The 72089-nt window shown below is 40.4% G+C and overlaps 1 protein-coding gene across 1 annotated transcript; it reads right to left on the bottom strand.

Annotated features, from left to right (window-relative positions):
* Positions 1–52343: 52343 nt before the first annotated feature.
* On the bottom strand, positions 52344–63120 carry LOC127329820 (ABC transporter G family member 1). Its single transcript, XM_051356251.2, has 8 exons — positions 62952–63120; positions 56665–56744; positions 56116–56580; positions 53713–53796; positions 53501–53623; positions 53219–53407; positions 53045–53131; positions 52344–52967 (listed from the first exon to the last, which is right to left on the bottom strand). The coding sequence occupies exons 1-8, from the start codon at positions 63118–63120 to the stop codon at positions 52344–52346; spliced, it is 1821 nt and encodes a 606-aa protein (XP_051212211.2).
* Between the last annotated feature and the right edge of the window lie 8969 nt (positions 63121–72089).

Raw genomic sequence — 72089 nt, 5'->3', positions numbered from 1 at the left:
TTGAACCTTGATCTCAGTCTTGGGCAAAACCCTAGTTTAACCTATTTAATTATAGATTCGTAGGTCGATTTTTCTACCTTTTTATTATTACTATGCAGCACATGTGTGTTTGCCCGTCGAGTGAAACTCGGAGGAAGAGGGATCACTCGGAAGGAGAGAAGAAGGGAGAGAATTATGGTGTCTCCCCTTTTTCGGGTGATGATGTTGACTTTTGTGCAGGGTTTGTCAGTGAGCAGGAGGTGCGAGCGAGCGAGCGAGTCGAGCGAGGCCGAGAATGAGAGAGATTTGTTTTTTTTTTGAGAGGAACGACCGAAGGATCCAGAAGGACCCACAGACTTCCAATACGCATCCTGATGCGTCTTCTCTTGACAAAGAAAATGGCTGGGAGTTTGCGTACCTATTGCACGTGACTTGTGCTCACTGAAGTGTGGGACCTCACGCATGGGCACCACACGTAAGTGACAGACCTGTTGGTGTAAAAACTCGGTTGATTATTATAGTGCATTAGAACAAAGTTTCCGGATTCAAGGGTAGGAAATCCAAGTTAACTCATTTACATGACATTATTTTTTCCATGAAGCAAAGTTAACGCACCTATCAATTGGTACATTTTGGAGTGACTAAGAAGGATCCAGGCTTACTTATTCGTTTTCACGTGTAAAACTTGTCTAAATCTTGGTCAAACAAAATTGGCAGAAAATTAAAAAAAAACAGAAAAATGAAAAACCAAAGCACATAGTCTTCTTATGTCATGTAGTAAGCATTAAAGTTGATAAACAAGGTCTAGACATATTCAAACCATACTAATCATGTATCTACCCGCTAACCCCTAAACTATGTCTTAAGAAGTCAAGAATGAAGAGAAGTGGTTTTGGGTTTCAAACATGGACATTTCAAAAACCTCCCAAAACTTCATTTTAGGGTGAGTAAGAAGGATACAGGCTTCCCTTTTCATTTTCATGTTCTATACTTGTTTAAATCTTGGTCAAACCTAGGATTTGACCAAGATTCAAATGGGCACAAAAAAATAAAAAAAGCACATAGTGTTCTTATGTCATATCGTAAGCATTCAAGTTGATAAACAAGGTCTAGATATATCCAAATTAACCAGACAAATCATGTATCTACCCCCTATCGACCCTAAACTTCGTCTTATGAAGTCAAGCATGAAGAGAAGTGGTTTTGGGTTTCAAACATGGAAATTTCAAAAACCTCCCAAAATTCAGCTTCATTTTAGAGCGACTAAGAAGGATCGATGCTTTTACCTTTTCATTTCCATGTTTTAAACTTATTTAAATCTTGGTCAAACCTAGGATTTGACCAAGATTCAAATGGGCATAAAAATTCAGACAAAAAATCTAAAGAATGAAAAACCAAAGCACATAGCCTTCTTAATTATGTCATATAGTAAACACTCAAGTTGATAAACAAGGTCTAGACATATTCAAACCAGAAAAATCATGTGTATATCTACCCCTAACCCTAAACTCTGTATTATGAAGTCAATCTCTAGGACTTGACCAAGATTCAAATGGGCATAAAATAAAAAAATAGAAAAATGAAAAACCAAAGCGCACATGGTCTTCTTATATGTCATATAGTAAGCATTAAAGTTGATAAACAAGGTCTGGACATATTCAAACTAGCTAGACAAATCATGTATCTACCCCCTAACCCCTAAACTCTGTCTTATGACGAAGTCAAGAGCATGAAGATAAGTGGTTTTGGGTTTCAAACATGGAAATTTCAAAAACCTCCCAAAAACTTCATTAATTTTAGGGTGACTAAGAAGGATACAGGCTTCCATTTTCATTTCCATGTTCTATACTTGTTTAAATCTTGGTCAAACCTAGGATTTGACCAAGATTCAAATGCGCATCAAAATTCCAAAAAAAAATCAGAAAAATGAAAAACCAAAGCACATAGTTTTCTTATGTCACATACATATATATAGTAAGCATTCAAAAGTTCATAAACAAGGTCTAGACATATTCAAACCAGACAAATCATGTACCTCCTAACCCTAAACTTTGTCTTAATTATATATGAAGTCAAGCATGAAGCAGAGAAGTGTGGTTTTGGGTTTCAAACATGGAAATTTCAAAAACCTCCCAAAAAGCTTCATTTTAATTAGACTGGCTGGTTAATTAAGAAGGATCCATGATTAATTACCTTTTCATTGTCATGTTTTAAACTTGTTTAAATCTTGGTCGAACCTACGATTTGACCAAGATTCAAATGGGCATAAAAATTCAGAAAAAAATCGAAAGAATGAAAGACCAAAGCACATAGCCTTCTTATATGTCATATAGTAAGCATTCAAGTTGATAAACATGGTCTAGACATATTCAAACCAGAAAAATCATGTATCTACCCCTAACCCTAAACTCTGTCTTATGAAGTCAAGCATGAAAAGAAGTACGGTGGTTTTGGGTTTCAAACATGGTAAATTCAAGAACCTCCCAAAAGCTTCATTTTAGAGTTACTAAGAGAAAGATCCAGACTTAATTACCTTATCATTTTCACATGTTAAACTTGTATAAATCTTGCTCAACAAACCTAGGATCTTACCAAGATTCTCAAATGGGCATAAAAATCGAAAAATGAAATACCAATGCACATAGTCCTCTTAATGTCATATAGCTAGTAAGCATTCAAGTTGATAAACAAGGTCTAGACATATTCAAACAAGATGTAACATCCCAAAAAAATTAAAACAAGAGACAATGAATTTCCTTTTTCCAAAAATGAGAACCAACAAAAACTTTTATTAAATTCAGTTTGGTACCTAGTAAGCATGCTTATATGTTGTGATATTGCACTGATTGTTTATTTATTGAATTGAACCTAATTCCAAAACCCTAAACCCTAACCTTCTCATAATAAAATAGTATCAAATAAGAAGGAACTAAAATCAAATAAAATATGTGGGCATATAACCCTAGCATGCAAATATTGACTAATGCCATTCTTACTTTTCAAAATAGAGGTGAACCATTGTGATACCCCACAAAACCCTAAACCTCACCCCTCTTTCCATCATCCTAGTTAAAATAAAATAAAAGGGAATTAAATAAGAAAAAGGTATATGTGCCTATGAATATTTTTATACAACCTTACCCTAGACCTTTCCACTTTATATAGAGGATTGGAAAACCTTCATAAACCTTACCTAGTACTTCTCAAGCCAATTCCAAGTTGAAACCAAAGAAAGTAAAAAGAAATCAAACCTATGCATAGGAGCATATGTGGCACATAGCCATTTTTTCAAAACTTGACCTAAGCACCTCTACCTTACCCAAATGGTTTGAAAACCTTACTAAACCCAAAGTAACACTAAAGCAACCATAAACCATGACCTTTGATCATAGATAAAGAAAATAAAATAAAAAGATGAAATGCACATATGTGCATAAGGCCAAAAATACAAACTTGAGCCAAGGACCACCAAACTTGTTTCCATTGCTTGGATTGTTTTCTTATATCATATTAAACCTCAACCACATCAATGAGATCAAGAAAAACCAAATCAAATTGGAAATAAGAAGATTTTCCAATACACATATGTGGATATGCCATTTTTGCAAATCTTTGAACAAGACAATTTTAAATGGATTCAATGGTTGGGAGATGTTTCTAAACTAATAAGATTCACCTTAGATTCAACAAAAGTCAACTTAAATGGAAAGAAATTAAATAGGGAGAAAATCCCAATTTCACTCACATACACATTATGCCCAATTCCAAATCTTCACTCTAGGCCATAATGGCTTGCTCTCTTGCTTGTAGAATACCTAAATATGATAAACTAACACAATTGCATCAATGAAACCAAAATCAAACCAAAGGAAAGCTCAAAATCTTCACACATATGATAATGGTCATATGTCACCAAAATATTTTCTTCACTACTTTACCCCTCTGGTTTTCTCTACTCTTAAACTAAACTTGGTAAACCAAAGCCATGTCATCCAAGACCATGTCAAGGTGAGCAACTTTCATGTTGACCACCATGGCCAGAGTTGACTAGGTTGACCAGAATAAATGTGACAAGTGGTGATGTTGAAACAAAGAGAAGATCATCCCCATTTTGAAATTTCACAAATCAACTTCATTTTGAACACCACCCCCACCATTGTGCTCTAAACATTATTTAAATCAACTCCACCAAATATTTCTGAAAAATTCCAAAACTTTTCTCTTTCGGCCATTAATACAAACACCTTGTGTGCATAGTTCTACCAACTCCCTACACTCAAAAATCCAGAGACTTTTGCCCTAACCATTGATCCTATGTCACCTTGAGTACTCCCATCCACTCCTTGCACGATGCCAGGCCTAGAGACACACCTGTTTGCACAAAATACTCAAGTACACCACCATGCCGTGCATGACATGCACTCCACCATGCCATTTTTCTCTCCCTTCACTTCCAGCGTGCATCAGCATGTCCTGGCCCTCCCTCACACTCTCCTCGTCACGCTCGTACCCTCCCTGGCCCGAGACGAGCCCGACACTGGCTAAACGACGCGCGCCCAGGACGCCCAGTACATGCCATGACGCGCATGGTCACGACACAGGGCGCACCAGAGCGCTGCCTCGCCCCGTCGCGTTTGTCCTCCTCTCCCTTTCTCCTTGCGCACGCACACTCCCCACCTCACCAGGAAGTCGCCGGACACTCCCTATTGGACGCGCTCGACCTGCTGACGACGCCATCGTCGACGACCTCCGCCGGTACCGCGCCAGGACATGACGTCGATCAAGCCGCTCCCTCCACCATTGGCTGCGCCACGACGCGCGCTGGCACCGCCTCGGCGTCGCCAACAGTCCCCTGACGTCGCCCTGCCCTTTCGCCGCCCGTAACGTCGTCGCCGTGATCAATCGCCCCGCTCCACCACGGCCACCACGCGCCCCTATAAAAGGGGGCATCCCTGGACGAATTCCACACACCAGCAAGCTCCTCTCACTTCTAGACCTCCTCGACCACCTCCCCTCCTCGATTGTGCCCTCCGCCGCCGCAATTTAGCCGGAGACCGCCGCCACGCAGCTCAACGCCGGAGGAGATCCCGACCACCTCCGCTCCTCCCCGACCACCGCTGATCTCGCCATCGACTCCTCGTTCGTCTGCGACCCTCCTCGACCCTCGCCGGAGCCCCGGTAAGCCACCGACCCCCTAGTGCTCGCCGCCGGTGAGGGTGTGCTCGCCGTCGACGACGATGAGCATGGGCCGTTCGATCGTCATGTGATCCTGCGGCCCTCGGCCGATCATACCGTTTCGCCGTGGAAATCCATCGACCGCTGGGTCCCACCAGTCAGGCGGCCCGCTGCGTGCGAGACGCGCTAGCTGGGCCGGCCCAACTCGTTTCCCCTCTTCCTGGCCCATTTCCTTTCCCGCGAGCCCAGACATTTAAATTTGAATATTTCGAATTTATTAAATTGCTTACTGCATACATTTTCCAATTTAAATAGAATCAAATCTACTTGGCCAAATTTAATAAATTTTATATATTTGGAAACATTGTGAAAATATCTACAAAACTACACTGGTCCCAACCCTAGATTATTGATAGAAATAATGTGACAAAAATAACAAGGCAGGGACTTTTCTACCCTAGATTAATTCTGAAAAATCAACCAAAAATGCTTTTGAGTTGATTCCAACTCCTATAATTCACATTTCACTTATACTAATTGTTTCTGCAAAAATATGCCATGCTTCCCTTGAATGATCATGGCCTAGTTTAATTAAAGGACTTTATGGCTATTTCTAGTCAAAGATATTGTCCAAAACTATTAATAAATCTTATGGGAGTATTTTCTCTCATTTAAATCTTATCATGAACACTTCAAAATGAGGTAGAGACTCTGGTCATCTAGGTCTCATGTGAATGGTTTAAGGATATTACACCTTTACCATGTTAGGATTAAATTGCATGAGGTGCTTCACCTCATTTAAATCATTTTCCTAGTAGTATTTAAATTGTTCAAAACTACTTATTAAATCATATGAGATGCTTTGGTCTCATTTAAATCTTGTCTCAACTAATTTAATATGAGGTAGAGACCATGGTCAATTAAAACTCATATTAAATTAGTTGATGATATTAAATCATTGCAAGGTGTTATTAAAATGGTATGAGGTGCTCACCTCATTTAAATCATTTTCTTAAATGATAAGTGTGAAGAGGTTGACTTGGGTCAACCTAGGTCACATCTTATTCATGAGGGAAATTAAATCTTAAATCATATTCAATGAGAGGAAATTATTTTCTCTCGGGAAATAAATACTCTAATTAATATTTATAATGAGAGGAAATTATTTTTATTAAGAATAAAATTAAATCAACTCACCTAATGAGCATGTTGATTGATAGCTTAGTATAAGTAATTTATGTGTGTGCTTAGTCTAGTACTTAGGCTTTGTGTGATAATTGTGTGTATTGTACTCGTATTTAGACGCTAGTACCGAGGAGTACACCGAGGAGGAGGAGGTCTACTTTGAAGAAGAAGAGAACTTTGATAACTACTCCAACCAAGGCAAGCTATTATTAATGCAAGCTAGCACCAATGCAAGCCATACTCTTGCAAACTAATACCCTTGCAAAGTGCAAAGCTCTCCAAGGGCAAAGTACCCCACCTTTTATTTCTTGTTTACTAAGCCTATCCCAGTTTTATTACAAGTTTTACTTTCAAGTTTTATTACTTTATTTAATTAAAGTACTTTTTGATTCATGATTCACTTGGTCTAGAATAGAACAAGGCCATCAAAGTTATTCTATGGCAATCAAGCTAAGTTAGCACCCCTCATGACTAGTTGCTAGCGCTAAATAAATAAAAGTGATTACTCTAGATGGGAACTTAGGAAAATGAAATGACTTTGAAAACCTTGGAATGATGAGTCATTCTATTGAAAGATTTTGAAGGTGAATATGACTGGTGAATGACATGGTGAATTTTACAAAAACTGATGGTTGGGTTCGGATGCGATACCATTCCAATTTTGCAAGTACCCCCACAATACCCGACATGGGTAAGGGCTTAACTAGAAATTTATGTGCTTTAGTATGGGTTCCCTCTAAACAAGCGTCATCGGGGTTATGCCGAGGGCTGCCTCTACAAAAGAAATGATGTGATATGACGTGAATGAGGTGAATTGTCCGGCCCAAGCCCTGTGCAGTTCCCGGGTTAACAGGTTGGTTTTCACCGGGAGGCCAAGCTCATGGGGAGAGGTGCCTGTACTAGAGTATATAAGTGAAAGGTTATGGTTGGTAGTCCGCATACGGAGTATGATAAATCAGGGCCAGTTAACCCTGACGGATTATTGCAAATGTTGTGGCACAAGTGTACGACCTCTGCAGAGTGTAGAACTATTCGAATAGCCGCGTCCACGGTTATGGACGGTTGGAAAGGCCATACTGTTCCGTCATCAGACCATTTTCAAAAATGTGACATGTGAAGGGTGACTTGTGACTTGAACTTGAAATGGTGACTTTGACTTGAATCACAACAGAGTTGTGGGAATGACACTAATGTTCCCACTTGAGTTAGTTAGCAAATGAAGAGGCTTTTACTAAATGCTTATGAAATAAAATTGGCTTTATGCAAATAAACTTAGAGCTTAGCACCCCCTTACTATAGTTGATAGTGCTTACATTAGTATTAGTTTGCGAGTACTTTAAAGTACTCATGGCTTTGTCCCTGGCTATTCAAATGGCCAGACTATGAAGGAGAACAGCAGTACGAGGAAGATGGACAGCAGGACGTCTACGACAACTAGGACCACTCCTGACGTCAACAGTTGCCTGTGGAATAGATGGACCACAACCGTTACTTCGCTTCCGCTATATGTTGTGTTTGTTGATCAATAGATCAACTATTTGTGTAATTGGATTTCTAGATCCACTATGATGTAAGACTGGATCATGTGATCCCTCTATGTAAGACAATTATGAGATGTAATGAATGATGTGTTGTGATATCAATCTATTATGTCTCGCAAAAACAATATTCCTGGGATTGCGATGAATGGCATAATAGGCATCTGGACTTAAAAATCCGGGTGTTGACAAGTTGGTATCAGAGCCATTGTTGACCTTAGGAGACCCTAGTTAGAATGGACGACCTGAAAAATTTAGTTTCAAAAACAAATGAAGTGAATATTTATGAAAAATTATTCTCACTCTTATCCTTGAGATCTTTTCCAAAATAAGAGATACATACTCCACTTTTCCTTGTAAATATTACATAAAATTTTGCACACTTGATCACTTCTCTAACTTACTTATCCTAATTGCTCACAGATGGAATACCAATGGGAATGCTATCAGCTTGGTCATGGAGGAGAACTGAAGTTCGAAAAGGATTTGAAGCAACTAGTGGAATATCTAGGACACCCGTACCCTGAGTTCTTCGGAACATCCTTCAATAATCAGTTGGGAGGATCACCTCGGTGGGAAGTTTCTGCTGATCTAGGAAGAAAGCTTGGAGCCCCAGTATGGGAAACCATATGGTTTTCTGTAACGGGAAACACCTGGAAGGAAGGACTAGTCAGTGCTATGCAAGAAGCAATCGCCCGTCTGTGCGGACAAAATGAGAACCAGATCCGGAACACTCGTTTCATCTACTACCCAAGACATGACTCCATGGGAAGATCGATGACCCTGCCACCACACACGGAGATGAACCCCTATGTAGCACACCAGGACTTCAGGCAGTACAAAACCCGCAGGGATTTGGACAACGCCCTCGCCCTTCGCCAAGCACCTCAACCGTGAAGACGAAGAATTCCCCCCTGAAGAGTAGTATAATCAAAGCACTATCGTAGGTGTGAGTTGTATCAGGATCCCCTTGTATCGTAGAGCGAATGAATGGTTCTTAAAACCAACGGTGTGTTAGCTTTGTAATGTGTGATATGAATGAAAAAGTGTTGTTGGTTTTTACCCCCTCAACACTACTCAAGTTTTGAAAACTTTGTGAACTTTAACTCAAATAAACCATAGAAATTTCCCTCTTATCTTATCATCTATCTCAATCTTCAGATGGCCCCACCAAACCGCAACCAAGACGCAATGATGCAGATGCTCCAGAGGATGATGGAAGATCGCGAAGCCACGAGAGCTGAACGACAAGCCAACTTAGCTGCACTGCAACAGATAGCTCAGAACAATCAGGGCCATGGAAACCATGATCACCCAGGATCAAAGCTCAAGAACTTTCAGAACACCAACCCTCCGATGTTTAGCAAGACTGAAGAGCCACTTGACGCAGATGACTGGCTCCAGACAATGGAGAACAACCTAGAAGTTGCGGGAGTAGAAGCCGCAGAGAAAGTACTGTTTGCCACCCACTATCTGTCAGGACCTGCAAGAGCCTGGTGGACAAGTGCCCGCGCAATGAATGCTGGACAAATGATGAACTGGGAAGACTTCAAGCTGAAGTTCAGCAAATACCATGTGCCCCAAGGACTGATCAAGAAGATGAGAGACGAGTTCCGCGAACTCAAACAAGGAAGGATGTCCGTGGTGGAATACCGCGACAGGTTTCTTACACTGTCAAGGTACGCCCCGGATGAGACAAACACCAATGAGAAGAGGAAGGAAAGATTTCTGAACGGACTGCATGACGAGATGCAAACTGTGTTAGTGAACATTCCGTTCGCAGACCTCGAAGCCCTCGTGGACTCAGCCATACAGATGGAAGGAAAGCTGCATCAGGCCAATGAGAACCGCAAGAGAAGAATGATGAACCAGAGTGGACCCCACCATACCCAGAGGCATCGCAACAACTCAACTGGAGGATTCACCCCCAGAAACAACAAGCCCCCTGCTCAGAATTATCGCCCCAACTACACCAACAACAACGGCGGACCCCCGAAGCCCGGAGGCAACCACAACAACCACGGCAACAACAACAACAACAACCCTAACAACACCAATAACCACCCCAATGGTAACAACAACAACCCCAACACTGGCCCGAAGACTGGAAGCAATGCCATTCCCGTCAATCCCAAAGATAAGTCAACCGTAAACTGCTATGAATGTGGAGTTGTGGGTCACTACTCCAATGAGTGCCCCAAGAAGCTTGCCAGGATTGCCGCCAACACTGCTGCACCTGCCCAGCAACAGCGCCGCTTCGCAGGAAGAAGGAACCAGAACAACAAAAACGGCCGTCTCTACCACATGAATGCAGCAGAAGCACAGGAAGCACCTCAGGCCATACCAAGTATGTTCTCTGTTAATCAAAAATTCTCAATCTCTCTTAGGAACCTAACTTTTCTTAAAATCTCGGGACGAGATTTGTTTAAGGGGGAAGGGTTTGTAACATCCCAAAAAAATTAAAACAAGAGACAATGAATTTCCTTTTTCCAAAAATGAGAACCAACAAAAACTTTTATTAAATTCAGTTTGGTACCTAGTAAGCATGCTTATATGTTGTGATATTGCACTGATTGTTTATTTATTGAATTGAACCTAATTCCAAAACCCTAAACCCTAACCTTCTCATAATAAAATAGTATCAAATAAGAAGGAACTAAAATCAAATAAAATATGTGGGCATATAACCCTAGCATGCAAATATTGACTAATGCCATTCTTACTTTTCAAAATAGAGGTGAACCATTGTGATACCCCACAAAACCCTAAACCTCACCCCTCTTTCCATCATCCTAGTTAAAATAAAATAAAAGGGAATTAAATAAGAAAAAGGTATATGTGCCTATGAATATTTTTATACAACCTTACCCTAGACCTTTCCACTTTATATAGAGGATTGGAAAACCTTCATAAACCTTACCTAGTACTTCTCAAGCCAATTCCAAGTTGAAACCAAAGAAAGTAAAAAGAAATCAAACCTATGCATAGGAGCATATGTGGCACATAGCCATTTTTTCAAAACTTGACCTAAGCACCTCTACCTTACCCAAATGGTTTGAAAACCTTACTAAACCCAAAGTAACACTAAAGCAACCATAAACCATGACCTTTGATCATAGATAAAGAAAATAAAATAAAAAGATGAAATGCACATATGTGCATAAGGCCAAAAATACAAACTTGAGCCAAGGACCACCAAACTTGTTTCCATTGCTTGGATTGTTTTCTTATATCATATTAAACCTCAACCACATCAATGAGATCAAGAAAAACCAAATCAAATTGGAAATAAGAAGATTTTCCAATACACATATGTGGATATGCCATTTTTGCAAATCTTTGAACAAGACAATTTTAAATGGATTCAATGGTTGGGAGATGTTTCTAAACTAATAAGATTCACCTTAGATTCAACAAAAGTCAACTTAAATGGAAAGAAATTAAATAGGGAGAAAATCCCAATTTCACTCACATACACATTATGCCCAATTCCAAATCTTCACTCTAGGCCATAATGGCTTGCTCTCTTGCTTGTAGAATACCTAAATATGATAAACTAACACAATTGCATCAATGAAACCAAAATCAAACCAAAGGAAAGCTCAAAATCTTCACACATATGATAATGGTCATATGTCACCAAAATATTTTCTTCACTACTTTACCCCTCTGGTTTTCTCTACTCTTAAACTAAACTTGGTAAACCAAAGCCATGTCATCCAAGACCATGTCAAGGTGAGCAACTTTCATGTTGACCACCATGGCCAGAGTTGACTAGGTTGACCAGAATAAATGTGACAAGTGGTGATGTTGAAACAAAGAGAAGATCATCCCCATTTTGAAATTTCACAAATCAACTTCATTTTGAACACCACCCCCACCATTGTGCTCTAAACATTATTTAAATCAACTCCACCAAATATTTCTGAAAAATTCCAAAACTTTTCTCTTTCGGCCATTAATACAAACACCTTGTGTGCATAGTTCTACCAACTCCCTACACTCAAAAATCCAGCAGACTTTTGCCCTAACCATTGATCCTATGTCACCTTGAGTACTCCCATCCACTCCTTGCACGATGCCAGGCCTAGAGACACACCTGTTTGCACAAAATACTCAAGTACACCACCATGCCGTGCATGACATGCACTCCACCATGCCATTTTTCTCTCCCTTCACTTCCAGCGTGCATCAGCATGTCCTGGCCCTCCCTCACACTCTCCTCGTCACGCTCGTACCCTCCCTGGCCCGAGACGAGCCCGACACTGGCTAAACGACGCGCGCCCAGGACGCCCAGTACATGCCATGACGCGCATGGTCACGACACAGGGCGCACCAGAGCGCTGCCTCGCCCCGTCGCGTTTGTCCTCCTCTCCCTTTCTCCTTGCGCACGCACACTCCCCACCTCACCAGGAAGTCGCCAGACACTCCCTATTGGACGCGCTCGACCTGCTGACGACGCCATCGTCGACGACCTCCGCCGGTACCGCGCCAGGACATGACGTCGATCAAGCCGCTCCCTCCACCATTGGCTGCGCCACGACGCGCGCTGGCACCGCCTCGGCGTCGCCAACAGTCCCCTGACGTCGCCCTGCCCTTTCGCCGCCCGTAACGTCGTCGCCGTGATCAACTGCCCCGCTCCACCACGGCCACCACGCGCCCCTATAAAAGGGGGCATCCCCTGGACGAATTCCACACACCAGCAAGCTCCCCTCTCACTTCTAGACCTCCTCGACCACCTCCCCTCCTCGATTGTGCCCTCCGCCGCCGCAATTTAGCCGGAGACCGCCGCCACAGTAGCTCAACGCCGGAGGAGATCCCGACCACCTCCGCTCCTCCCCCGACCACCGCTGATCTCGCCATCGACTCCTCGTTCGTCTGCGACCCTCCTCGACCCTCGCCGGAGCCCCGGTAAGCCACCGACCCCCTAGTGCTCGCCGCCAGTAAGGGTGTGCTCGCCGTCGACGACGATGAGCATGGGCCGTTCGATCGTCATGTGATCCTGCGGCCCTCAGTCGATCATACCGTTTCGCCGTGGAAATCCACTGACCGCTGGGTCCCACCAGTCAGGCGGCCCGCTACGTGCGAGACGCGCTAGCTGGGCCGGCCCAACTCGTTTCCCCTCTTCCTGGCCCATTTCCTTTCCCGCGCGAGCCCAGACATTTAAATTTGAATATTTCGAATTTATTAAATTGCTTACTGCATACATTTTCCAATTTAAATAGAATCAAATCTACTTGGCCAAATTTAATAAATTTTATATATTTGGAAACATTGTGAAAATATCTACAAAACTACACTGGTCCCAACCCTAGATTATTGATAGAAATAATGTGACAAAAATAACAAGGCAGGGACTTTTCTACCCTAGATTAATTCTGAAAAATCAACCAAAAATGCTTTTGAGTTGATTCCAACTCCTATAATTCACATTTCACTTATACTAATTGTTTCTGCAAAAATATGCCATGCTTCCCTTGAATGATCATGGCCTAGTTTAATTAAAGGACTTTATGGCTATTTCTAGTCAAAGATATTGTCCAAAACTATTAATAAATCTTATGGGAGTATTTTCTCTCATTTAAATCTTATCATGAACACTTCAAAATGAGGTAGAGACTCTGGTCATCTAGGTCTCATGTGAATGGTTTAAGGATATTACACCTTTACCATGTTAGGATTAAATTGCATGAGGTGCTTCACCTCATTTAAATCATTTTCCTAGTAGTATTTAAATTGTTCAAAACTACTTATTAAATCATATGAGATGCTTTGGTCTCATTTAAATCTTGTCTCAACTAATTTAATATGAGGTAGAGACCATGGTCAATTAAAACTCATATTAAATTAGTTGATGATATTAAATCATTGCAAGGTGTTATTAAAATGGTATGAGGTGCTCACCTCATTTAAATCATTTTCTTAAATGATAAGTGTGAAGAGGTTGACTTGGGTCAACCTAGGTCACATCTTATTCATGAGGGAAATTAAATCTTAAATCATATTCAATGAGAGGAAATTATTTTCTCTCGGGAAATAAATACTCTAATTAATATTTATAATGAGAGGAAATTATTTTTATTAAGAATAAAATTAAATCAACTCACCTAATGAGCATGTTGATTGATAGCTTAGTATAAGTAATTTATGTGTGTGCTTAGTCTAGTACTTAGGCTTTGTGTGATAATTGTGTGTATTGTACTCGTATTTAGACGCTAGTACCGAGGAGTACACCGAGGAGGAGGAGGTCTACTTTGAAGAAGAAGAGAACTTTGATAACTACTCCAACCAAGGCAAGCTATTATTAATGCAAGCTAGCACCAATGCAAGCCATACTCTTGCAAACTAATACCCTTGCAAAGTGCAAAGCTCTCCAAGGGCAAAGTACCCCACCTTTTATTTCTTGTTTACTAAGCCTATCCCAGTTTTATTACAAGTTTTACTTTCAAGTTTTATTACTTTATTTAATTAAAGTACTTTTTGATTCATGATTCACTTGGTCTAGAATAGAACAAGGCCATCAAAGTTATTCTATGGCAATCAAGCTAAGTTAGCACCCCTCATGACTAGTTGCTAGCGCTAAATAAATAAAAGTGATTACTCTAGATGGGAACTTAGGAAAATGAAATGACTTTGAAAACCTTGGAATGATGAGTCATTCTATTGAAAGATTTTGAAGGTGAATATGACTGGTGAATGACATGGTGAATTTTACAAAAACTGATGGTTGGGTTCGGATGCGATACCATTCCAATTTTGCAAGTACCCCCACAATACCCGACATGGGTAAGGGCTTAACTAGAAATTTATGTGCTTTAGTATGGGTTCCCTCTAAACAAGCGTCATCGGGGTTATGCCGAGGGCTGCCTCTACAAAAGAAATGATGTGATATGACGTGAATGAGGTGAATTGTCCGGCCCAAGCCCTGTGCAGTTCCCGGGTTAACAGGTTGGTTTTCACCGGGAGGCCAAGCTCATGGGGAGAGGTGCCTGTACTAGAGTATATAAGTGAAAGGTTATGGTTGGTAGTCCGCATACGGAGTATGATAAATCAGGGCCAGTTAACCCTGACGGATTATTGCAAATGTTGTGGCACAAGTGTACGACCTCTGCAGAGTGTAGAACTATTCGAATAGCCGCGTCCACGGTTATGGACGGTTGGAAAGGCCATACTGTTCCGTCATCAGACCATTTTCAAAAATGTGACATGTGAAGGGTGACTTGTGACTTGAACTTGAAATGGTGACTTTGACTTGAATCACAACAGAGTTGTGGGAATGACACTAATGTTCCCACTTGAGTTAGTTAGCAAATGAAGAGGCTTTTACTAAATGCTTATGAAATAAAATTGGCTTTATGCAAATAAACTTAGAGCTTAGCACCCCCTTACTATAGTTGATAGTGCTTACATTAGTATTAGTTTGCGAGTACTTTAAAGTACTCATGGCTTTGTCCCTGGCTATTCAAATGGCCAGACTATGAAGGAGAACAGCAGTACGAGGAAGATGGACAGCAGGACGTCTACGACAACTAGGACCACTCCTGACGTCAACAGTTGCCTGTGGAATAGATGGACCACAACCGTTACTTCGCTTCCGCTATATGTTGTGTTTGTTGATCAATAGATCAACTATTTGTGTAATTGGATTTCTAGATCCACTATGATGTAAGACTGGATCATGTGATCCCTCTATGTAAGACAATTATGAGATGTAATGAATGATGTGTTGTGATATCAATCTATTATGTCTCGCAAAAACAATATTCCTGGGATTGCGATGAATGGCATAATAGGCATCTGGACTTAAAAATCCGGGTGTTGACACAAGACAAATCATGTATCTACCCCCTATCGACCCTAAACTTCGTCTTATGAAGTCAAGCATGAAGAGAAGTGGTTTTGGGTTTCAAACATGGAAATTTCAAAAACCTCCCAAAATTCAGCTTCATTTTAGAGCGACTAAGAAGGATCGATGCTTACCTTTCCATTTCCATGTTTTAAACTTGTTTAAATCTTGGTCAAATCTAGGATTTGACCAAGACTCAAATGGGCATAAAATAAAAAAACCGAAAAATGAAAAACCAAAGCGCACATAGTCTTCTTATATGTCATATAGTAAGCATTAAAGTTGATAAACAAGGTCTAGACATATTCAAACTAGCTAGACAAATCATGTATCTACCCCCTAAAACCCCTAAACTCTGTCTTATGACGAAGTCAAGCATGAAGATAAGTGGTTTTAGGTTTCAAACATGGAAATTTCAAGTACGTCCCAAAAGCTTCATATATTTTAGAGTGACTAATTAAGAAGGATCTTGGATTACGTTTTCATTTTCATGCTTGAAACTTGTTTAAATCTTGGTTGAACCTAGGATTTGACCAGAATCAAATGTGCATAAAATTCTTAAAAAAATAGAAAAATGAAAAACAAAAGCACATGGTCTTCTTATGTCATATAGTAAGCATTCAAGTTGATAAACAAGGTTTAGACATATTCAAACCAGACAAATCATGTATCTACCCCCTAACCCTAAACTCGGTCTTATGAAGTCTAGCATGAGGAGAAGTCGTTTTGGGTTTCAAACGTTTAAGCCAAAAGCCCCATTTCAAATATTTCAAACTTATTCAAATTTGGTTCAAATTTGAAAGACACACAAGTTATAGCACACATAGTGCATACATTCTCACACATACTGCACTAGATGCTAACCCGGCCTATAGTTTGAGGCCATTGGATGAGGTCGAAAAAATCTTGGATTAGAAATGGGGTTGTTCGAACCCCGTAGTTGGATTTTTTGAACCTTGATCTGTAGTACTGGGCAAAACCCTAGTTTAACCTATTTAATTATAGATTCGTAGTCGATTTTTCTACCTTTTTATTATTACTATGCAGCACATGTGTGTTTGCCCGTCGAGTGAAACTCGGAGGAAGAGGGATCACTCGGAAGGAGAGAAGAAGGGAGAGAATTATGGTGTCTCCCCTTTTTCGGGTGATGATGTTGACTTTTGTGCAGGGTTTGTCAGTGAGCAGGAGGTGCGAGCGAGCGAGCGAGCGAGCGAGTCGAGCAAGGCCGAGAATGAGAGAGATTTGTTTTTTTTTGAGAGGGACGACCGAAGGATCCAGAAGGACCCACAGACTTCCAATACGCATCCTGATGCGTCTTCTCTTGACAAAGAAAATGGCTGGGAGTTTGCGTACCTATTGCACGTGACTTGTGCTCACTGAAGTGTGGGACCTCACGCATGGGCACCACACGTAAGTGACAGACCTGTTGGTGTAAAAACTCGGTTGATTATTATAGTGCATTAGAACAAAGTTTCCTATGGATTCAAGGGTAGGAAATCCAAGTTAACTCATTTACATGACATTATTTTTTCCATGAAGCAAAGTTAACGCACCTATCAATTGGTACATTTTGGAGTGACTAAGAAGGATCCAGGCTTACTTATTCGTTTTCACGTGTAAAACTTGTCTAAATCTTGGTCAAACAAAATTGGCAGAAAATTCAAAAAAAAAAAACAGAAAAATGAAAAACCAAAGCACATAGTCTTCTTATGTCATGTAGTAAGCATTAAAGTTGATAAACAAGGTCTAGACATATTCAAACCATACTAATCATGTATCTACCCGCTAACCCCTAAACTATGTCTTAAGAAGTCAAGAATGAAGAGAAGTGGTTTTGGGTTTCAAACATGGACATTTCAAAAACCTCCCAAAACTTCATTTTAGGGTGAGTAAGAAGGATACAGGCTTCCCTTTTCATTTTCATGTTCTATACTTGTTTAAATCTTGGTCAAACCTAGGATTTGACCAAGATTCAAATGGGCACAAAAAAATAAAAAAGCACATAGTGTTCTTATGTCATATCGTAAGCATTCAAGTTGATAAAAAAGGTCTAGATATATCCAAATTAACCAGAAAAATCATGTATCTACCCCCTAGCGACCCTAAACTTCGTCTTATGAAGTCAAGCATGAAGAGAAGTGGTTTTGGGTTTCAAACATGGAAATTTCAAAAACCTCCCAAAATTCAGCTTCATTTTAGAGCGACTAAGAAGGATCGATGCTTTTACCTTTTCATTTCCATGTTTTAAACTTATTTAAATCTTGGTCAAACCTAGGATTTGACCAAGATTCAAATGGGCATAAAAATTCAGACAAAAAATATAAAGAATGAAAAACCAAAGCACATAGCCTTCTTAATTATGTCATATAGTAAACACTCAAGTTGATAAACAAGGTCTAGACATATTCAAACCAGAAAAATCATGTGTATATCTACCCCTAACCCTAAACTCTGTATTATGAAGTCAATCTCTAGGATTTGACCAAGATTCAAATGGGCATAAAATAAAAAAACAGAAAAATGAAAAACCAAAGCGCACATGGTCTTCTTATATGTCATATAGTAAGCATTAAAGTTGATAAACAAGGTCTGGACATATTCAAACTAGCTAGACAAATCATGTATCTACCCCCTAACCCCTAAACTCTATCTTATGACGAAGTCAAGAGCATGAAGATAAGTGGTTTTGGGTTTCAAACATGGAAATTTCAAAAACCTCCCAAAAACTTCATTAATTTTAGGGTGACTAAGAAGGATACAGGCTTCCATTTTCATTTCCATGTTCTATACTTGTTTAAATCTTGGTCAAACCTAGGATTTGACCAAGATTCAAATGTGCATCAAAATTCCAAAAAAAATCAGAAAAATGAAAAACCAAAGCACATAGTTTTCTTATGTCACATACATATATATAGTAAGCATTCAAAAGTTCATAAACAAGGTCTAGACATATTCAAACCAGACAAATCATGTACCTCCTAACCCTAAACTTTGTCTTAATTATATATGAAGTCAAGCATGAAGCAGAGAAGTGTGGTTTTGGGTTTCAAACATGGAAATTTAAAAAACCTCCCAAAAAGCTTCATTTTAATTAGACTGGCTGGTTAATTAAGAAGGATCCATGATTAATTACCTTTTCATTGTCATGTTTTAAACTTGTTTAAATCTTGGTCGAACCTAGGATTTGACCAAGATTCAAATGGGCATAAAAATTCAGAAAAAAATCGAAAGAATGAAAGACCAAAGCACATAGCCTTCTTATATGTCATATAGTAAGCATTCAAGTTGATAAACATGGTCTAGACATATTCAAACCAGAAAAATCATGTATCTACCCCTAACCCTAAACTCTGTCTTATGAAGTCAAGCATGAAAAGAAGTACGGTGGTTTTGGGTTTCAAACATGGTAAATTCAAGAACCTCCCAAAAGCTTCATTTTAGAGTTACTAAGAGAAAGATCCAGACTTAATTACCTTATCATTTTCACATGTTAAACTTGTATAAATCTTGCTCAACAAACCTAGGATCTTACCAAGATTCTCAAATGGGCATAAAAATTGAAAAATGAAATACCAATGCACATAGTCCTCTTAATGTCATATAGCTAGTAAGCATTCAAGTTGATAAACAAGGTCTAGACATATTCAAACAAGACAAATCATGTATCTACCCCCTATCGACCCTAAACTTCGTCTTATGAAGTCAAGCATGAAGAGAAGTGGTTTTGGGTTTCAAACATGGAAATTTCAAAAACCTCCCAAAATTCAGCTTCATTTTAGAGCGACTAAGAAGGATCGATGCTTACCTTTCCATTTCCATGTTTTAAACTTGTTTAAATCTTGGTCAAATCTAGGATTTGACCAAGACTCAAATGGGCATAAAATACAATAGTCCGAAAAATGAAAAACCAATGCGCACATAGTCTTCTTATATGTCATTTAGTAAGCATTAAAGTTGATAAACAAGGTCTAGACATATTCAAACTAGCTAGACAAATCATGTATCTACCCCCTAAAACCCCTAAACTCTGTCTTATGACGAAGTCAAGCATGAAGATAAGTGGTTTTAGGTTTCAAACATGGAAATTTCAAGTACATCCCAAAAGCTTCATATATTTTAGAGTGACTAATTAAGAAGGATCTTGGATTACGTTTTCATTTTCATGCTTGAAACTTGTTTAAATCTTGGTTGAACCTAGGATTTGACCAGAATCAAATGTGCATAAAATTCTTAAAAAAATAGAAAAATGAAAAACAAAAGCACATGGTCTTCTTATGTCATATAGTAAGCATTCAAGTTGATAAACAAGGTTTAGACATATTCAAACCAGACAAATCATGTATCTACCCCCTAACCCTAAACTCGGTCTTATGAAGTCTAGCATGAGGAGAAGTCGTTTTGGGTTTCAAACGTTTAAGCCAAAAGCCCCATTTCAAATATTTCAAACTTATTCAAATTTGGTTCAAATTTGAAAGACACACAAGTTATAGCACACATAGTGCATACATTCTCACACATACTGCACTAGATGCTAACCCGGCCTATAGTTTGAGGCCATTGGATGAGGTCGAAAAAAATCTTGGATTAGAAATGGGGTTGTTCGAACCCCGTAGTTGGATTTTTTGAACCTTGATCTGTAGTACTGGGCAAAACCCTAGTTTAACCTATTTAATTATAGATTCGTAGGTCGATTTTTCTACCTTTTTATTATTACTATGCAGCACATGTGTGTTTGCCCGTCGAGTGAAACTCGGAGGAAGAGGGATCACTCGGAAGGAGAGAAGAAGGGAGAGAATTATGGTGTCTCCCCTTTTTCGGGTGATGATGTTGACTTTTGTGCAGGGTTTGTCAGTGAGCAGGAGGTGCGAGCGAGCGAGCGAGCGAGCGATTCGAGCAAGGCCGAGAATGAGAGAGATTTGTTTTTTTTTTTGAGAGGGACGACCGAAGGATCCAGAAGGACCCACAGACTTCCAATACGCATCCTGATGCGTCTTCTCTTGACAAAGAAAATGGTTGGGAGTTTGCGTACCTATTGCACGTGACTTGTGCTCACTGAAGTGTGGGACCTCACGCATGGGCACCACACGTAAGTGACAGACCTGTTGGTGTAAAAACTCGGTTGATTATTATAGTGCATTAGAACAAAGTTTCCTATGGATTCAAGGGTAGGAAATACAAGTTAACTCATTTACATGACATTATTTTTTCCATGAAGCAAAGTTAACGCACCTATCAATTGGTACATTTTGGAGTGACTAAGAAGGATCCAGGCTTACTTATTCGTTTTCACGTGTAAAACTTGTCTAAATCTTGGTCAAACAAAATTGGCGAAAATTCAAAAAAAACAGAAAAATGAAAAACCAAAGCACATAGTCTTCTTATGTCATGTAGTAAGCATTAAAGTTGATAAACAAGGTCTAGACATATTCAAACCATACTAATCATGTATCTACCCGCTAACCCCTAAACTATGTCTTAAGAAGTCAAGAATGAAGAGAAGTGGTTTTGGGTTTCAAACATGGACATTTCAAAAACCTCCCAAAACTTCATTTTAGGGTGAGTAAGAAGGATACAGGCTTCCCTTTTCATTTTCATGTTCTATACTTGTTTAAATCTTGGTCAAACCTAGGATTTGACCAAGATTCAAATGGGCACAAAAAAATAAAAAAAGCACATAGTGTTCTTATGTCATATCGTAAGCATTCAAGTTGATAAACAGGTCTAGATATATCCAAATTAACCAGACAAATCATGTATCTACCCCCTATCGACCCTAAACTTCGTCTTATGAAGTCAAGCATGAAGAGAAGTGGTTTTGGGTTTCAAACATGGAAATTTCAAAAACCTCCCAAAATTCGACTTCATTTTAGAGCGACTAAGAAGGATCGATGCTTTTACCTTTTCATTTCCATGTTTTAAACTTATTTAAATCTTGGTCAAACCTAGGATTTGACCAAGATTCAAATGGGCATAAAAATTCAGACAAAAAATCTAAAGAATGAAAAACCAAAGCACATAGCCTTCTTAATTATGTCATATAGTAAACACTCAAGTTGATAAACAAGGTCTAGACATATTCAAACCAGAAAAATCATGTGTATATCCACCCCTAACCCTAAACTCTGTATTATGAAGTCAATCTCTAGGATTTGACCAAGATTCAAATGGGCATAAAATAAAAAAATAGAAAAATGAAAAACCAAAGCGCACATAGTCTTCTTATATGTCATATAGTAAGCATTAAAGTTGATAAACAAGGTCTGGACATATTCAAACTAGCTAGACAAATCATGTATCTACCCCCTAACCCCTAAACTCTGTCTTATGACGAAGTCAAGAGCATGAAGATAAGTGGTTTTGGGTTTCAAACATGGAAATTTCAAAACCTCCCAAAAACTTCATTAATTTTAGGGTGACTAAGAAGGATACAGGCTTCCATTTTCATTTCCATGTTCTATACTTGTTTAAATCTTGGTCAAACCTAGGATTTGACCAAGATTCAAATGTGCATCAAAATTCCAAAAAAATCAGAAAAATGAAAAACCAAAGCACATAGTTTTCTTATGTCACATACATATATATAGTAAGCATTCAAAAGTTCATAAACAAGGTGTAGACATATTCAAACCAGACAAATCATGTACCTCCTAACCCTAAACTTTGTCTTAATTATATATGAAGTCAAGCATGAAGCAGAGAAGTGTGGTTTTGGGTTTCAAACATGGAAATTTCAAAAACCTCCCAAAAAGCTTCATTTTAATTAGACTGGCTGGTTAATTAAGAAGGATCCATGATTAATTACCTTTTCATTGTCATGTTTTAAACTTGTTTAAATCTTGGTCGAACCTAGGATTTGACCAAGATTCAAATGGGCATAAAAATTCAGAAAAAAATCGAAAGAATGAAAGACCAAAGCACATAGCCTTCTTATGTCATATAGTAAGCATTCAAGTTGATAAACATGGTCTAGACATATTCAAACCAGAAAAATCATGTATCTACCCCTAACCCTAAAATCTGTCTTATGAAGTCAAGCATGAAAAGAAGTACGGTGGTTTTGGGTTTCAAACATGGTAAATTCAAGAACCTCCCAAAAGCTTCATTTTAGAGTTACTAAGAGAAAGATCCAGACTTAATTACCTTATCATTTTCACATGTTAAACTTGTATAAATCTTGCTCAACAAACCTAGGATTTTACCAAGATTCTCAAATGTGCATAAAAATCGAAAAATGAAATACCAATGCACATAGTCCTCTTATGTCATATAGCTAGTAAGCATTCAAGTTGATAAACAAGGTCTAGACATATTCAAACAAGAGAAATCATGTATCTACCCCCTATCGACCCTAAACTTCGTCTTATGAAGTCAAGCATGAAGAGAAGTGGTTTTGGGTTTCAAAAAAGATCCAGACTTAATTACCTTATCATTTTCACATGTTAAACTTGTTTAATTCTTGCTCAACAAACCTAGGATTTTACCAAGATTCTCAAATGGGCATAAAAATCAAAAAATGAAATACCAATGCACATAGTCCTCTTATGTCATATAGCTAGTAAGCATTCAAGTTGATAAACAAGGTCTAGACATATTCAAACAAGACAAATCATGTATCTACCCCCTATCGACCCTAAACTTCGTCTTATGAAGTCAAGCATGAAGAGAAGTGGTTTTGGGTTTCAAAAACATGGAAATTTCAAAAACCTCCCAAAATTCAGCTTCATTTTAGAGCGACTAAGAAGGATCGATGCTTACCTTTTCATTTCCATGTTTTAAACTTGTTTAAATCTTGGTCAAATCTAGGATTTGACCAAGATTCAAATGGGCATAAAATAAAAAAACCGAAAAATGAAAAACCAAAGCGCACATAGTCTTCTTATATGTCATATAGTAAGCATTGAAGTTGATAAACAAGGTCTAGACATATTCAAACTAGCTAGACAAATCATGTATCTACCCCCTAAAACCCCTAAACTCTGTCTTATGACGAAGTCAAGCATGAAGATAAGTGGTTTTAGGTTTCAAACATGCATGGAAATTTCAAAAACCTTCCAAAAACTTCATTTTAGGGGACTAATTAAGAAGGATACATGCTTCCCTTTTCATTTTCATGTTCTATATATACTTGTTTAAATCTTGGTCAAACCTAGCTAGGATTTGACCAAGATTCAAATGTGCATCAAAATTCCAAAAAATATCAGAAAAATGAAAAACCAAAGCACATAGTTTTCTTATGTCATATAGTAGCATTAAAGTTGATAAACAAGGTCTAGACATATTCAAACAAGAAAAATCATGTATCTACTCCCTACCCCTAAACTTTGTCTTATGTAGTCAAGCATGAAGAGAAGTGGTTTTGGGTTTCAAATATGGAAATTTCAAAAACCTACCAAAAGCTTCATTTTAGAGTGACTAAGAATGATCAATGCTTACCTTTTCATTTTCATATTTTAAACTTGTTAAAATCATTGTCAAACCAGGATTTGACCAAGATTTAAATGGGCATAAAATTAAAAAAATCAGAAAAATGAAAAACAAAAGCACATAGTCTTCTTATGTCACATATATATATAGTAAGAGCATTCAAAAGTTGACAAACAAGGTCTATACATATTTAAATAAGACAAATCATGTATCTACCCCTAACCCTAAACTCTGTCTTATGAAGTCAAGCATGAAGAGAAGTGGTTTTTGGTTTCAAACATGGAAATTTCAAAAACCTCCCAAAAGCTTCATTTTAGAGTGACTAAGAAGGATCCAGGCTTACCTTTTCATTTTCATGTTTTAAACTTGTTTAAATCTTGGTCAAACCTAGGATTTGACCAATATTAAAATGGGCATAAAATAAAAAAATAAAAAAACCAAAGCACATAGTCTTCTTATGTCATATAGTAAGCATTCAAGTTCATAAACAAGGTCTAGACATATTCAAACCAGACAAATCATGTATCTACCCCTATCGACCCTAAACTTCGTCTTATGAAGTCAAGCATGAAGAGAAGTGGTTTTGGGTTTCAAACATGGAAATTTCAAAAAACCAAAAGCTTCATTTTAGAGCGAGTAAGAAGGATCGATGCTTATCTTTTCATTTTCATTTTTTAAACTTATTTAAATCTTGGTCAAACCTAGGATTTGACCAAGATTCAAATGGGCATAAAAATTCAAACAAAAATCTAATTAAAGAATGAAAAACCAAAGCACGTACATAGCCTCCTTAATTATGTCATATAGTAAACATTCAAGTTGATAAACAAGGTCTAGACATATTCAAACCAGAAAAATCGTGTATCTACCCCTAACCCTAATTAAACTCTGTCTTATGAAGTCAAGCATGAAGAAAAGTGGTTTTGAGTTTCAAGCATGCATGGAAATTTCGAGAACCTCCCAAAATAAAGCTTCATTTTAGAGTGACTACGAAGGATCCATGCTTACACCTTTTCATTTTCAAGTTTTAAACTTGTTTAAAACCTCGTCAAACCTGGGATTTGACCAAGATTCAAATGGGCATAAAATTCAAAAAAATACATAAATGAAAAACCATAGCACATAGTCTTCTTATGTCATATAGTAAGCATTCAAGTGGATAAACAAGCTCTAGACATACTGAAACCAGACAAATCATGTATCTACCCCTATCCCTAAACTATGTCTTATGAAGTCTAGCATGAAAAGAAGTGGTTTTGGATTTCAAACATGGAAATTTCAAAAACCTCCCAAAAGCTTCATTTTGGATTGACTAAGGAGGATCCAGGCTTACTTTTTCATTTTCATATTTTAAACTTGTTTAAATCTAGGTCAAACCTAGGATTTGACCAAGATTCAAATGGACATAAAAAATCAACAGTTTACAACAGCACACAAAATAAACATGAAATTACATCTAAATCCCTAACTTTTACATGGAGGACCCCAGGCTGAAAGCAAGAAATGCGATCGGGTCTTGAATCTTGATGCGTCTTCTCTTGACAAAGAAGATTGCTGGGAGTTTGCGTACGTACATCACGTCACTTGTGCTCACTGAAGTGTGGGACATGACGCATGCATGGGCAACACACGTAAGTGACATGGATTCAAGGGTAGGGAAGCCAAGAGAAAAAACGAGAATTTGGACAAAAATAACCCAATCTTGCTAGTATGTCGAAAGTTTGTTTTTCCCAATCTTTTCGACTTTGGGTTATTTCTGTCTATTTTGCCGAAAAAACGAGGACAGAGACTGGAAACGGTGATGCATCTAGCTTCAGAGTACGTCAGATTAAGACTTCATGAGCAACACTAGTCTGACGTAAGTACAGTGTATACAGACAAGACAGGGACTAGACATTGCTACCCACGTCCCTCTGCGCCCCTTCAAAGAAATCATACTCCGTACTAGAATCTCGAAACGTAGGAATTAGTCTGACACGATTTCTGATTGTTTAATTCATAGGATTGCAATTTTCAGAATTCATTGACAATACATTTTTATACAAAAACAAAAAATCCTTCATTGTGTAACCGTATGTTACTACTAGTATTTCTTTTGGTTTTCACACGCAATCAAATGTTATTGGATCCAAATACCGTTGTTTCTCAATCCTATATATTTGGAGATGATCATCACTCTCTAATCATACAATTTTCATATTCCCGCACTTTGAAAATCTTGCGAATAATCAAACAGCCAAAATCTATGGTGTGTATTGTATATGTTTATGCCATGCTTAGTTTCATCGAATATTGTTTGGTTGCATCGCGGGGAAACCGCGTGAATTTAGATTAATTGTTGCATGTTTGTTTGTGGTGTGACCAACTGCTTTTGCAACGAAACAACCCCCCCCCCACCATGTACGCATTGTTTGGGTCGCATGCATGATGTGTACAAAATGTTAAAATAGAAATAATGTAGGAATTGAATATGATTGCATGTTGAATTAATCCTATATGAGAGAAATCACACAAATTTGAATTGCATGTTCTTTGGTTGTAGTGCTACACAAAAAACACGTGAATTAGTATGAATTATCATGTATTCAAGAATCAAAGGAGCCACTGAGATTTGAATCCCACAAAATTTCTATGAATTTTCTTGAACCAAACAAGCCCAACAAGATTCCAAAGGAATATAATACAACGAATCAAACAACTTCCGTTGTTGGAATATTTCCTTAGGACATCAATCCAATAGAAACTATATGATCCAGTTTCAGCGACAATCTGGTCGGTGTAGGCTCGAGGAGGCCAATTGTATATATATGTTTGGACCCGGTTGGTTGAGTGATCATGCTCGTTACATCCAGCCTGAAAGGTAAAATTCGGGCAAGGCCAGCGTGACGCCACAATACTTTTGAAATATTCAAAAGCGCGTAATATTTGTGAAATTTTAATAATAGCTACTACTTATGTGAATTTTTTTCGTTCATACGCTTATTGGGGGGTAGGCTAACCCTAATGGCCTCCTCAAGATCCCTACCTCTACCAAGGTTTCCCGAGTTCATCCACCTCGATGGGTTCCTTGCCACTTTCGACCATGTTGTGGGCATCATTTCGGGTTCCCGTACCACGGCCAGTCCTTTTCAGGAGTCCCGAACCCGATGCCATAATATTTGTTTGAAAAAAATTCAAGACCGCACAATATTTGTTGAAATAAATGAATAAGCATTTTTAAATAGCTAAATAAAAGAAGTACGAATTTTGAAAAATTTATTTTTTCTAAAACATTAATTGGAGCATTGACATGTTGAACCCACTTGTCGATTTTGCTATCAACATGACTAACTAGCTGATTAGATAACCAAGTGGTGAAATTTGCAACATATTAGACCACCACATGGTGGAAACTGCAAAAAAAATGTCCAAGTGGTGGTTTGTGCAACATATAGAGCAGTACAGTATATGGTAGTACAAGATGAAGAGGCCTCCAAGATGAATGTGCACTGCCGTGGGCCCGTGGTAATATATCATGATGATGGCAAAGGATCTTTTCTCTGCTGAAACTGTCCAGAGCTGATTTGATGAGACAAAATACAGCTCCACGGCGTGCAAGGACAGTATACAGTACATTAGCTTCTTCTCGGGTCACACGCCTTCACGACAGGTGCAGTAGTGCAGCAGAGACCAGAGAGAGAGAAGGCACGCCCGTAGTACTCGTATTATTGATTTCAATTCAAATTGTTTTTTTTGCCTGCTTCTCCGTCTTCTTCATCTCCATCTTCTCTGGCGACCCCGCCTACACCAGCAGCCCCTGCACCACCGCCGCCATGCCTTTTTCGGATCATCTCGAGCCACCTGTTTGATGGTACTAGTAGGAGTTGTGGACTTTTATCCATATCGCTCTACCAGCTGCCGCTCGCACTGTCCTCCAATACCTCATACCCAAACGCCAGCGTCCCACTCCCACACCCCCACACCCACTTGACCGCATCCTTCCAATGGCGAGATCGATCAATGAGAGTGGCAGTTCTTGGGTGTTTCCTGATGGCCCCCTTGAAGAAATCGCATCCCGATGCGATGTCATCACCGCCGCGAGCCTCGTCGGTTCATGCAAGTTTTATCATGATTCAGCAACACAAAGTGTAGCTCTGCCTGCATCTCAGCCGTTTGGCATGCCCTGTGTTCTTCATACTCACCAAACTGAGGTACCGCCCGCGCACAATCCCTTCTACCGCGTCCACAAGTTCAAGCAGGAGGGTGCGCAGAAGGACAAGCAGCATGATGCAAAAGATCGCAAGGGTACCTTGTGCCAACTGACGCCGCTGGACAGGATCTCTTCCGATGCCGTGATTCCAGATGGTGGTACGGGCATGTGGGCAGGCGCGAATGGAGATTGGATCGCCTCTTCTTGGCTTTCCCTGGAATTGGGAGCTTGTCAATGTGTACACTGGTCGCCGGATTCCTCTACCACCAATAAGTGAGTTTAAATCCACCCCGGATAAACTTGTGTTCGAGTCTAATGATCAACATCTTCAACTGCTGAAGATAGCTATTTGCCGAGTTCCAACAGCTGCTTCAAATTATACTAGTTTCTCTGTTCTTGCCATCTTCAACGCGGCAATTGCAGTCCTTCACTGTGCTTCTAGCAGATGGACAGTTCTTGACAACCAGTTCTTAGCGTACGGCTACTCCGATGCAATCATCCACAAGGGTATTGTATTTGCTGTAACTCAGACAGGCGAAGTTTATGCATGGAATCAACTTTCTTGGGGTAATTTTTCTCATCTCATATGATGTGTTTTCGCTATTACCTGCTAGTTTCAGATTTAGCTTTAGCCTTTTTCTTTTTGTTGTGCAGTTTTCGTGTCATGCCTGTACCTTTCCCCCTCTATATTCAATCAAAATCAGCAGCGATATGCCTTTGAGTCAAAATAAAGTACTCCCTCCGATCCAAATCAAATTGACTCAGCTTTGTCTAGCCAGTGCATCTAGCTAGACAAACTTGAGTCAATTAATTTGTGCATATCTAGCTAGACACATCCAGTTGAGTCAATTAATTTGGATCGGAGGCAGTATTTTAGCTACATCATTATTCATGTATGTAATGAACTAATCAAGTTTTGCTGAACTGACTTCAAGCTGTGCTTTCCTTTGCAAGGTCCTTTGTTGATCAGCACGGCACCTATTCCGCCAGAACTTGATGAACAAGGTCGGTACAATCTTGGCTCCTGGTGGTTAGCACGATCTCCTGATGGTTCTAGACTTTTTCTGGTCCATACCTGGGGCGTTACTGACGGGCGGGATTATACTGGACTGGTTCGGATTTTACCTGCTGCTGCTACCTCTGAGGGTCGTCATGGTCGCACTATTCGCGGGTATGGTAAGGGTTTACTTGGCTGCGAGGTGTACAGCATGGACACCAGTCAGTTGATGCCACCGAGGCCATGGAGGAGGATTATTTCCCTTGGATCATATTCTCTCTTCCTTGGAGTGAACTATCCGATTATCATTCCAGTAGAAGACGGGGCAGAACATGACCGTCCAAATATGGCGAGAAGCAACTCTGTTTACACATCGCACCATGCAGTAGGCCTTGCATATCCTCCTTCTCCAGAAATTTGCCGCTGCCGTTTGAATTCGAAGATCTGCATCGTTGGTTTCCAAACCAACATTAGATGGACATGGCGGCAGGTTCCGTTGTGGCTCATCCCAAGCTTCGCCAACGCCGGCAATGGAACCTGCCTTCGCGTCACAGGTCCAGAAAGAAGGGCTGATGTACTTTATGTAATACTCGTGTTGTAATGCAAGATTTGTATCTGTTGAACTATTTCATTTGCATGTTTATCTCTACCTAGGCTACTCCCTTTCCGTAGTTGTGTTGTACTATCTGTTGAACTATTTCCTTTGCATGTTATCTCTACCTAGGCTACTCCTCCGTAGTTGTTAAATTGATGTAATGCTCCTACAATGCACGCTACACTGGGCGTGTGGCCTGTAATGTTATCAAACACCTTTTGTACTCGTTCTAGTAAGCATTTCACACTATAGCTCACATAATTAAAGTACTCCTACAACGTATTAGTTGAAAGATATCTCTCATAAGTAAGTACCCCTCTTTGAGCTTATGCGAAACATAAATGACTATTTTAGAAATATATACTCTCGACACAAGATTATATTAAAAACAATGGTACATAGTTCTATTAGAAAAAGAAAGTGTGAATAGTAGAATGATGGAGAAGTGTTTTTTGAGGTCTGTGCATAGCTAGTGTTCATGGTGCAAAAACACTTAGACTAGTCACAATGGGAAGTATACTAGTCTATGATACAACACCTTCAATGCATAGTATCATGAATTAGTATCATGCAATGTTGCGAAAAACCAATTATTCATTTCTTTCCAAATAGACTAGCTTTGCGAGGATGACAAAACATTTCTTTATTGCCCTCTCGTATGAATCTCCTCCATACATCACCTCTCATACCGATTGAAAGCCATTCCAAATCGTTGGTTCAAGACCATGAATACCAAGCCAATTTTGTTAGCTAGTTGGACCACCCTCGGATTGAGAACCAACGGTTGAAAGAAAGGTGGGCGCCAACTCATATTTTTTTCTCGAGAGTCCGACACTTGATGTTGATTGCAAAGTTCACAAAGGCCAAAATTTTGACATCCTCTTTGTGCAAGTCTTGCCACCATCCAAACTCGGTTTTGAAGTACCAACCAAGAAAAAAAAAGCTTGCACTTTGGAGGACCCCATGGACCATGAAAATTTTGAAAAACTTCCAGTAAATCATGCATATTTCGATTTATATTTTGGTGAAGTTTCATTCGATTTGAATCATAGGTTTGTGAGCAAATATATATTTAGTTTAAACTAGTGCTCGAGTACGTAAGAATCTATTTAATCACAAGCTAGTCATCCGAATGGGATGAAATATTCATAGATTTTAAAACAAGGAATCTACATATTACTGGATTTTTTTCAAAATTTTCTGAATAGTTTTTCTTTTTTAGCTTCGAAATAAGAGATAGTTTGGAACGTTGGATCTCAAATGGATGGTAGATGGTGGGACACAGTCACAATGTATCTTGGAAGCATCAAGTCACTGAAGCTCTGTCCGGTTTCCAAACCAAGCTAGGAAAGGCATTGAAAATGAAGTTCTGCTCTAAAACATTTCTCATTCCATTTTGGTGCTCGCGCGGTTGCATGCTGCCCACATGTTAAGGTACGTGTCTGTGGCATGTAGAGAACTACGATTATTGGCGAAAAATATATCGAAATGGAAACTGTAAAAAAAAGCCCTCTCTGGTCAACCTGATGTGACGAGACATCACTGCACCAAACGTCGTCGCAAATTTATAGATGGGTGGCGTGCTAGTCTACCAACAGTCAAATCGGCGCCCAGTCGCAGCAGCAGCCTAGAATACTACCTAGTTTTTGCCCCTTGCATGTCTATCATCTTCTTCTTCACCCCGTTACAAAAAAAAAATCTTCTTCACCCTCCCAGAATCACGCGCACGCGCAGGATCTCGATCCTCACCACGCCGGATCACTAGTACTACTCCGTATACCTTTCTCTCCTTACCCCGGCCGGCCGCGCGCCGCATCGTTCCTTCCATAGCGCTCGCCCTCTCCTCCGAAAACCCCAAGCGCAGTTGCATCCGCCATCCACCTAAATCCATCTTCACGTGATGGATTATTCTAGGCTTTGCCGGGGCGGCGGGGACGGCCACTTGGAGGCTCTCACCGGCGACAACATCGACCTCGTCGCTGCGCATCTGGACGTTACCTACACCGTCCGACTTGCTGCATGTTCCAGGGAGCTCTACGACATGATCAGCAAGGATGAAGGTAAGATGCACCATTGGGATGAACCCTGCCTGCTGATGCCTCCGCCTGCTTATTGGTTCGATGAACACTGGGACGTGGCGAGAGCATCTCGTCTGCATGATACCGTGTACGACCTGGTGCCCCTCGACCATCCTCGCCGTTACGTCGCCCCTGCCGTTCATGCACGACAGAAAATGGCTTGGCGCGAACGGCGACTGGATCGCCGCCGCCGATCATCATGAGTGGTGCCTCGTGAACGTCTACACCGAGCGACATATCCCCCTTCCATCCCTACCTGATTCGAAGATTCGTCATAGTATTGTTTCATCTCGACCTGCATACTCTTTTAATTGGCGTCCATAAATTTATTTGTTGAAGATTGTAATCTGCCAAGTGCCCACAAAAGGTGGGAGGTACGCAGATTACAAGCTCATCGCCTTGTTCGACAAAACGATTTTCTACCTTGAAGGGGGTGGCGACTGGAGAATGCTGGAGGCCCTTACACCTGCACCTGATTATCCAAATTACTGTGATGCCATTGAACTCCGTGGCCACGTTTTTGCGGTGGACGAAACTGACGGCTCCACGTACTTCTGGGACACCGCAAATGGTATTTTTCAGTCCTTATGTTGCATTGCATGATACACTGCCTTAACCAATGAAGTTATTCATGAACTACCTTGTTTATATTTTACCTTTCTTATATGACTTAATGATCACACCCCCTTTTGCTGAATATGAATGAACCGTTGCTTGCAATGAATTAGTAGTACTAATTAGTCACCAACAAACATAGTATGCTCAGTATGTGATTGCATTTCTGAATTAGTAACTCTACGCCACTGCAGAATATGGGTGTAATTAACCAGTATCTAAAAAGATAACGTGGCACTATGAAGGCACCCTTTTTGATAACCTTTTACACCCATTGTTTCATATATAACTAATTGATTTTGCCTCCAAAAGGAGGACGGGAGACCCCCGCCATCTGCATCAGAGAGATGCATAAGGACTTTCATAAGTATATGACTTAACGATCACATCCTTTATCTGAATATGAATGAACCGTTGCTTGCAATGAATTAGTACTAGTCAGTCATCAGCAAACATAGTATACTCCGTATGTGAATGCATTCCTGAATTAGTAACTCTATGCAACTGCAGAATATGGATGTAATTAACAAGTATCTCAAATGTTAACGTAGAAACAGAAAAATAGAAGAAAATCGTTTGTAATTACATGCGTAGCTTATATTTTCTAGAGATCGGGGAAAAGCCTTGATTGGATGTACCTACATGCAGATCAAACAGTTCTTTGTTTATATCGGTGAACAATCTGCAGAATGGTATAATTAATTTTGTTTTTGATACATTTTTTCTCCCATTTTCTTGAATAGATTTCAGTTTCCCACAATTATCTTTCATTAGTGATTGTGACGTCCCCTCATTCAAAATAACTCAGGTTATCTTTTTCCTAATTCAGTGATATTTAAGTTTGAGTAAGTTTACGATTAATATCTACAACCTCATATATATATAAGATTTAGCACCTGCAGGCCTAACAAAGTTAGCTGCCTCTAGTCCCCTGTATAGTTCTTTCTTTTTGCTTTCTCAGTTTTTCGTAGCCTTGTTACAACCCTGTATGCTCTAATATATAATGATGCACGACTAGGCATGTGTTCGAGAAAAGAAAATCTAAATATCTTTTGTAATATATGAACCTATATTGATGTTTTAGATGTTGGTAGTATAATTTTCGATAGACTTGAACAGACTTAAATCAGTTTAACTTAGCACAACCATATAGCGTACCTTTTTTAGAACGCGAAAATGAGGTAAACAAATACCATGTGTACCCTTTACTATCAATAGTAGAGAAGAGATTATGAACCTTCAACTCTAAAATGCAAATTCTTCTACTGAATGGATAGCTGCATCTGATACCTATTTTGCAAATGTTACCAGACTTGGGGTTAGCTATAAAGAGCATTTCTTTCTTGTCAAGCTTCATGCACTACCAACACAACCAAAAGTCCGAACTGATCGCAAGGGCGGCAATCCACTTATACAATTCAACACCCCCCGTCACGTGTGATGGGAGACAAGTCAACATGTGGAAAGACTCAGAGGTATAGCTCAAGAGGCATATAAGTGGACTCCGAGGGGGCAACAACAATTTTAGGATAAATTGCAAAAGCCAGGACTCAAACTCGAGACCCTGGCTCTGACACCATGTCAAGCTTCATGGACTAGCCAACGCAACCAAAAGTCCGAACTGATGGAAAGGTCTAGGCAATCCACTTATACAGTTAAACATTTCTTACCCTTCGGGTGGTCACAGTGGAAGCTCTCTAATAGATCACTTAAGACAAAGGGAATTAACTACAAAGACAGACTTAAACTTAAGATGATATATATTTGTCAAAATTTGAATGTATCTATATGCTTTCACCTGTCTAGATACATCTGAATTTGGACAAATCTCGACACTTTCGGTGGGACAGAGGTAGTATATAATCGTGTATACACTAACTAGTGTCTAGTTTTGGCGAAGTTTAGACTAGTTTCGTGGGATGGATGCAGTATAACTGATATATTGGACACTTGATTTGAACACATGAATGACCAATGTCCTTAGCTTACATAGTCGTATTTATACTGTGAGCATGAACGATGAACAATGCTGCTGTTTGAATATGGTTGCCAGTAACACCCTATTCGTCTCCATTTCTAATATTGCAGAAAACCTGATGCTCCCGTTTGTAATCCCGCCACCGGTGGTGGATGATCAGCAGTACGCGTGGTTCCTCGCTCCATCTGCTGATGGCAAGCGATTGATGATCATCCTTACAGTAAACAAGATTGGGATTGCCAATGTTGAAGTACCTCCCGACATTCCCTATGTCGCTAATGGGCTTTAGCTACGGCGATATCCTCCGTTGCCACCTACGTCTTTGAGCTGGATCCCTTATCTACTGCACGTGCAGGGGACTTTCTTTGGAGGCAGGTTAACAGCCTCAGCGACCACTCTCTGTTCCTCGGACTCAATTACCCAATCATTGCCAACCTGAAGAAGCGTGAATCCAAAGCTCCTGATGGCACATTGGTTCCATTCATGAGGAAAAACTACGTCTACACAGCATACCGGAATATTCGTTATAATCAATACCCTAAAATTTTGCGCTGCAACCTCCAAAGATGAAGGTGAGACTGTGGGAGTTATCAGCCTTCCCAAGGATGGTTGGGATAGTGTCCGACAAGCGGCTATGTGGTTTAAGCCTGCTTTAAACATTGCCCGTTCGGTGTTACCTTTAAAAAACAGTGACACTTTTTTATTATGCTTGAAGTGTTGAGAAGTAGTACACTGTTTTTAGTATGTACTAGTTTGAATCAGTTTATTTGAACACTGCCCTGCTTTTGTATTTCGTGTTGCCTTCATATTATAACCCATGCATGGCTGTTTTAGGATTGACTTTATTTCAGCACTATAATTACAATGTGTGTACGTCCTTTATAATATAGCCACCTCTTGTTGATCATAGTCATGAGAGGACCATTCCTATTTTTTTCGCCGCTAAAGGGTAAAGTACATCCACTGGCACGGGGGTGTGTTCGGTTCCACCCCATCCCCAAACCGAACATGCATCAACTACGAGCAAGGAAGTAGATGTGCGACCTAGGTGACTGTGCGGACCCCACATGTGAACCAAAGAAAAACATGTCAATACGGAACTGATGTACATACGACAACTCCTATATGATATGCGTATGTACGATTGAGCATCCGGAGGTGTGCTGCCACCGCTTCCTCACACGAAGGGTTGGATCTTGTGTTTCGTACACGGATCGGACTGAAATTGTCGTGTGCATAGCAAGGTTCATGTCAATAAGGCTGAGTTTGGCATCTAAGTCTAGGCAACAAATACTTTTGGGTTCCAACGGCCATCTACAAGGTATTTGCTATAGGCCTACTTGCTCCGGCTGTCGAAGCCCAATAACTACAAATGGGCCTTTCTGCTCATGCAATGTTGGCCCTTTTCTAAAGAACCACAGATCCTATGATTGGCAAAAAACAAAAACACGGAGATTCTACATAAAAGTTGTTTGTATTTATTTTGAATTATTGGGTTGCAATTTTTGAAACTGCTCATGGCCAATATGAAAATCCTTGATCGCTCCATACCCACATAGATCACGGTATTTTCAAAAATTCATAAAGTGGATTTGAAATTTAAAACATATCCTAATAATTCCATGATTTATTCTATTAACTTGCAAGATCTTGGAGCGAAAGAGCTTGTATTAGTCTGAAAATAATGCGATAAACTGTCGTTAACAAGAAATGAAGGTTTATCGTTCGTAGAGGATGCCATGTGGGACCCATGAGACAGTAGCGTCCTCAACGTTTCAAAGAAAAAGGCAAGTAGCCCGAAAATAGGGGTAAAAAATAAATCCTACAAAGGAAACATTTATAGTTCATAGAGGCTGACATGTGGGACCGATCTGCCAGCTGCATCCTCATCATTTCGAAGTCGGCAGGGATCAAAAGAAAAAGGCAAATAGCCAGAAATTAGGGGTAAAAAATAAATCCAAAAAGGAAACTTTTATTCTTAATAGAGGATGACATGTGGGACCGACCTGCCAGCAGCGTCCTCATCGTTTCAAAGGCCGCAGGGGATCAAAAGAAAAAGGCAAATAGCCAGAAATTAGGGGTAAAAAATAAATACAACAAAGGAAAGGTTTATTGTTCATAGAGGCTGACATGTGGGACCCATGAGCCAGCGGCGACCTCAATTTCAAAGGCGGCATATGATCGAAAAGAAAAAGGCAAGTTAGCAAAAATCAGTGGGTAAAAAAAATCTAAGAAATGAAACTTTATTGTACAGTCCCAGTGTGTAAAAAAAAAGGCAAATAGCCAGAAATTAGGGGTAAAAAATAAATCCAACAAAGGAAAGGTTTGTTGTCCATAGAGGCTGACATGTGGGACCCATGAGCCAGCGGCGACCTCAATTTCAAAGGCGGCATATGATCGAAAAGAAAAAGGCAAGTTAGCAAAAATCAGGGGGTAAAAAAAATCTAAGAAATGAAACTTTATTGTACATAGAGGATGACATGCGGGTCCCATGAGCCAGCACCTTACTCAACGTTTCAGAGGCGGCATGAGATCAAAAGAAAAAGGAAACTGACCAAATATCAGGAGCAAAAAATAATCCAAGAAAAGTAACTTTTATTGTACATAGAGGATGACATATGGGTCCCACTTATACAAGCTCTTTCGCTCCAAGATCTTGCAAGTTGATTGTACATAGAGGATGACATGCGGGCCCCATGTGTCAGCAGCTTAATCAATGTTTCCAAGGCGGCAGGGGATCAAAAGAAAAAAGGAAATAGCCAAAAATAAGAGGGTGAAAAAAAATCCAAGAAAACAAACTTTTATAGTATAGAGGATGACATGTGGGTCCCATGAGCCAGCTGCTTCCTCAACGTTTCAGAGGCTGCATGAGATCGAAAGAAAAAGGCAAGTGACCAAAAATAAGAGGGAAAAAAATCCAAGAAAAGAGACTTGATTGTACATAGAGGATGACATGCGGGTCCCATCAGTCAGCAGCTTACTCAACGTTTCCAAGGCGGCAGGGGATCAAAAGAAAATGGAAATAGCTAAAGATCAGAGGGTGAAAAAAATCCAAGAAAAAAAACTTTTATAGTACATAGAGGATGACATGCGGGTCCCATGAGCCAGCAGGTTCCGCAACATTTTCAAAGGCGGCATGAGATCGAAAGAAAAAGGCAAGTGACCAAAAATCAGAGGGTGAAAAATAATCGAAGAAAAGAAACTTTTATTGTACATAGAGGATGACATGCTGTCCCATTTTGCAGCAGAGGTCCCAACGTTTCAAATGCGGCTTGAGATCAAAAGAAAAAGAAAGTAGCCAGAAATTAGGGGATAAAAAAAACTCCAAGAAAGGAAAGCTTTATCGTTCATACAGGCTGACATGTGGGACCTATGAGCCAGCAGCTTACTCAACGTTTCAAAGGCGGCAGGGGATCAAAAGAAAAAGGAAATAGCCAAAAATCAGAGGGTGAAAAAAAATCCAAGAAATCAAACTTTTATTGTACATAGAGGATGACATGCGGGTCCCATGAGCCAACAGATTCCTCAACGTTTTAAACGTGGCATGAGATCGAAAGAAAAAGGAAAGTGACCAAATATCAGGAGCCAAAAATAATCCAAGAAAGGAAACTTTATTGTACATAGAGGATGACATACGGGTCCCATTTGCAGCAGCGGTCTCAACGTTTCCAAGGTGGCACATGACCAAAAGAAAAATGAAGTAGCCAGAAATCAGGGGGTGAAAAAAATCCAAGAAAAGAAAGATTTCAATTGGGCTGCATCTGGACATCTGGGCCTTCGAACTATCCTTCTGGGCCTTTTGATTCGTACAATTTCAGCCCACTCCAGAACATGGAAGTTCGGATTTTTCTCAAAAAAAACAGGAATGTCCTATGCTTCGCAAAAACAAAAAACAAGGAGATTCAAGATATAAGTTGTAAAAATAAAGATTTAATTTATCCGTTTGTAATAGCTCAGAGCGAAATACACTGTTTATTGTCTGCAAAATAATCAAGATATCACATGTTTCTTGTACGGGAGGCTGACATGTGGGACCTATGAGCCAGCAGCGTCGTTAACGTTTCAAAGGCAGTGGGTCAAAAATAAAAAAACAAAAAGTCAGTTGGTAAAAAAATCCAAGAAAAGAAAACATTTATCGTTCTGAGAGGATGACATGCGGGACCGATGAGGCAGCAGCATCCTCAACGTTTCCAAGGCGGCAGGGGATCAAAAGAAAAAAAGGAAATAGCCAGAAATTACTTAGGGGTCAAAAATAAATCCACCAAAGGAAACTTTTATTGTTCATAGAGGATGACATGTGGGACCGACCTGCCAACAGCGTCCTCATCGTTTCAAAGGGGGCAGGGGATCAAAAGAAAAAGGCAAATAGCCAGAAATTAGGGGTCAAAAATAACTCCAATAAAGGAAACTTTTATTGTTCGTAGAGGATGACATGCGGGACCCATGAGCCAGCAGCTTACTCAACGTTTCAAAGGCGGCATGAGATCGAAAGAAAAAGGCAAGTGACCAAATATCAGGAGCCAAAAATAATCCAAGATTTATTGTACATAGAGGATGACATGTGGGTCCCATTTTGCAGCAGCGGTCTCAATGTTTGTAATGCGGCTTCAGATCAAAAGAAAAAGAAAGTAGCTAGTAATTAGGGGGTGAAAAAAAATCCAAGAAAAGAAAGTTGATGGACATAGAGGATGACATGCGGGTCCCTTGAACCAACAGCTTACTCAACGTTTCAAAGGGTGCAGGGGATCAAAAGAAAAAGGCAAGCCAAAAATCAGAGGGTGAAAAAAAATCCAACAAAGGAAACTTTTATAGCACACAGAGGATGACATGCGGGTCCCATGAGCCAGCAGGTACCTCAACGTTTCAAACGTGGCATGCGATCGAAAGAAAAAGGCAAGTGACCAAATATGAGGTGCCAAAAAAAAACTCCAAGAAAAGAAAGTTGATTGCTCATAGAGGATGACATGCGGGTCCCATTTAGCTGCAGCGGTCTCACCGTTTGAGAGGCGGCAGGGGATCAAAAGAAAAAAGAAATTGCCCAAAATCAGAGGGTGAAAAAAACCCAAGAAAATGAACTTTTATAGTACATAGAGGATGACATGCGGGTCCCATGAGCCTGCAGGTTCCTCAACGTTTCAAACGTGGCATGAGATCGAAAGAAAAAGGCAAGTGAAAAAATATGAGGAGCAAAAAATAATTCAAGAAAAGAAAGTTTTATAGTACATAGAGGATGACATGCGGGTCCCATTTAGCAGCAGCGGTATCACTGTTTGAGAGGCAGCAGGGGATCGAAAGAAAAAGTCAAGTGACCAAATATGAGGTGCCAAAAAAAATCCAAGAAAAGAAAGTTTTATAGTACATAGAGGATGACATGCGGGTCCCATTTAGCAGCAGTGGTATCACTGTTTGAGAGGCAGCAGGGGATCGAAAGAAAAAGTCAAGTGATCAAATATGAGGTGCCAAAAAAAATCCAAGAAAAGAAAGTTTTATAGTACATAGAGGATGACATGCGGGTCCCATTTAGCAGCAGCGGTATCACTGTTTGAGAGGCAGCAGGTGATCGAAAGAAAAAGTCAAGTGACCAAATATGAGGTGCCAAAAAAAATCCAAGAAAAGAAAGTTTTATAGTACATAGAGGATGACATGCGGGTCCCATTTAGCAGCAGCGGTATCACTGTTTGAGAGGCAGCAGGTGATCGAAAGAAAAAGTCAAGTGACGAAATATGAGGTGCCAAAAAAAATCCAAGAAAAGAAAGTTTTATAGCACATAGAGGATGACATGCGGGTCCCATTTAGCAGCAGCGGTATCACCGTTTGAGAGGCGGCAGGGGATCGAAAGAAAAAGGTAAGTGACCAAATATGAGGTGCCAAAAATAATTCAAGAAAAGAAAGTTTTATAGTACATAGAGGATGACATGCCGGTCCCAGTTAGCAGCAGCGGTATCACCGTTTGAGAGGCGGCAGGGGATCGAAAGAAAAAGGCAAGTGACCAAATTTGAGGTGCCAAAAAAAACTCCAAGAAAAGAAAGTTGATTGCACATAGAGGATGACATGCGGGTCCCATTTAGCAGCAGCGGTCTCAACGTTTCCAAGGCGGCAAGGGATCAAAAGAAAAAGGAAGTAGCCAGAAATCAGGGGGTCAAAAAAAATCCAAGAATAGAAAGAATTTTGGTTCATAGAGGATGACATGCGGGACCCATGATCCTGCATCGTAAACGGCTCGATCGGAGAACGTTGAACGAGATGGCGCGATCTAGAAAAAAAACAATGCCAGAGAGGCTGCCATCTGGGCCCTACATCCCTCGGCGGTGCGGATTTGCGTTGACTCGGCCGGCGAACCCGAGATTTCGAGATGCACCACGTCCCGGGCCACCATACGCCACGTTTTGGCCGCTTTCGTCGGGCTAGGTGGCCTCAAAAACGAGAAAAAAAAAGTTTTGACATGCACCACGGAGGGACCAAAATCGTCGGCCATGGTACACCAGCAACCACGGCGCGACTTCAACTTCGTCGGCCATGGCAACTTTTCTTGTAGTGATAGGTAAGTGATGTAGCAGTGGCGCACCCCGGAGACGTGCGCCACTACTAGGTTGGGGGAGGAGCTGGCCTCCTGTCACCACTTACTTATGGCGCACCACAATCGAGGTGCGCCACTACTACTTTTGTAACAGTGGCCCACCGTTTTGTGGTGCGCCACTGCTAAGTAGTAGTGGCGCACGGCTGTCATGGTGCGCCACTGCTGGCTGTCTTACGGCTAGGCCTGTTCCTAGTAGTGCCTCTAACAAGCACCATAGGGGTTATGCCGAGGCTGCCTCCGTTACAAGTGAAATGATGTGAATATGAGGTGAATGTACGACCCAAGCCCTGTGCAGTTCCCAGGTTGACAGTTGGTTTTCACCGGGAGGCCAAGCTCATGGGGAGAGGTGCCTATACTAGGTTATCTAAGTGAATGGTTATGGTTGATGATCCGCGTATTGAGTTACGATGATTCGGGGTTATCCCCGACGGATGTAATCAAAAGTTGTGGCACAAGAGTACAACCTCTGCAGAGTGTTAAACCTATTCGAATAGCCGTGTCCACGGTTACGGACGATTGGAAAGGCCATACTGTTCCGTTGTCAGAACTTGTCTTAAAAAGGAATGATGAATTGAATGGTGACTTGGACTTTTAAAACACAACTGATGTTGTGGGAATGACACTAATGTTCCTACTTGAGTGAGTCTAGTGATTCAAGCATCTTTACTAAATGTTTAGGAACTAAACTTGGCTTTATGCAAATAAACCTAGAGCTTAGCAAACCTTAAGCTTGATAAATACTTACATTAGTATTAGTTTGCGAGTACTTAAAGTACTCATGGCTGTGTCCCTGGCTATTCCAATGCCAGACTATGAAGAGGAGCAACACTATGAGGATGACGGTCAGCGGGACGTCTACCAGAACTAGGATGCTTCTAACGTCAAGCGTTGGCCTGTGGATATATAATTCCACCTACTACTTCGCTTCCACTACTTGTTATGTTCGTTGATCATTAGATCAACTATTTGTGTAATATTGGACCATGTGATCTATGGATGTAAGACTCTATGTGTTGTAATAAATGATGACTCTATGATATTTAACTATTATGTCTCGCAACAACATTATTCCTGGGATTGCGATGTACGACATAATAGGCACCGGGACTTAAACATCCGGGTGTTGACAACCACCTCCTTCACCCTCGCAAGGCGGCCGCACCAACACCTCTCTGCTCTCACCCCCGGTGGCAAGCTTGCATTCTTCCCCTTCATCGGTGATACGTCTCCAACGTATCTATAATTTCTGATGTTCCATGCTTGTTTTATGACAATACCTACATGTTTTGTTCACACTTTATATCGTTTTGATGCGTTTTCCGGAACTAACCTATTGACGAGATGCCGAAGTACCAATTCCTGTTTTTTGCTGTTTTTGGTTTCAGAAATCCTAGCAAGGAAATATTCTCGGAATCGGACGAAATCAACGCCCAGTACCCTATTTTCACCGGAAGCTTCCAGAACACCCGAGAGTCAGCAGAGGGGGCCACATGCCCACCAAACATGGTGGCGGCGCGGCCCAGGGGGGGCCCCCTGTTGTCTGGCCCCACCAAGGCTCCTCCGAGGCTCCCCTTTCGCCTATATAAGCTCCCTGACCTAAAACCCCGATATGAATAAGCCACGGTACGAGAAAAGTTCCAGAGCCACCGCCATCGCGAAGCCAAGATCTGGGGGACAAGAGTCTCTGTTCCGGCACGCCGCCGGGACGGGGAAGTGCCCCCGGAAGGCCTCTCCATCGACACCACCACCATCTCCATCAACGCTACTGCTCCCATGATGAGAAGGGAGTAGTTCTCCATCGAGGCTAAGGGCTGTACCGGTAGCTATGTGGTTAATCTCTCTCCTATGTACTTCAATACAATGATCTCATGAGCTGCCTTACATGATTGAGATTCATATGAGCTTTGTATCGCTATTAGTCTATGTGCTACTCATGTGATGTTATTAAAGTAGTCTATTCCTCCTGCATGGTGTAATGGTGACAGTGTGTGCATCGTGTGGTTCTTGTCGTAGATTATGATCATAATCTCTTGTAGGTTATGGAGTTGATTATCGCTATGATAGTATTGATGTGATTTATTCCCCCTTCACGGTGTAAAGGTGACAGTGTGTATGCTATGTTAGTACTCGGTCTATTTTGCAAAGATCTATTATGCTCTAAGGTTACTTAAACATGAATATCGAATGTTGTGGAGCTTGTTAACTCCGGCATTGAGGGTTCGTGTAATCCTACGCAACGAATGGTGTTCATTATCAAACAAGAGTATATGTAGCACAAATGAGAGAAGTTATTATTTATTATGCGATCAATGTTGAGAGTGTCCACTAGTGAAAGTATGATCCCTAGGCCTTGTTTCCAATACTGCATACACCGTTTATTTACTGTTCTGTTGCATGTTTACTTGCTGCCATATTTTATTCAGATTACTATTACCACTCATATACATCCATACTACTTGTATTTCACTATCTCTTCGCCGAACTAGTGCACCTATACATCTGACAAGTGTATTAGGTGTGTTGGGGACACAAGAGACTTCTTGTATCGTGATTGCAGGGTTGCTTGAGAGTGATATCTTTGACCTCTTCCTCCCTGAGTTCGATAAACCTTGGGTGATCCACTTAAGGGAAACTTGCAGCTGTTCTACAAACCTCTGCTCTTGGAGGCCCAACACTGTCTACAGGAAAATAAGCGTGAGTAGACATCAAGCAATTTTCTGGCGTCGTTGCCGGGGACGAATCAAGACACTCCATCAAGACCGTCAACCTCCATCAAACCTCCCACGTCAACCACGCGCCAGTTGTGGACAGCAAGCTATTTTCTGGCGCCGTTGCCGGGGAGGAAAGGTAAAAGGTACTCACACTCCGGATCTCGGCTACTAAGCTATTTTCTGGCGCCGTTGTAAGTACTCGAAGCTATTTCCTTTAGATCCTGCAATTGCATCTTTTGGTTTCTTGTTTACACTAGTTAGGCATAATGGAAAGTAACAATGAGCTTCTTATTCTATTTCCTGAGTTAAGACATGGATTGTTTGCTGCGAAAATTAAAAAACCTATGGAATATTATTTGCATGCTAGTAGCAATGATATTAGTATGAACGCTTTGAACACCATTGTTGCTAATGATATGGAAAATTCTAAGCTTGGGGAAGCTGGTTTTGATGAGCATGATATTTTTAGTCCCCCAAGCATTGAGGAGAAAATTTTCTTTGATGATACTTTGCCTCCTATTTATGATGATTACAATGATAGTGGTCTTTTGGTGCCGCCTACTATGGAGAGTAAATTTTGTTATGATTATATTATGCCTCCTACACTTGATGAGAATAATAATGATAGCTACTTTGTTGAATTTGCTCCCACTACAACTAATAAAATTGATTATGCTTATGTGGAGAGTAATAATTTTATGCATGTGGCTCATGACAAGAATGTTATATGTGATAGTTATATTGTTGAATTTGTTCATGATGCTACTGAAAGTTATTATGAGAGAGGGAAACATGGTCATATGCATCTTAATAATATTAAGTTTCCCCTCTTTATGTTGAGAATCTTGAAATTGCGTTTGTGTTGCTTTTCTATGCTTACCACTTTGTTCTTTATGAATTTATTTGTGTACAAGATTCCTTTTCATAGGAAGTGGGTTAGGCTTAAATGTGTTTTGAATTTGCATCTTGATGTTCTCTTTTGCTTCAACTCTTATTTCTTGCGAGAGTATCATTAAAATTGCTGAGCCCATCTTAATGGCTATAAAGAAAGAACTTCTTGGGAGATAACCCATGTGTTTATTTTACTACAGCACTTTTGTTTTATATTTGAGTCTTGGAAGTTGTTTACTACTGTAGCAACCTCTCCTTATCATGTTTTTGTGCCAAGTAAAGTCTCTATGGTAAAGTTGATGCTAGATTTGGATTACTGCGCAGAAACAGCATTGCTGTCTGTCACGAATTCGCGCAGAAGTCTCTGTAAAAAAATCAAAAAAATCTGAAAATTTACGTGTGTGATCCTCAGATATGTACGCAACTTTCATTAGTTTTGAGTTCTTCCATTTGAGCAAGTTAAGTGCCCCTGCCAAATTCGTCTTTACGGACTGTTCTGTTTTTGACAGATTCTGCCTTTTATTTCGCATTGCCGCTTTTGCTTTGTTGAATGGGTTTCTTTGTTACATTAACTTTCAGAAGTTTTGTGCAATGTCCAGAAGTGTTAAGAATGATTGTGTCACCTCTGAACATGTGAATTTTTATTATGCACTAACCCTCTAATGAGTTTGCTTGAAGTTTGGTGTGAAGGAAGTTTTCAAGGGTCAAGAGAGGAGGATGATATATGATCAAGAAGAGTGAAAAGCCTAAGCTTGGGGATGCCCCCGTGGTTCATCCCTGCATATTTCAAGAAGACTCAAGCGTCTAAGCTTGGGGATGCCCAAGGCATCCCCTTCTTCATCAACTTATCAGGTTTCTTCTATTGAAACTATATTTTTATTCGGTCACATCTTATGTACTTTACTTGGAGCATCTGTGTGCTTTTATTTCCATTTTTTATTTGCATTCTTTGAATAAATTCATGCTTGTGTGGGAGAGAGACACGCTCCGCTTTTTCATATGAACACTAGTGTTCTTCATTTTTGCTTTTAATGTTCAAGGGCGAAAGTTGATCGCTTCACTTGTTGTTATTTTTTTGGAATCAGAAAATGCTTCATATGGTCTTAAATAATTTGATACTTGGCAATTGTTTTGAGCTCTCATAAATCATGATAGCTCTTGCATCATGTAGTTTAAATCTAGTAGTGGAGAACTACTATAGAGCTTGTTGAAATTTGGTTTGCATGATTGGTCTCTCTAAGGTCTAGATATTTTCTGGTAGAAGTGTTTGAGCAACAAGGAAGACAGTGTAGAGTCTTGTAATGCTTGCAATATGTTCTTATGTAAGTTTTGCTGTACCGGTTCATACTTGTGTTTGCTTCAAACAACCTTGCTAGCCCAAACCTTGTACTGAGAGGAAATGCTTCTCGTGCATCCAAAACCTTGAGCCAAAACCTATGCCATTTGTGTCCACCATATCTACCTATTATGTGGTATTTCCTGCCATTCCAAAGTAAATTACTTTATGTGCTACCTTTGAACAATTCAAAAGCTATTATCTCTTATTTGTGTCAATGTTTTATAGCTCATGAGGAAGTATGTGGTGTTTTATCTTTCAATCTTATCATTTACTTCTGACAGACTTTCACAATGGACTAGTGGCTTCATCCGCTTATCCAATAATTTTGCAAAAAGAGCTGGCAACGGGGTTCCCAGCCCCAATTAATTAACTTGCATTAATAATTCTCTTCACATGTTTTGCTCTGATTTATCAGTAAGCAACTTAAATTTGCAAATAGACACTCCTCCATGGTATGTGAATGTTGGAAGGCACCCGAGGATTCGGTTAGCCATGGCTTGTGTAAGCAAAAGGTTGGGGGGAGTGTCATCTAATAAATAAAACTAAAGTACATGTGTAAACAAAAGAGAAGAGGGATGATCTACCTTGCTGGTAGAGATAACGTCCTTCATGGGAGCCGCTCTTGAAAGGCTGGTTGGCGAGATAGTTAGAGTACCCATTACCATTCGTTGACAACAACAAACACCTCTCAAAATTTTACTTTTATGCTCTCTATATGATTTCAAAACTTGAAAAGCTCTAGCACATGATTTAATCCCTGCTTCCCTCTGCGAAGGGCCATTCTTTACTTTATTGTTGAGTCAGTTTACCCATTTCCTTCCATCTTAGAAGCAAACACTTGTGTCAACTGTGCATTGATTCTTACATACTTGCTTATTTGCATTCATCATATTACTCTATGTTGACAATTATCCATGAGATATGCATGTTGAAAGTTGAAAGCAACTGCTGAAACTTATATCTTCCTTTGTGTTGCTTCGATGCCTTCACTTTGAATTTATTGCTTTATGAGTTAACTTTTATGCAAGACTTTTTGATGCTTGTCTTGAAAGTACTATTCATGAAAAGTTTTGCTATATGTTATCTATTTGTTAGCAAACTATAGATCATTGCTTGAATCACTTCATTCATGTCATAAGCTTTACAATAATGTTGATCAAGATTATGATGGTAGCATGTCACTTCGGAAATTATTTGTGTTATCGTTTACCTACTCGAGGGCGAGTAGGAACTAAGCTTGGGGATGCTGATACGTCTCCAACGTATCTATAATTTCTGATGTTCCATGCTTGTTTTATGACAATACCTACATGTTTTGTTCACACTTTATATCGTTTTGATGCGTTTTCAGGAACTAACCTATTGACGAGATGCCGAAGTGCCAGTTCCTGTTTTCTGCTGTTTTTGGTTTCAGAAATCCTAGTAAGGAAATATTCTCGGAATCGGACGAAATCAACGCCCAGTACCCTATTTTCACCGGAAGCTTCCAGAACACCCGAGAGTCAGCAGAGGGGGGCCACAGGCCCACCACACATGGTGACGGCGCGGCCCAGGGCGGGGGGCGCCCCCCTGTTGTCTGGCCCCACCAGGGCTCCTCCGAGGCTCCCCTTTCGCCTATATAAGCTCCCTGACCTAAAACCCCGATACGTATAAGCCACGGTACGAGAAAAGTTCCAGAGCCGCCGCCATCGCGAAGCCAAGATCTGGGGGACAGGAGTCTCTGTTCCGGCACGCCGCCGGGACGGGGAAATGCCCCCGGAAGGCTTCTCCATCGACACCACCACCATCTCCATCAACGCTACTGCTCCCATGATGAGGAGGGAGTAGTTCTCCATCGAGGCTAAGGGCTGTACCGGTAGCTATGTGGTTAATCTCTCTCCTATGTACTTCAATACAATGATCTCATGAGCTGCCTTACATGATTGAGATTCATATGAGCTTTGTATCGCTATTAGTCTATTTGCTACTCATGTGATGTTATTAAAGTAGTCTATTCCTCCTGCATGGTGTAATGGTGACAGTGTGTGCATCGTGTGGTTCTTGTCGTAGATTATGATAGGTTATGGAGTTGATTATCACTATGATAGTATTGATGTGATTTATTCCCCCTTCATAGTGTAAAGGTGACAATGTGTATGCTATGTTAGTACTCGGTCTATTTTGCAAAGATCTATTATGCTCTAAGGTTACTTAAACATGAATATCGAATGTTATGGAGCTTGTTAACTCCGGCATTGAGGGTTCGTGTAATCCTACGCAACGAATGGTGTTTATTATCAAACAAGAGTATATGTAGCACAAATGAGAGAAGTTATTATTTATTATGCGATCAATGTTGAGAGTGTCCACTAGTGAAAGTAGGATCCCTAGGCCTTGTTTCCAATACTGCAAACACCGTTTATTTACTGTTCTGTTGCATGTTTACTTGCTGCCATATTTTATTCAGATTACTATTACCACTCATATACATCCATACTACTTGTATTTCACTATCTCTTCGCCGAACTAGTGCACCTATACATCTGACAAGTGTATTAGGTGTGTTGGGGACACAAGAGACTTCTTGTATCGTGATTGCAGGGTTGCTTGAGAGGGATATCTTTGACCTCTTCCTCCCTGAGTTCGATAAACCTTGGGTGATCCACTTAAGGGAAAACTTGCTGCTGTTCTACAAACCTCTGCTCTTGGAGGCCCAACACTGTCTACAGGAAAAGAAGCGTGAGTAGACATCAATCGGCCTAAAATCCTGGTCCGAGCAAGGCACACTCATACTCACTCCAATATTTTGTGCACGAAACAGAGATGCGGAGAAGGCAAACTTGATCCTGCGGTTTCGATTTCTATGCGGGAAAGGCGACTTATATAGCCTCCAATTAGTGTGAGCAGTACCAAAACAATGCAGAATTATTGGTATAGGTTGTCTAATTGCTGTATCAGCACAGAACTCCTACGCAAATAGGCTGCTTTCGGTGGTTAATTTTCTGTATCGAGCGGGAATCTCCGATAGGTTTACGTCTCGTCGCTTCCAAATCAGTGCAATAGAAATCATTGCATGTCAGTGTGGGGTGCAGGCGCGGTCGGCCGGATGGTTTCCTGCTCGAGGCCTGCCTCCAGCAGGTGTGGCGGCATGTGCCACGCAGGCTTGCCGCCCCTTGCAGTGGTGGCATGGCCCGCGGCCATCGACGGCGACTTCACGGCGGGGCTGGGAGCTAACGTGCCGCCACAGCCTCCGGCGGCGGGTCCCTGCCACCACGCAGCCCGGCGGCATCCTCTCCACATGTCGCCTGGGGGCTCTGCCGCCACACCGAAGGTGGTCCTTTTTATCAATTTGATTCAGAGGTGGTCCTTTTTGTCAATGCATTGGGGCAGGTGGTCTCTTTTGGCAAAATTTCGCGGTTTACCAGTGATCCACCATGTGTGGTAGGCCTTTTTATGGCGGTATTACAGTTTACCTTTCCAACAATTAAAACGTAGACTTCTCCTCCTTATGCCTCGCACTGCTCGACACTGGCAAAGAACTAAGGGAAATGTGGACGAGGTGTTTCTGCACTCAGATTATGTGCTTCTGATTTTTGAAATGCAATTTAAACGTATTTTAACATGCCAAAAAATTTAAAAAATATCGCACATATATCTCGATGTTCTATATGCTCGCGAAGTTTTGCCCAACCCTAACCCGCCGCCTCCCTCTCCCGCCCCCTCCCGGGCGGCGGCAGAGGATCCTCCTCCCCCCACGCCCCACAGCCGCCCGTTGCCCGTTCTTCCTCAGCCGCTGTCGCTGCCGGCCGCGTCCTTGACCCCGGCGCTGGCCTCAGCCCCGGCCATGGCCCCGGTCCAGGCCTGGCTCTAGCGGTGGTGGCGGCACCCCCTTCGTCGAATCAACGAGGGGGAGAAGAGGGTTTCCGCGGCGGCGTTCCATGGGAGGTGATGTAGCGCTGGTGGAGGAAGCCGGGAGGCACGGCTGCTTGGCCGTGGCCTGAGGCTTTTTGTCAGCACCCATGGAGGATTCGGTGGAGCGGTGGCGGCCTCCGCCCCCGGTAACGGTTTGGCGGTGGTACGCATGATCCGCGTCGCTGTCCTCTTCCTTTGTGATCCCGCAGGAGGGATTGGCGGCGTGGGGGCTGCTGATCTTGCTTTGTTTTTGGTGGCGGTCCTCGGGTTTCTCGCATGCGAGGATGAGGATCTTCTGGAGGTCAGTTTGCTTTGATCTGGTTGGAGAGATGAGTTCCGGAAAGCTCTGCTGGCGAATGGAACAGTGCTTTTTTTTGCCTGCAGTTTGCTGGATCGGGTGGTATTCGGTCGCGCACACCCATGTTTTTACTCCAACCGTTTGGTTCCGGAGGGAGCGGCGCGAAGCTATATTCTGTGTTGACATCAGGTGACTTTTTTGGTCCATGGTGAAGTCAGAAGAAGAATATCATGAAGGCCGGATTGGTGGACTGGCTAAAGGAGGTTCAAGTCTCCGTGATGCTGAGGGATCTGCTTGGCGTTCCGGGCTCTGCAGCAGTGATATGCTTGTGGGGGCGGCAGCACAGGGGAAGTTCAGAGTCTTACCTCTCAGGGTGAAAACCCAGGGTCTGGCCTTAACTGGTTGTGCCTGGCAATGTTCTTGTTGGAGGCATTGTTTTGAGAGTGGGGACTATCTTTAGGGTGAAAACCTAAGACCTTTGGTCGAGCGACGACGGCGCTGGTGCACTGTTCCCTTCTTGGAGGCGTCGCTTTTGGAGAGTCTGTACTTGGGTGTTGTCACGGTGGTGGTTGTATTGCTGTTGCTAGGTCTAGAAGGCTGTAGCGGGACTTTTATTTCTTAGTTTTCTTTACTTTTTTTGTTGTGTGCATCCGTACTGTCATTAGGGTGGGGCATTGTTGCAGAGGCTGGGTGTAATTGGTATCTTTTGATATTAATATATTCCCTTTATCGAAAAAAATATGCTCGCCAAGTCGTTCCATGAAAAATCGAATTATTTTATGTTATATATAAAAAGGACAAAATTTGATGCTAAAAAACTACTCTTCGAAAGACATTTCTTTATCTTTTTTACACATGACATGGAAAGGGTTGATTTTCTACAAAATTTGGCGTGCACATAGAATGTCAATATGTACGGTAATTTTTTTTGAATTTTTTGAAATTTTAAAACACTATTTCCGGTGGCAGGATCATATGCACATGGGATCAAAAGTGCATATAAGAAGTGAGCCTACCTCACTTGGTTAGGGAAGTGGATGTATAATCTAGCCACCTAGATTCAAGTCCCTAGGAATGCAGATTTATGTTTTTATTTTTTTAAAGAAATATTGTAAAAGCTTCCGTATTTCTTAAAAAATATTGAAAGTGCATTTCTAGGAAAATGGATCTACTTTTGTGCTAGGCGAAGGTTTATGATACTTTGTACAAGACCTCCTGGGGAATAGCATCAAGAGTATGGTTAACTACCCGACACTTTCTACTTTAAAAGAAGAAAACATAGTACAAACACATACGTTCATAAATACGTACATCTACTCATCCTACGAAGGCACCCATACCCTATCCATGTGAGGATCTCTGGGAGACTGAGTAAAAAACCATTATAGCGGATCTTGAGATTGACGAAGTCACCATAGACTCCTCGTAGCGATGGGAATATCACCTCCCACCGCAAATATATTTCGCTTTTATAAGACACCGAAGTGTCAACACCTGGGGTTTGATGTTTTGGCATATTACTAAGCGACACTAAGATTTGGAGCCTATATAGGCCCAGTTCTTTTGGCGGCTTCTCCGAGAAGCTGCCCTCCCCCCAGAGATTCCTGGGGAAACGGTGAAAAAAATTATTGAGGCTTCCAAATTAGTTTAGCCTTAGCTATTTCAGAAGCCTCGGATAATTTTAGAACCAGCTTCCCCAGGAAGCTGGGGGGAGGGCAGCTTCTCCGAGAAGCCGCCAAAAGAACTGGACCATAATCATTTTTCTTACTGGAGTTTATTATCATTAAAAGCGTTGATCCATAATAGTATAACACAACTAACTAATGAGAATATATTTCATAAAAAGCATGAGTTTCACAACATGTGAGTTCAACACTTTCTGATGAACAAATTATTTGGTGGTATAGAATGGCAGTTTATTTGAGAGTTCATAAACATATAAAAATACAACTATATTAATAATTACACGTATGGCAAGGTAATTACATTATGATAGGAGTACACAAGTATAATTTTACCATAAAGAAACAAAATATGTTACACTTTTACTATTAGCCGTTTTATCACGGGCTTTGCAGTTTCAGAAACCTTTATAATAATCAAGAAAAGAAACCTGTAGAGGATACTCATTCCAAGTAATATTGCAAGATCAACCCATTTAGAGTGGTTCATCTCCACCTCTAAGTCATTCTTCAGTATATGCTGACCACTAATGTTGAACCCTCCAGCACCACCTATATCTTCAAACACCAAGCCCAAAAATTCATTTTTGTACAATGCTTGAGTTGTGTATTTGTGGTATGAGATGTAATAAGTTGGGTACTTCCATACTGGTTTTGGAAGGTCACTTGGAAGCCTAAAGAAACCAGCATTTAGCATCAATAAACCTTGTACTCCAGAACCCGTGACTACACCTAGGATAAAATCAGGCACGATTGCTGCAACAATCATCATCATACCCTCGACTAATATACTGCATGCCCACAGAGTTGCAGCAAAGAAGGAAAAATGGTCAATTCTTCTTTGAAGACCAGTTAGGTAATATGCTATTGCAGCAGGTAGTATGGTTATGAGGCCCAAGAATAGAGTTGATGAAAGTGTGTTGGCTATTACAAATTCAGTAGCCCCATAGTGTCCAGTAAGCCATTCTTTCTGAAATATCTACATTAGAAAATGGTGATTTAACACAAACTCGTAAGAAAGAATATTTGATTATATGAAAGGATAATGTTAACCACCTTCATATCCTCGACAAATGACGGAAAACTTCCAATTGCCATCATTGTCACAAAGGTAGAAGTAAACATAAGCATTGATGCTCGTGCCTAAAATGATAAAAAAAAAGAGCAATAGGTCATTAGTACTCATTAACTACACTTCTTTATCGTACAAATTTGAAATTGACAACTTACTTGTATTGATTCATAGCTATAACCAACAGCGAAGAAAATGGTCCCAATGGTTAGAAAGAGACCGATGTTGATAACAAAGCGTAACCAATAGTAGCCTAGGTCTCTGTACATGTTAATCGTCGATCTTTTGGTTAGCGTAACTGATTTGGTCAAGAATGTAGCTTGTCTTTTCTGAATTATAGACAGATCCTGCACAAACATACATCATAAAAACAAGAAAAATATAATCGAGACATATATAACTTTCTGAAGATAATAGATGCATCCAATCATCATCCAAACAAGCATATTCCTGCTTACTTCCACTTCAAAACTTAATATACTAAGAGAGCTGGATGAGGCCATCAAAGTTTGGATTACGTTGGCAGCGTGCGTCACATTTATACTAGATCCTTCCTCAGATTCCTATACAAACACGATGTACATGCCTTCAAACTTCATGATGCATTAAATTTTCAAAAGAAATGGAAAGCTTTGATAGATCAGTTTCATACCTCAAAGTCTGTGTTTATCATTCTTAAGAAATGGTCTGAGGGATTCGTCCTCATTGGACATGGGAATCCATTAGAGTCAAAGAACTACAAGTAAAACAAATGAGCATGAGTGTTTTTGTACACATTGTAGAGAAAAAACTTTTTATAATTGAACATAACATCCAGCAACCCACACATGACCATGCAAATTCATCTTCCTAACTCACATTTATAACTAGAAGTGATTGAAAATAAATCTAGAATCTGACGCATGAGTACATGCATGTCTCGCAATCAACAACAAATGTTGTTACTTAGAAAATACAGGAGTAATGTTTAAACAAAAAACATCACATACGTTAACTATCATATTTTATGTAAAGAGGCACTTTAAATGTGCATTTTAAACATCTTTATAGATTCGAATGATGCATGTATGGTGCGATCAACTAATTTTTGACCTCATAAACCTTGCAATTTTTAAAACAACCAAAAATAAAATTTTGATTTTAGTGCAAATTAATACAATATTTATATAGTGAAATTTTTATCATAGGGACTTGAATAATTTTCCCTCAAGTTGTTGTGCTATGCACATCTACTAAAGTTGGCAACCACTTCTTATATATCATGACGCCCTTAAAGGAGATTAATTTTGCAAGATGAAATCATGGAAGAAGCAAACTTTGGATAGGGAATAACTTTTGCACCCCATTCTCTCCAAATCTCGTGTTCTTCATCTATGTTTTTCTCACCAGCAAAGTAGCCAAGGCCAAGCAACTCAGTACCCTTCATCATCTAGGATTAAGAAAACAGCTCCTTCCAATGGCGGAGTATTTTTGGGAATTCAATTTAACCCCACCAACTCAAAAATTGCTTAGGATGCAAACCCTGAAAGTCCAATACCATTCAGTTTGCCACTATGGATCGACTGAATGTGGTTTTATTGTGACACGGTATTCCAACCGACATAATTTATCTTGTTAACATATTCTAGGGAATATTTGGTCCAAACAGATTAATATAAATTTTGGTGGATTACATTTCTTATGCTATTGTACATACAGAGCTAGCTTGCTTTCTAGGATTGGAGACCACATGAATTTTTAATGTAATCTACCTTCATTTCATTCCAAAGAATATCCCATGGAGTGCAACCTAAGAGAAAATTTACTCTATTTCTGTGACAAATATGTCAACCAACTAATCAGGAAAGTTCTTGTATTTTTCTTATGGTGCAAAAATATATTTTCTATTAGAGATTCATGTTTTTTCAGTTCTTGTGAGAAATATGGCACGCTATCTCAATCCTACATTTTTTCCTTAGCCTGTGTCCATAGAATCCTACAAACCAAATATCCCCTAGGTACCAAAGGGGCACACATTATTTCCAAAGTAGTGATGCAGCTAGCTTGGTCCTAACAACATATAAGTTAGTTTGAGTAGCTATATGTAGGAAAAGTTGCGCCTACGCAGGGACTCATCTACAACCCTACACTGTTTGAAGTTGCTCTTTCAGTTTCTCCCAAAGTATAAAATATACAACCTTTAAGTTTGGTAGGTCTATAATATATAGTAAAATAGACTGTGGATTTGCAAAAGGTAAAGTTAGATTTTTCCTGCAATATCAATATGTAAAAAAATACAAAAAACATTATATATATTTATATGGTAAAAAACACCCAAACTATTTTATACACATTTCAGTTCTAATGTTCCAGTGATATAGAAAGTATTAGGCCCATATGTTTTTTATTTAAGAGAAACAAGAAAGACAAGTTGCAACAAAGTGAAAGAAATGAACCAACACGAATGTTGATGCAAGCACCTATGTCATAGATAGGGGTGTGTAGGTAGGGGTGCAAACAAATAGGATATATAATGTTCCCGCCTAATCTGTTACCGAATCCATTTTAGATAATCCATATCCAGTTTGACACCAGATACAATATAGGATACGGTACGACAAATTGCGCCCGGATATCCATACCTGAAAATTATTTAGAATTATTCGTTGGTTTCTATCTAAATAATACGATTTTGATCCAAAACTTGAAGCTAACAAAGCATGTTTAGTAATTAGTGAGTTGCTGAGTTTACCCATTAAGGAATAGCTCGCTTTCATAGTCACTCTATCAAATATGGAGTAAAAAATGTTAGGATAATTGACTATTAAAGCATGCTTTAGTGTTATCTTAGCTCTTGTGTTTGCATTATTGCATCCATATAAACCTAATTTCTTCATGTGGTTACCTTATATATCTGTATTTAAATCCATAACCGGTTATTATCCAATCCGCTTCAAATTCATCGAGAAAATATAATATAAGATATGATAAAGAGCAAAATCCGACCCAGTCGATAACATCCCTATGCGCAGCTGAGTGCAGAGAAGAAACACTCTCGCTAGTTGCGTAAACGTACCTCTATAGCTTTGGCTGCTAGACCCAAATAAACCGTCTTTCCGTTGGCCATCAGGCAGAGGCCATGGAAGAGCTCGAACACCTCCGTGCTCGGCTGGTGGATGGCGGCGACGACCGTCATCCCACCCATTTGGGCGATCCGGGCTATGCGGCTCATGACATGGTAGGACGCGGCGCTATCGAGCCCGCTTGTCGGCTCGTCGAGGAAGAGGAGCGAGGGCGACGCCAGCAGCTCGATGCATATGCTCACCCGCTTCCGCTGGCCGCCGCTGATGCCTTTGCTGACGCGGCCGCCGATCCGGGTGTCGGCTACCACGGCGAGCCCCATCTGCTTGATAGCATCGTCGGCGCGCGACCGCTTCTCCGAAGGAGACATGGAGTCCGGCAGCTGGAGCTGCGCCGAGTAGCGCACGGCCTCCGCCACCGTCAGCGTCGTCATCAGCACGCTCTCTTGGGTCACGTATGCCTACAGTGATTACATGCATCAGTGCATCATGCCTACAGTTATTAGGCAGTAACACGCAAACGATCCACGGTATGGGCAGCTTACGGAGGTGCCAAATGCAAGCTTCTCACGCCGACCGTTGATCATGATGTCTCCTCTCCCTTTCATGCTCGGCCCAAGTCGTCCTGTTTAAGCATGTATTCAGCCAAGATACTGCTACGCCTATAGATGAAGTGTAAGTACCCGCAAAAAAAAGTGTAAGTACGGCCGGCGCTGACACAGATAGTGAGTATTGAGTACCCATGTGAAAGAGCAGAAAATACAGAGCAAAATGCAATAGCAATAGGAAATGTTCTCACTAGACCAATTTTTTCCAAGTTGATAATCCTTTTAATTCAAAAAATGATAATCATGGGAGTTCTTTTGTATACTTGAAAAAAAAGCATTCAGTTTACTTCTCATTAGACTGAGAAACACCAAGATTTTGGTTACCGGACAAATTATCGTGGTTACCGACTTACTGCCCGTTAAGCCGTTGTACCGACCCCTCCTGGTAAATGTTCTTACCGGCTGAATTTTTTTTGGAATGGTTCAAACCGTGAAACGTACATAAAACCTTATACCACCTATATATATCTAACCGAGGATCCTAGTACATCCTAAAAAGATATGATTTGGATGAAGTAGCTACTAGGACCAACAAAGATATGAATGCCTTCTAGCAAAGAAAATGAAAGATATCAAAATCCAAGCAGTAAAGGGAATATTTGTATTTCTAGGTTGGCAATCATGGCTTGATTGGCACATTTGAACTGTTTTGTGCAATTTAATGATTAGAAAGGTCGGAATGTCTATTTCTAGGTGGATTAAATATTTTATTTTCTAAATCGACAAACTTGGCCACTGATTATTTATTTTCAAACAAATAATACTCACATATTTTAGAAATTATGTTCAACATTACATTTAAAACTAGCAAATTCTGAAGGTTAAAATATTTTCTGGATGCATTTGTTTAACCATCTTGGTTTCTAGGGGATATTTTTAACGGAAAAATCTGGTCTGACCTGATCTGATTACATCCCTGTATAAAAGGAATGAGAAATACAATCATGCATGCTACGGGGCTCATATATTTTCAAAATCATGCCAGCTATCCCTTCCTCCCCATATTCACGCTTATCTCTATTCTCCAAATAATGGTTGCACCAACATACGCAATTGGACTAGCTTAATACCTTGTGCGTTATTAATATAAAAATTGTACATGGAAACATTGTTTACCTTGGTTTAATATAGATCCTTATGTCGGGCAAAATGCGCTTATGTGATGTTTGAACATGTTACAACAAAAGCACATGGTTTCCGCTCTATTTCTCTCTATATCGCTCGAAACCCTAATAAAATAAGCATACAAATATTAATAGACTCCTTCCCCAAAATAAGCTGTGTACGATTGTATCTAGACATCTTTTTAATGTACGTAGATATGTCTGTATCCAGAAAAACGTTAAGCAAATTATTTGAAAACAAAGGAAATACATTAAAAAAAACTTAGCTATGGGGAAATTGTTGAAAGAACGTCCCCACACTATAAAATTGTTGGGTGGTTTTAGAAAATATTATTATTTGTGCATGTGATTAGCTTTGATTTGCCTCCATCGCCACAGTTTACATGTGCCATGTCTCTAAGTTTCAAAGAGTAAACTGGCATGTCCATACTTGTTATATGCTCTATACCTTGACATGAAATCAATAAAATAAAAAAAGAAAATACTTGGGAATTGAAAAATATATTAATAGACATGGATGTTGCTCTATTTTGTAGTATACGTGGAGAAACAATGCAAATGTGGATATTTGTGTGTAGGACTAGTAGTAAGAAACTAAAAAATAGTACTTTCTTCGTCCTAAAATGTAATGCATCCTTAAATTTTGCTGGTTAGCAATTTATAACTTTGACTATAATTTATGATTATATTATATTTTTCAAAAATTTTAGGAAAAAATATGAAATAAAATATATTTGTAATATGAATGTAACGATAACATTTATACATTCTGAATCCATATACTTTGGGACGCAATTTTTTTGGCACATGGGGTAAACTCCAATTTTTTTGATAATTTCAAATATTGGAAAAAATTCCAAACCTCATAGAAACAAAAGAAGATCAAGTATTGTAGTTGTATAGAAATGTTTGGGTTCGAAATGATTCCGATGGTATCCATGCTTGTTTGATTTTGTCATCATGGATACCATCGGAATCATTTCGAGTTCGAATATTTTTGTACGGGTATAATACTTGATCATCTTTTGTTTCAAAAATGATTCGAATTTTTTTGCCCTTTTTTAACTACTATTTTTTTTGCACCCATGAGCATGGATGTATTTTCCTATAAATTGATACATATATTAAAGTAAAATTAATGCACCAAAAAAGTGGAAAAATATTTTGGAACGATGGAGTATTAGTTAGCAGGCATGCATCCTTGGCTGACCCCTACTAATAACCAAATAATAAGTGTGATCATCTGACCCCGAACCCATCACCATCGACATATAACTACTACTCACCATCTCGATTCTTCCAAGCTACACCATGGCGTCCTCAAGTTCATCCTGTGTATGTTATCCAGGTGCAGGACATTGAGCTCCTTCCGTTAATTCCAGGCACCCTAGGCCTTGAGACCCTCTTCCACGTTATCCCCATCTCCCCGTCACCTCTTCCACCAACATTTTGTGTTTCTGATGTTTTTAATACTCCAGTGTTTCCCTAGAAAAAGAATACTCCGGTGTTAACGTGTTAGGTAGCCAGTAAACTGTTTATTACGTCGTATATTATGTGGTTATTAAATTGAGGTTTTTGATGATTGTTATTAATTCTCCCTAATATTATGGCTGCGTTACAATTATTCATTAAATTATATAGGTACCACTAACTTCGCTGACGGTGTTGCTTCTATACCACTAGATGCCCTTGACGTGGGCTGCCTTTAGGTTAGGCTAACTTGTGGTATATTTGAGTTTCCTTTGAACATGTGAGGCTTTTCCCTTTTTCTCTATCGGGAGAGAGACGAAAGAAACATATTTTTATTTTCCTAACATACAGGTTCAGCACTTTCCCCATCATTAGCAAGGAAAAAAACGCTCAACAAAGTATATCTAAGCCTGGCCCATGACGCGTTGCACATGCTCTGGGCATGCCAAATGAGCGCGGAAGTCATGTTAGTCGTGTTCTAGCTTTCCCATCACGATATGTATGATATGTGTAAATTTGGATTAAAAAATCTTGGCTAGATAGGAGTATCTACTACCGGAAAAAAGGCTTACAAATGACAGACGTATTTTCCGCACTGCTGACAGTCGAGGTGAGCGCCATTAGTACAGTGTCATTGGTAACCTCTTCACATGAAATTTATTTGCACGTCACTGGTACATCATAGCCATGACGATGATCACAACTTGAAGACGTCACCGGTATGTGTAAATCTGGCGAGTCGAGGCTCAATCGTAAAGTAACCGGTGACGTCAATATATGAAAACATCTGTTGGCAAAAGTTATCTAGTTGACAAGAATTGGTAAACTATGAGCGTCATCGGTTCGTAATCGGTGATGTGTGTTTCTCATTTCCCTTCGTCTTTTTAGATTTGCAGTGACATGCCGATTCTTCAAATATCTGTCATTAGTATAATTTCAGTGGCATCACCTTTGAAGCTGGGACCATCATTGGTAAACATCAAGTGACAATAAAAAAAAGTTTATCCGCCTTCACATGAAAGTGTTCAGAAGTGATTGTTCGTCAATATCTTCTCGTCATTGGTTCCTTTTGAGGGGGGAAAAAGTAATACGATATTTTTTATTTTAATACAATTCATGATGGTATATGTATGAATGTAGTAGTTCATGCTTACAATTGCAGGTCAACTAATCCATAAATTAGTAAGACAGTTATTTCATCAAGCACGAGGTACATTGTAGCGTACATGAGACATTAAGCTCAACAAAAGTATAACTTTCTACATGTTTGCAGTTGACCAAGATCAATGGAGTGTGAAAAATATATAATATCACGGTAAAAGGATCATCATCTTTGTGTGGTTGATATCCTCACATGCCACATCTTCCCGTGGCGTTACTGTTGGCAAGGGTATACCATATTGGGTGCTCAATATTGTTATCCATGGTGTGGATGCAGGAGGGAGTCCGTAAGACCCATTGATACTTTCAATCCGAATAATGGATTGTAGTATTGTAACCTTTTTCCTTAGAATACCTAGGTTTAATCGAACCTTAGGAAGCAATGCTAAAGTGGTGCGAAGGAAACATCTACAATATTTGCTAATTAATTTTATCTTACATTTACTAGACCTTTCCAATTTACTTTGTTTGGTGTTGTCTTCAAATGATTAAAAGTAGGCTAGGCTCAAGGATTCTCCTGCAGCTATGCATACATATAGAAATGAAGTACAATATTGTGTAGTAAATAAAATAGTGATAAGAGATTTGTGAGAAGCACATCCGTAAATATTATTGCCCCTAAAACAAGAGGTGACAACGGTCTCTTGATCCAACCATCATTCCCACAATTGTGAGTAACAACATTTATTAAGTAAAACATATCAAAGCATTAAGATAGATGAGTGCGCCGTTTATCCCAAGCGAATCACTAAACGTTTACCGTTACTTTCCCCTTTCTATCACTGAGGTTTCATGACAGCATGCTGTTCTCCACTCATCCCACCTCTTCTCTTGATTGATCCGAGAGACATGGGTACCTGCAGGTTCTCGAATCGAGGCAAAGAGACAAGGATACAAGATTGGAAAGATCATATTAAATTTCTACGCAAACTCATAAGATTAGATGCATATAAATGATGTGAGGATTCACCCCAACCCCCAGCCCGTGAGAGCTACTCACGCATGATAACAAGATCAAAGATAGAAATCATTGTTGCAAATATTTGGATTGAAATCACAATATTCTTACAATGGTCATCAATTCTCAATGAGATCTCTATTACAATGATGATGGCTATGGATATGGTGGAGATTGTAGAGGAAATGGATGAACAATGGTGGTGGATCTCCTTCGGTGTGTTGCAGATGGATCTGGTGAATGTCGACTCTGTTTGGCGATGAATGGCTCTCTTTCTCGACTGGCTCCCTTCACGAAACTTACAGGGTTTAACCTCGAGAATGCTCTGGCGCCCAGAACGGGCGGACGGTACAGGTGGGGCTTGCCCGTACCGATGTCCGCTATTTCTCCTGGAACCGACTTTGACCCTCTGGTTGACTTTGCTGCACTTGTGACGAGATTTTTTCTTCAGTAATTGCAGGTTCATTTTCCATTAAAACTCGATTTCCTGCACAGCATACAAAGACATAAATGATTGCACATATTTTCAATAATTAGCCTCTAGTGGCACATTTAGAGATATTTTTAGTCGATTTCTTGACTTAGCAAAAGGTTTAAACGTGAGGAAAAATGGCGTATTTAACAGCCATAACCCATGAAGCCCAAGAGAAGTTGAAGCCTGGGAAATATATAGAATAAGCAAGTATAGCCCATATCGGGTAAACGACATGTAATGAATAACCGACCCGGGTTTGGACTCTAAGCCCTAGCCCACTATAAAAGGTCTAGGAGGATCCACCGGGGGAGGGATCTAAAATCTTTTTCATACCACACATCATTGTAAACCATAATTTCAATACAATCTCATCGACTTTAGCCTCCAATCTATTTTACGTCGGATACCTCGTTTGTCTGACAAGTTCACAAAACCACCAACGCTCTCTTTTCCCCAAAACCTAAGTCCATACTTATGGGCATTAGCGAGGTTAGCCTTCATAAATTGGCGTTGTTTGTGGGAAGCTTGGGCGCTTGAAGCATGGATTCGATGAATCCTTCATCAAACAACAACTCGACTACTTCGGGTAGCCAGGTGCGCTTCTGTTCGATCAATTTTGTTCCGCACCCACCCGCCCTTCACTCGGCTTCTGGCAACTTTGGCCAGGGATTGGATCTGGCAATCGGAAGCCTCGACTTTCGCATTGGCACGCAAGGTGGGAACATTGTCTGCCTTTCGCGGAGTTCTCTTACAACAACAGCTACCAAGCAAGCCTATAGATGGCCTCCTTCAAAGCCTTGTATGTACGCCATTGTCATACCCCTCTCAACTGGTCCAGGACTGGAGACAGTCAAATTTCTGGACTAGATCATCTCCGAGAAACAAAAGAGCAAGTCCATTTGATCCGTGATTGTCTTAAGGCCACTCAATCTTGCCAGTAGAGCTACGCTGATTGTTTTAAGGTTGAAGATCATGCATATCTTCGTGTCACCCCACATAAAGGGATGCAAAGGTTTCACGTCAGAGGGAAGCTTGCCCCCAGGTATATTTGGCCCTTCAAGGTTATCGCGCGCCGAGGCGAGGTGTCCTATCAGTTGGAGATGTCCACTAAGTGATTTTACCTCCATGACGTTTTCCACGTCTCTCCACTCCGACGATGTCTTCAAGTGCCAGACAAGCCTGAAGTTTTCCAGAACATCGACCATCGTACTCTTGACCTACAACATTGACCTAACCTACTGTGAAGTACCCATCCGTATTTTGGACGAAGCCATCCGCCTCACTCGTAGGAGGAAGATCAAGTTCTGCAAGGTTCAATTGAGTAACCACTCTGAGGAGGAAGCAACTTGGGAACTATAGGATCCTCTGCGAGAGGAATTTTCATCACTCTTCAGTTCTTAGCCACCGAATCTCAAGGACGAGATTCATTTCAAGGGGGGGGGGGTCTATAGAAACCCAAATTTTTTAATTCATCCAAGTGGTGTTTGGTAATGCAACAATTAGGGCCAACAAAAACTTTTCAAATTTTTTGTGCGGCGACTTGATTTAGTGTTGCCTTTGCATAGATTTGTTTGATGTTGTTTGCTAATAAATCAAATCAAAGTATGGGACTCCCTATAAATTTATGCTTTGGTAAAACTAGGTTTAAAAAATTGCAAAAACTTCACATCCTCCAAAGTTACATCTTCCACTTTTCTATTTCACTTTCCTTGCCATTTTGATGCTACCTAACCCTAAAACCTAATAACCCACCATGTGCATAAAATGATGATCTCTAAAGATCATAAAATTTTACGCAATGAATTTTCCATATTTCCTTCACGTCTTATACCCATCCATTGTGACGAAAATCCCTCTCATTGGCAGTAGCCAAGGATGGGGAGAACCTCCTCCACATCGGCACCAAGTCCAAGGAAGAAGAATGGGCCAGGGGCCGCTGCCCCCGAGTGAAGCCTCTTTCCTCCTCAAAGGGGCGCCACGCCGGTGCCGCCTCATCTCCTCCATGGGCTGCTCCTCTTCATCAACATATACATCATCATCTTCCATATAACCCTTTGTAATCTATTGGCAAACATGGTGTGTATTGCAGTCTATCGCTTTCCCATGATATTTTTTACCTCTATGTCCTTGTTGGAGTAGTGACTTGTGGCAATTGTGATATAGTTTGTTAATGGTTGCATATAAGTATTTGTTATCTTCTATGATGATCTCTTGTACTAATATATGAGTGCACACACATGTTGGGCGAATACATGAGGTTGCCCCTGTTGCATGATGATAGGGAAAGGGACAGCTGAAGCTTGACATAAACCATGTTCCAATTCTTAGATATTCATGTTGTATTAATTCATGGTTAATCAACGGGGGGAATAACTATGCGGACCTTTAAACTTAAAGTGGTTGTGACTTTATATCTTAATAATTCTCTTGTTTGCTCTTAACTAGCCTTGGAATCAATCACTAGGGGTGTATTTGCTTATATCTATGGCTACACCTATCTATGGCTCCTCTCTAGAAGAAACACTAAAATTATTATACTAAGCTTCACTAATTGTGACAACCACATAAATAAAATAGCAATTTGCCAGAACACATACTCCCTTGAGTTACTGATGCATGTAAAATGCATACATGAACTTTGTCATCTATCATATTAATTGAATTCCCACATATTTGTAACATATATGATGATAATACCATGTTTTACATTGATTTGTAGGAATTTACCAATGATCCTCTTTATTTGGGTTATAACACTACAAAACAGGAAAACCCTGCTTTGTGTATTTTTCACTTTTAGAGACCTATACAGAATCAAATGGACCTAAGATTTTTGCAGCTTCACTTTTTCATTGGGAGGAACAACATGAGCCCTGGAAGCACACTTGAAGAGGCATGAGGGCCGAAAGAAGCCAGGTGGAGCGCCCAGTAAGGTAGGGCGCGCCACCCTCCTCCGTTCGGCCGTCGATTGTCCGATTGCCCTAATTCTTTCGTGAACCGACATATTTTGCCCTAAAAACGACTATATATATGACCTCAAAGAGTTCTCGGGAGGAGAGCGTCGCTGATACGCGTGATGCACACGTCTGTTGGGAACCCTGATACGTCCAAAACGTATCTACTTTCCCGAACACTTTTGCTATTGTTTTGCCTCTAATTTGTGTATTTTGGATGCAACTAACACGGACTAACGCTGTTTTCAGCAGAATTACTCTGGTGTCTCGTTTTTGTGCAGAAATCCAACTTTCAGGAAAATCCTCAGAATTTATGCGAAAGGTCCTATTTTCCCAGAATATTGACGGAGCCAGAAGGGCGAGCCAGGAGGGGGCCCGAGGCCCCCACACACTAGGCCGGCGCGGCCCAGGAGGGGGGCGCGCCGCCTTGTTGTGTGGGCGCCTCGTCGGCCCCCCGACGCTCTCCTTTGGACTACATATGCCTTTCGACCTAAAAACGCCAGGGGGTTCGACCATATTTCCAGAGACCATCCAGTACGCCGCCGCCATCGCGAAACTCCGCCTCGGGACCAGAAACTCCGTTCTGGCACTCCGCCGGGACGGGGAATTGGAGGGGATCTTCACCGCCATCACCACCGACGCCTCTCCATCGACCAGCCATGTTTCCCCCATCCATGTGTGAGTAATTCCCCCGCTGTAGGCTGAATGGGGTGGTAGGGATTGGATGAGATTGATCATGTAATAGTCACAAGATTGTTAGGGCATGGTGCCTAGTATCCGTAGATGTTACTTTTATGATATTGTTGCAACTTGTTATGCTTAATGCTTGTCACTAGGGCCCGAGTGCCATGATCTCAGATCTGAACATGTTATTGTTTCATCATGATATGCATTGTTTTATGATCTTACCTGCAAGTTGTATACACACGTTGCTGTCCGGAACCCGAGGCCCCAAAGTGACAGAAATTGGGACAGCCGGAGGGGAAGGCGGTGATGTGAGGATCACATGTGTTCACGGAGTGTTAATGCTTTGCTCTGGTACTCTATTAAAAGGAGTACCTTAATTTCCAGTAGTTTCCCTAGAGGCCCGGCTGCCACCGGCTGGTAGGACAAAAGATGTTGTGCAAGTTTCTCATTGCGAGCACGTACGACTATATATGGAACACATGCCTATTGATTGTAGTACTTGGATACCGCATTATTATTACCTGCAAATGCCCTACCATGATTGTTACATGAATTCTCTCATCCATGCAACGCCCGTTCATCCGTCCCTGTGCCTACAGTATTTTAATCCTGCTGTTTACTATAATCACTACTGCTGTCTTTATTTTACCGCTGCTATTATTTCACTATTCCTACTGCTATAAAACTGTTGCTAATGATAAAATCTTGCGAGCAAGTCTGTTTCCAGGTGCAGCTGAATTGACAACTCCGCTGTTAAGGCTTACAAGTATTCTTTGTCTCCCCTTGTGTCGAATCAATAAATTGGGTAATACTTCCCTCGAAGACTGTTGTGATCCCCTATACTTGTGGGTCATCAAGACTATTTTCTGGCGCCGTTGCCGGGGAGCATAGTGATGTCTACTCACGTTTCTTTTCCTGTAGACAGTGTTGGGCCTCCAAGAGCAGAGGTTTGTAGAACAACAGCAAGTTTTCCCTTAAGTGGATCACCCAAGGTTTATCGAACTCAGGGAGGAAGAGGTCAAAGATATCCCTCTCAAGCAACCCTGCAATCACGATACAAGAAGTCTCTTGTGTCCCCAACACACCTAATACACTTTTCAGATGTATAGGTGCACTAGTTCGGCGAAGAGATAGTGAAATACAAGTAGTATGGATGTATATGAGTGGTAATAGTAATCTGAATAAAATATGGCAGCGAGTAAACATGCAAGAGAACAGTAAATAAGTGGTGTTTGCAGTATTGGAAACAAGGCCTAGGGATCATACTTTCACTAGTGGACACTCTCAATATTGATCGCATAATAAATAATAACTTCTCTCATTTGTGCTACATACACTCTTTTGTTGAATGACAAACACCAGTCGTTGTGTAGGGCTACAAGAGCACCTCAATGCCGGAGTTAACAAGCTCCACACCATTCGATGTTCATATTTAAATAACCTTAGAGCATAATAGATCTTTGCAAAATAGCCTGAGTACTAACATAGCATACACACTGTCACCATTACACTATGAAGGGGGGATAAATCACATCAATACTATCATAGCGATAATCAACTCCATAACCTACAAGAGATTATGATCATAATCTACGACAAGAACCACACGATGCACACACTGTCACCATTACACCATGCAGGAGGAATAGACTACTTTAATAACATCACATGAGTAGCACATAGACTAGTAGCGATACAAAGCTCATATGAATCTCAATCATGTAAGGCAGCTCATGAGATTATTGTATTGAAGTACATAGGAGAGAGATTAACCACATAGCTTCCGGTACAACCCTTAGCCTCGATGGAGAACTACTCCCTCCTCATGGGAGACAGCAGCGGTGATGAAGATGGCGGTGGTGTCGATGGAGGAGCCTTCCGGGGGCACTTCCCCGTCCCGGCGGCGTGCCGGAACAGAGACTCCTGTCCCCCAGATCTTGGCTTCGCGATGGCGGCGGTGATACGTCTCCAACGTATCGATAATTTCTTATGTTCCATGCTACATTATTGATGATATCTACATGTTTTATGCACATTATATGTCGTATTTACGCATTTTCTGGAACTAACCTATTAACAAGATGCCGAAGAGCCAGTTGTTGTTTTCTGCTGTTTTTGGTTTCAGAAATCCTAGTAAGGAAATATTCTCGGAATTGGACGAAATACACGCCCAGGTTCCTATTTTGCCCGGAAGCATCCAGAACACCCGAGAGCCGTCAGAGAGGGGCTACGTGGGGCCCACACATGGTGGCGGCGCGGCCCAGGCCCTGGCCGCGCCGCCCTAGTGTCTGGCCCCACCAGACCCCCTCCGAGGCTGCCCTTTCGCCTACAAATAGCCTCCGTCGCGAAACCCCCAGTACCGAGAGCCACGATACGGAAAACCTTCCAGAGACGCCGCCACCGCGAATCCCATCTCGGGGGACTCAGGAGATCGCCTCCGGCACCCTGCCGGAGAGGGGATTCATCTCCCGGAGGACTCTACACCGCCATGGTCGCCTCCGGAGTGATGAGTGAGTAGTTCACCCCTGGACTATGGGTCCATAGCAGTAGCTAGATGGTCGTCTTCTCCTAATTGTGCTTCATTGTTGGATCTTGTGAGCTTCCTAACATGATCAAGATCATCTATCTGTAATACTATATGTTGTGTTTGTCGGGATCCGATGGATAGAGAATACTATGTTATGATAATTATCAATCTATTGTTTATGTGTTGTTTATGATCTTGCATGCTCTCCGTTATTAGTAGAGGCTCTGGCCAAGTTTTTGCTCTTAACTCCAAGAGTGAGTATTTATGCTCGATAGTGGGTTCATGCCTTCATTGACACCTGGGACAGTGACAGAAAGTTCTAAGGTTGTGATGTGTTGTTGCCACTAGGGATAAAACATTGATTCTATGTTTAAGGATGTAGTTGTCGATTACATTACGCACCATACTTAATGCAATTGTCTGTTGCTTTGCAACTTAATACTGAAAGGGGTTCGGATGATAACCTGAAGGTGGACTTTTTAGGCATAGATGCAGTTGGATGGCGGTCTATGTACTTTGTCGTAATGCCCAATTAAATCTCACTATATTTATCATATCATGTATATGCATTGTTATGCCCTTCTCTATTTTGTCAATTGCCCGACTGTAATTTGTTCACCCAACATGCTTTTATCTTATGGGAGAGACACCTCTAGTGAACTGTGGACCCCGGTCCTATTCTTTACATCGCATACAATCTACTGCAATACTTGTTTTACTGTTTTCTTGCAAACAATCATCTTCCACACAATACGGTTAATCCTTTGTTACAGCAAGCCGGTGAGATTGACAACCTCACTGTTTCGTTGGGGCAAAGTACTTTGGTTGTGTTGTGCAGGTTCCACGTTGGCGCCGGAATCCCTGGTGTTGCGCCGCACTACATTTCGCCACCATCAACCTTCAACGTGCTTCTTGGCTCCTACTGGTTCGATAAACCTTGGTTTCATACTGAGGGAAACTTGCTTCTATATGCATCATACCTTCCACTTGGGGTTCCCAACGGACGTGTGCATCTACGCGTATCAAGCTAAATTTCTGGCGCCGTTGCCGGGGAGATCAAGACACGCTGCAAGGGGAGTCTCCACTTCTCAATCTCTTTACTTTGTTTTTGTCTTGCTTTATTTTATTTACTACTTTGTTTGCTGCACCTAAACAAAACACAAAAAAATTAGTTGCTAGTTTTACTTCATTTACTGTCTTGCTCTCTATATCAAAAACACAAAAAAATTAGTTACTTGCATTTACTTTATCTAGTTTGCTTTATTTACTGTTGCTAAAATGAATACCCCCTGAAAATACTAAGTTGTGTGACTTCACAAACGCAAATAATAATGATTTCCTATGCACACCTATTGCTACACCTGCTACTACAGCAGAATTCTTTGAAATTAAACCTGCTTTACTGAACCTGGTTATGAGAGATCAATTTTCTGGTGTTAGTTCTGATGATGCTGCTGCCCATCTTAATAATTTTGTTGAACTTTGTGAAATGCAAAAGTATAAGGATGTAGATGGTGATACTATTAAATTGAAAGTGTTTCCTTTCTCATTAAGAGGAAGAGCTAAAGATTGGTTGCTATCTTTGCCTAAGAATAGTATTGATTCATGGACTAAATGTAAAGATGCTTTTATTGGTAGATATTATCCTCCCGCTAAAATTATATCTTTGAGAAGTAGCATAATGAATTTTAAGCAATTAGATACTGAACATGTTGCTCAAGCATGGGAGAGAATGAAAACTTTGGTAAAGAATTGCCCAACCCATGGACTGACTACTTGGATGATCATCCAAACCTTCTATGCAGGACTAAATTTTTCTTCGCGGAATTTATTGGATTCAGCTGCTGGAGGTACCTTTATGTCCATCACTTTGGGGGCGGCTACAAAGCTTCTTGATGATATGATGATAAATTACTCTGAATGGCACACGGAAAGAGCTCCACAAGGTAAGAAGGTAAATTCTGTTGAAGAAACCTCTTCCTTGAGTGATAAGATTGATGTGATTATGTCTATGCTTGTGAATGGTAACTCTAATGTTGATCCAAATAATGTTCCTTTAGCTTCATTGGTTGCTCAAGAAGAAAATGTTGATGTGAATTTCATTAAAAATAATAATTTCAACAACAATGCTTATAGGAACAACTCTGGTAATAACTATAGGCCATATCCTGTTAGTGGTAATGATTATGGTAATTCTTATGGTAGATATGAGGAAAATATGCTAGAAATTGAAAGATCCACTAAAAACTTTATGCAATCACAATATGAGCAAAATCAATTGTTTACTAAAACTATGAATGAACAATCTACCTTGTTGAAAAATATAGGAAATCAACTTAAAAACTTGAATAGGGAGATTTCTGGTCTGCAAACTAAAATATCAAATGCTGAAACCCGAATCTCATACATGTCCGCATCACAATCCTCTTTAATTAATAAAATGGCTGCTAAACCTGATGATATTGATAATAAGATTACTACTACAGCAAATGCCATCCAAGTTAGAATTAATGAGAATATAAGATTAATGGCTGAATTGCGTGCTAGGTGGGATAGAGAAGAAAATGAAAAACTAGCTAAAAAGAATAATGTAGCTAAAGTTTGGACTATTACCACCATTAGTAATGATAATGATTCACATGTTGCTGCACCTCCTACTATCAATGGTAAAATAATTGGTGTTGGCAATGTTTCTACTCCTAGTGCAAAGCGTACAAAACTGCCTGAAATTGCTAAAACTGTTGAAACTGCTTGTGATAAAACTGCTGAAATTTTTCCAACCTGGGGGACAATGATCCCATTGCTGTAGCTCATAATGATTTAGATTTTGATGATTGCCACATCTCTGAAGTTATAAAGTTCTTACAAAAACTTGCTAAAAGTCCTAATGCTAGTGCTATAAATTTGGCCTTTACAAAACATATTACAAATGCTCTCATAAAAGCTAGAGAAGAGAAACTAAAACTTGAAACTTCTATTCCTAGAAAGTTAGAAGATGGTTGGGAGCACATCATTAAAATGAAATTCAATGACTTTGAATGTAATGCTTTATGTGATCTTGGTGCAAGTATTTCTGTTATGCCTAAAAAGATTTATGACATGCTTGACTTGCCACCATTGAAGAATTGTTATTTGGATGTTAATCTTGCCGATAATGTTAAAAAGAAACCTTTGGGGAGGATTGATAATGTGCGCATTACGGTTAACAATAACCTTGTCCCCGTTGATTTTGTTGTCTTGGATATCGAATGCAATGCATCTTGTCCTATTGTGTTGGGAAGACCTTTTCTTCGAACCGTTGGTGCTGTTATTGATATGAGGGAAGGTAATATTAAATATCAATTTCCTCTCAAGAAAGGTATGGAACACTTCCCTAGAAAGAGAATGAAGTTGCCTTTTGATTCTATTATTAGAACAAGTTATGATGTTGATGCTTCTACTCTTGATGTTACTTGATTTACACTTTCTGCGCCTAGCTGAAAGGCGTTAAAGAAAAGCGCTTATGGGAGACAACCCAAGTTTTTACTACAGCAATTTTTGTTTTGTTGAGTCTTGGAAGTTGTTTACTACTGTAGCAACCTCTCCTTATCATGTTTTTGTGCCAAGTAAAGTTTCTATGTTATAGTTGATGTTATATTTGGGATCGCTGCGCAGAAACAGCATTGCTGTCTGTCACGAATCTGGGCACAAGTCTCTGTAGAAAATTCGAAAAAATCTGCCAATTTACGAGCGTGATCCTCAGATATGTACGCAACTTTCATTAGTTTTGAGTTTTTCCATTTGAGCAAGTCTGGTGCCATTTTAAAATTCGTCTTTACGGACTGTTCTGTTTTTGACAGATTCTGCCTTTTATTTCGCATTGCCGTATTTGCTATGTTGGATGAATTTCTTTGATCCATTAATGTCCAGTAGCTTTGTGCAATGTCCAGAAGTGTTAAGAATGATTGTGTTACCTCTGAACATGTGAATTATTAATTGTGCACTAACCCTCTAATGAGTTTGCTTG

This window comes from Lolium perenne, chromosome 2 (assembly GCF_019359855.2).
Source record: "Lolium perenne isolate Kyuss_39 chromosome 2, Kyuss_2.0, whole genome shotgun sequence".
Classification (NCBI taxonomy): Eukaryota; Viridiplantae; Streptophyta; class Magnoliopsida; order Poales; family Poaceae; genus Lolium; species Lolium perenne.
This window is presented reverse-complemented; position numbering and strand designations above follow the sequence as displayed.

What these genes read in the sequence shown, in the direction of transcription:
- LOC127329820 (XM_051356251.2), bottom strand. Translation starts at nt 63,120, where the DNA reads ATGGTCGATGTTCTGGAAAACTTCAGGCTTGTCTGGCACTTGAAGACA. An exon ending in AAGTAAGCAGGAATATGCTT is followed by an intron (nt 53,408 to 53,500) that starts GTTTGGATGATG and finishes ATGTTTGTGCAG; the next exon opens with GATCTGTCTATAATTCAGAA. An exon ending in ATAGCTATGAATCAATACAA is followed by an intron (nt 53,132 to 53,218) that starts GTAAGTTGTCAA and finishes TTATCATTTTAG; the next exon opens with GCACGAGCATCAATGCTTAT.